The sequence below is a fragment of the Nomascus leucogenys genome, chromosome 11, assembly GCF_006542625.1.
Source record: "Nomascus leucogenys isolate Asia chromosome 11, Asia_NLE_v1, whole genome shotgun sequence".
Taxonomy (NCBI): domain Eukaryota; kingdom Metazoa; phylum Chordata; class Mammalia; order Primates; family Hylobatidae; genus Nomascus; species Nomascus leucogenys.
Window position 1 is genome coordinate 108,964,756 of NC_044391.1, and position 72,089 is coordinate 109,036,844.

General features: G+C 40.8%; 1 long non-coding RNA gene across 1 annotated transcript; it reads right to left on the minus strand.

The window, feature by feature from the left end:
- Window positions 1-12,164: 12,164 nt before the first annotated feature.
- LOC115837363 lies at window positions 12,165-52,596 on the minus strand. The gene is made up of 2 exons (XR_004032414.1): window positions 52,509-52,596; window positions 12,165-14,120 (listed from the first exon to the last, which is right to left on the minus strand). It is a non-coding gene; the product is annotated as an uncharacterized LOC115837363 (long non-coding RNA).
- Window positions 52,597-72,089: the final 19,493 nt, after the last annotated feature.

The following is a 72,089-nucleotide window of genomic DNA, read 5'->3' on the forward strand; positions in this document are numbered from 1 at the left end:
GAGCCACTGCGCCCGGCCAAATGAGATTCTTAACATAGAATTGATGGAACTAAGTGAATGACACTTTTAAAACTTGACATATGTATATCCAAGTCACGCATAGAGAACACAGATCTATTTACACTCCCAGCAATAGTGTAGTCTATGAATGTTTGCTTCATTATCAACTTCTGCTACAACTGTCTGAAGTTTTGAGGAACTCTTGGAAAGTATTTTAATTATTGATGTGCAGGCATTTATATCTTCTACTTGGTTTCAATAAAAATGATAAAACTAAGTGATGCTATGAAATAAATAACTTATAAGTAACTTCTATTTTACATTGCTTGAATTTTTATATTTCTTAATAAACACAAGTTTTCACAGAATTATAAGTAGATATATACAGCACACAGCATTATTTTATACGAACATTTCTATAAAATGACGTGTGTACACCTGACATTTTAAAACTTAAAAAATCTTTAAATCAATATAGTGATCCAGGATGTAGATATCTTGAGTTTGGTGAGCCAAGTCTCCATATATGACTTGTTTTCAATGTGATTGGAATTAACAGGTTAGACAGTGTGAACTCTTTTAAAGTTCCTACTACATGTTAGTGTCTCACATTTAGTGGTGCTTTGTATGTCATTGGGAGCAAAAACAACCTCCGTTATTGCTTCTGATGACAATTTTTACAAACACTTTAATTTTTACAGGAATTAACATCTCGTTTTTTCTCAAACTCCCAAATCCCTATTTTTATAACTTACTGTGAAAGTCCAAAAGGAAATGAAAAGCTAAAGGATGTACTAAAAAATACAGTTGATCCTTGAATAACACAGGTTTGAACTGTATGGGTCCACTTATATGCCGATTTTTTTTTCAATAAAAGTTACACCCAGAGTGCCTGCCTCTCCTGCCTCTCCTTCCACTTCTTCCATCTCTGCCACTACTGAGACAAGACCAATCCCTCCTCTTCCTCCTCCTTCCTAGCCTACTCAGGTGAAGATGATGAGGATGAAGATCTTTATGGTGATCCACCTCCACTTAATAAATAGTAAACATGTTTTCTTTTTCTTATGATTTTCTTACCAACATTTTCTTGTATCTAGCTTACTTTATTGTAAGAATATAATACATAATACACATAACATACAAAATGTGTGTTAATTGACCGTTTATGTCAACAGTAAGGCTTTCTGTCAACAGTAGGCTCCTGGCAGTTAAATTTCGTGGGAGTTAAAAGTTATACATGGAATTTTGACTGCAGGGCATCAGCACCCGTAATCCTCACATTGTACAAGGATCAACTGTTTAGTTACATATTTATATGTACATTTTAAACTTTGATTATAGAACTAACATATGTTGTATGTAGAAAATTACAGATTAGAAATTAAAAAGAAGAAAATTAATATAACTTTGAATTATATCATGCAGACATAATGCTATTTATCCAACAGTTTCCAGTCTTCTTTACAGAAATGTATACACACTGCCCGTACTGCTGTTATAACTCACTATGATACATTGTGAACATATTATCATGCCAATATGCTAACAAGTACATAATTTTAAATAGCTTTCTAGTATGTGCCAGGCACAGTAATATGCAATTATGAGGAAGATATGGCCTGGTCCTCAGGGAACAATTGGGGAGAGCAGGAAAGAACAGAAGTTTTCTAAGCTCTGGTGTGGTGCTCTTTCTCCTGGTTTGTTTTCATTACTAGGTAAAGCTTTACTCCTTAGCATTTTTGTTTTTACAGTCCCAGCACATTTAAATCCCAGTTTTCTTATCCTTGCCTTTAGGTTACAGTGTCCTATTCATTTACTTTTGATCCATGAACAATTGAGAGTTTTTAGTATTCAGTGAGTCCCTGTATGGCATGGTTAGAGCACAGTTCTCAGAAGTTGTGGAAGAAGATCTTTCCAACAGCAGGTGCTGCCAGTGGTGCTACAGGTAGAAATGGATACTGACTTTTGGGGACAGTGGTCTTCCTTGTGCTTCAGTGTCCCTGTAGCAAGAAGGGGACTCTTTCATTTCCCAAAGAGCTTTCTGCTCCTTAACACCTGCTGTGATCTGTGAAGACATCTGCGAGGCAATTTGGGTTCTATAGAATAGGAAGGTTAGACTTAGGGAAACAAAGTATGTGACTGAGGCTCTGCCTAGAAGAGGCACAGCAGAGCCAGGATAAAGCACAGGCTTTGTGATGCCAGTACAGCACTCTTTCTATTCTTCCCCAGCTCCACTGAAGGCATGGCTGACTTGGCTGCAGAAGGTTGGTGGGTCAAAGAGACCAATGCTCTCTGCTCTCCACACGCACACACATACACACACACCAGAAACACTTGTGTGAGTACCCTCACGTGTAAACAGGCAATCTAACCAAAATGCTCCTAGGTATTCTGGAAGTGCTCCCCACCTGGAAGGATCTGTCTCGTCTTGTAGTTCTTGCACCACTGTTTGGTGTCTTGACCACCCACAGCAGCAGGCCACCTCCAGACAAGCCAGGATCCCTTTCACTGGGATTTTCCAACCCTGCATCACATATGCCCTGGGGGCATGCTCTCCCCAAGCAGGCAGGGTCAAGAGCATCAGTGTGATGAATCCCAGACAACAAATGTACAGTGAGCACCTCTAACAAGCAAGATGCTGAGTTAGGCTGTAAAGAGAATTCTGCCATGATATAATATCTATCTGCTAGAAAGCACTCCATAACAAGTAGAATAATATTAGAACACTAGATACGTCTTGTACTTTATGATTCATAGGCATTGTCTCACCTGACCCTGACAACAGCCCTGCATGAGAGACATAGTCTTAATCATATTTAACAGATGAAGATGCAGAGGTTCAGAGAGGCTCACTGACCGGGCCTACATTAGATAGTGAATATTACACCTTGGACCTAAACTCCAGTTCTCCTGACTCCAAAACCAATGTCCTCACCCTCTCAGACATCGACCTCAATATGTTATGTGATTCTTGGTTCTCAATGTGACCCATGAGGAGAGTTTGGTGAATGTCACTTAACAGGTGAGAAACAGGTGAAGAGAATTAACCATGATCACCAGGGGCCTCTGGTTCCAAAACCTAGTGGTCCTTTCTCATCACTTGGTCCCTGCTGTGGAATAGCGCCTCAGAGAGCAGGGGATTGTGAACAAAGAAAGAGTAACAAAGATTCAAAGCAGATTGTGTGTCCCTAAGGGGGCTGCAGACAAACTCTTTGGGTACCTCTGCTTAGAAACATCCTGTGGAGCCCAAGCCCCTGCCCAGCATGTAAGTGTAATGTGTGTTTTGAGGTCATGTCAACTTCCTGTTAGGTGTTGCTGTCTATGATCTTCCTTCTGGTCTAGGCCAGGATGCCATTTTTTGTGACCAAGCATAGAGTCCTGCTTTAGAATGCCCAACTGTTGTTCAACAGTGTGGTTTCTTTGAAGGAAATGTGATGAGAATAAGGTGGGGAGGAAGTTGGCAAGAGAGGACAGAAACAAGCGTACATACTGGCATTGTCTGTTGCTTGATCTTGAAAAAAGTTATATGGCATTTTACACGGATCCCAGCCTTGCTCCTTCCACTATGTACACAGCAGAGTCTCACCTTATATACTCCTCATTTTAGAGACTGGTGGGAAATGAAAGACAGGGAGACCAGTTAGGCGACTATGTTGCAGGAACCCAAATGAGATCCAATGGGGACTTGAAAGTGGCTTTAGGGTCAGGACATAGACATATAGTGAAGAACCACCCCAGAGGAAGACTCAACTAGTTGTACAGATTGGTTGGTGGAGAGAAAGAAAGTGGAGGAGAGAAGCTTAGGATGGCCTCTGGTTTGCTCACTGATGCATCTAGGCGGGTGAGCGTGTTCTAGACAGAGCTAAAGACTACAGACAAAGAGGAAGTTTGGAAAGAACACAATGAGCTTAATTTTTAATATATTGAGAGAGCACATCTGGACCATGTTCTTATGAAGGTGACTACAGGGAAAAGTGCTCAGAAATGAGGTCCTCCAACTCCACCCTAAAAATTCACAGACATTGCTACAACAACCATTAGTCACTGCAGGCCTAATCAGGAGAGATTTGGGAATGGGGAGTGGGAAAGAGTGGGCTGTGCTTATGGAACTCATAGTGAATAAAAGAAGGTTTTGAGCAGGAGCAAATAGGCGTCCCTGCTTTTCTTATAGTCCATTATTTTCATGGATTGTTTGTTAGGCAGCCCCAGTGTCACATTGGAAGTGTCATACTAGAATGACTTGGAGATCTTGAGTTAAAAGACCTAAATTTGGTGCAGCATATTATTGGTTGTATGATCTGGGGAAAAACACTTAACTCCCCTGATCTTCCTTCCTTATCTATAAAATGATTGTCTTGGGAAAATGCTGTGTAAATTATAGCAGGCTATTTATGGGTAAATTGTTGGTTTAATATGTCATACTAATAAGCAACTAATTTTGCAACTAAATTAAATGCGTACCAATTTGAGAAGCTAAAGCTTTAAGAAGGAAGTATTAACAGACTGGAAAAACCCACTGAATTTTGCAGACCAAATTATAGAAGACCCTTGGAGCTCCAGCATCCTGTAGAGGTATCTTTAGGGAAAGGAAGAAGCAAGAAAGGAATCAGGGGATATCCCACCAGCCTCTTCACCCCACCCCCAGTCACAAGCAGTGGTGATGTTTGTCTGTGACATGAATCACTATACTCTTGTGGGTGCTATTTTTTGCTGCTCTGGCACAGATATATACCATATATTCTTGGGTCTTATATAGTTTTTAGTTTGTTACCTTCTTGGGCACCAACTGCTCAGCATTCCTCAGCGTATAATCTCTTCAGCATCAACTCTTGATGTTACAAGAAAACACAGGTTATAGACTTCAATTGAACCCAGAACGACTGTTGATTGAGTTCTTTAGACTTTCCAGGCATTATACTAAACAATGGGGATACAATGCTGAAACAAATAGGCAAGGTCTCTGTCCTCATAGAGCTTTTATGCTACCAAAATTCAGAACTGGAAGAGATCTGGAAGAGATTTTCTAGCACCCAGAATTTTTTGGAGTAACGTTTGACTTTGTCACCTGGAGCCTATGCAATCTTGTTTTTTGTTTGTTTGTTGTTTTGTTTTTGAGGTGGAGTCTTGCTCTGTCACCCAGGCTGGAGTGCAGTGGCGTGATCTCTGCTCACTGCAACCTCCGCCTCCTGGGTTCAAACAATTCTCCTGCCTCAGCCTCCTGTGTAGCTGGGATTAAAGGTACCCACCACCACACCTGTCTAATTTTTGTATTTTAGTAGAGATGGGTTTTCACTATGTTGACCAGGCTGGTCTTGAACTCCTGTCCTCAGGAGATCCACCCACCTCGGCCTCCCAGGTGCTGAGACTACAGGCATGAGCCACCATACCCAGCCTAGAACCTACATAACCTTGAACAAATTTATGTCACTGTAAAATGACAATGATAATAAAAAGAAATAGCCACCCTCCTCATGCATATACTGTGAAGAAACATATGAGGATGTGCATTATGATTGACAAAGCACTAGACAAATGCAAGTGATTAACACTGAAATATTATACTTAAAAAAGAAAAGGAAAGAAGGAAAAGTTATACTCAGTGCTTATGCACACATCTGGAAAAAATACTAACTACTTATCAAAATATCTCATGATGTTTCTACCTAGTTTGGTCTCTGTTCACACTGGTATTCAATTACTAGACAACTAGACAATAAGTCAGTTGAAATGGTAATATTAATTTGTGCAACATGGGCCAATATTGCTTTAAATAAAGGTGGAATACGCTTTGTGTTCTGCCGACATGACCTCACTGAAAGTGGACCGGAAGAGGGGAATGCCATTGGCTGTGGTGAGCTGGGAGGAGCAATTCTGGTACCATGGCCACCAGCAGTCCCAGTGCTCTACAGCCAAGCCCTGAGATTTTTGCACCTGATAGTCTCACGGCTGATCACTTTACTTATTTATTTTATTTTGTTTTTTCTTTTGTCAGACCTGGTCAACAGGAAGTAATTGCCTGAGCTCTTTTAAGCAACTGAGCTGAATGTCAGGAAACTGGAGTCCTAATCCAGCCCCTTTTTTGACTGACTGACTGAGTTGGGATAAGACTTTCTACCTCAAGGATCATCATGTGCAAAATGCAAAGGTTTGAAAAAATTAGGAGTTTATGGGGTTGGTATCTTGGCCTCCAAATCTCTGAGAGTGGTTGGAGGACAATTAAAGTAGGACTTCTGACCTGTCTTCAACCAAAGGTGCTTTGCTTGTGTATACTTTATATACAACTCCAGATCAGGTTTACCTGGAAGGTGAAAGAAAGAGGTTCCACTGATTATTAAACAAAAGAATGAGTGCTGAGGCCCCGTCAGCTAAAATGTTTTCTATTCCTCCATGATTCCAGAACAAAACTCTCAGCCCCAACTATACACTTTAAGAAGGAAGCACAGAAGGGGTGGTTGTGGGAAGGAGAGTCGGCAGGGTGACCAACCCCAAAGAACAAGGCAAGGGAGCCAGACAGGCCAGGAGCACTGGATGGGCCTCTGGGATGCTGCACAATTCCTAGCATGCTTCTCCTAGAAGACTCCTCCAGCAATCTCTGTGAAAAGAGAAATATTTTTACCTGCCCTTGGATGGCATTTAGGTCTGGGGTAGAAGGTGGCAGCTGTTTAACAGCCCATGGTAACACTGCACAGCAATTAGGGCAGGAAGCGAAGAAGGCTGTATCACACAGAAACTGCCAAGGTGGAATTGAGGTCAAGAGATTGCAGTTCCTCCAAATTGAATTCACCCCTCTTCCCACCTGGATCGCCTCTGCCAGTGACTGGGGGATCTAGGGGAGCAAGAGGTGGTTTTCTAAAGAAGAGGGTCCTTTATAAAGCTGTGATCCAGCATGGGTACTGGTGGGCAAGGGCAGGGCTTTTGAGAATGCCAGTGCAGAGACCACTCCACTGCTCCTCGGAATTGTGTGTCTAGTGGCAATGTGGAGGGTAGGTTGAAGGGGAATCACTGGGCTGGGGAGACCAAGTGGCAGATAAGAGGTGTTGCCTAAGTGACAGATCATACACCTGTCAATCAAGAACAGTGACAGGATGGACTTCGTTCTCAGGGGCCACGTGTTTCACTAGGGAGTACAATTTCATGCTCGTACTTCTCTTTTTTGACATTTCCGGCCTCTCCATAGTCCCTGTGGGTTGGATCTGCGCTTGGCAGTTCCTCTGATTGAGGGAAAGACAACCTTTTCTTGTGTGCTGTATTTATACTCAGGCATGAAATAAGACCGAGCAAACGTCATCCCAGAAACCTCAGGCCACTTGAGAGAATTTCGATCTGTAAGTGTAAAAGTAGCACAATGTCTGTCTCTCTCTTCACACTTGGGCAGAGGGGTTTGAGGAGACGATGATGATATTCTAGGGCAGTCAAAGAATTTTAGGGCTAGAAAGGGCCTTGGAGATGGATTTTAGGTCAAAAAACTTTAAAGACTTAAGTTGGCTCTACTTTTTTTTTTTTTCTTGAGACAGTCTTGCTCTTGTTGCCCAGGTTGGAGTGCAGTGGCACAATCTCGGCTCACTGCAACCTCCACCTCCTGGGTTAAAGCAATTCTCATGACTCAGCCTCCCAATTAGCTGGGATTCCAGGCACGTGCCACCATTTCCAGCTAATTTTTTTTATATTTAGTAGAGATGGGGTTTCACCACGTTGGCCAGGCTGGTCTTGAGCTCCTGACCTGAGGTGATCCACTCACTTCAGCCTCCCAAAGCGCTGGGATTACAGACGTGAGCCATTGTGGCCAGCTGGCTCTACTTTTAATGTATCCAGAATCCAATTGCTTTTCCCCACCTGCAGCTATCCTTCTGATCCAAACTTCCAGCTTTTCTTCCTGGAATATTGTGATCACCTACTACTTGCTTCAACCCTTGCTTCTCTCTGCTTCAACCCTGTGCCCCTTAGTATATTCTCAGCACAGTAGTAAAAATAATCCTCTTAAGATGTGCATTGGATTATGTCACGCCTCCACTCAGATCCTTGCCTTGGTACCCCATTACTCTTGAGAAAAAAACGGAAGTCCTCAAAATAGCCTACCAGGCCCTACAAGACTCAGCCTGTATTGCCTCTCTGAACTTACCTCCCATTACTCTCCCAGACACTCCAATAGCTGACCACACTGCTGCAGCCACACTGGCCTCCTTGTTGTTCCCAGGATGTGCTCCTATTTAAGTCCTTTGCCCTCCCCTGGCACACTCTTCCTACAGACATATGCTCAGTTCACAGCCTCCTCTTCTTCAAGCCTGCTCATGTCTCACCTTCTCCCCCAGGCCCCACCTTGACCATGCTATTTACATATCAGCCTGCAAGTCGGTACCTGCTCCCCACTCCAAATCTGGGACTTCTGCTCCCCACCCCTCCATGCTGCTCTACTTTTTTTCCCCATAGGACTTAGCACCTCTGAACACAGCAGACAATTTTCATATTTATTGTGTTGATTAATATTTGCCCTTGCCTGCTAGGATGTAAACTCAACAAGGGCAGAGGTTGTCCTCTCTTGTTGACTGAGGTATGGCTGCTGCCTAGTGAACCTGGTTGCATGGAAGAGAAGGTAATTAAAGAGAATGTAACTTTAAATAAAATTATTCTGAAGTAGTTTCAAACTTACAGAACAGTTGCAAAAACGGTAGAGTTCACATGTACCCCTCATGGAGATATGTTAACATTTCATCATCACATTTCCTTTTGGAATGAATGTTTAATGATATTAGTATTCGCATGAATCATGATAATAGTAATGACATGTTTGGAACTCTCTAGGTTTGCAGAAGGCTTTGTTTTTTTCCTTCAAGCTCCAGCCTACAGATCACTCTTCACATCTCCAAGATAGTGAGGGCAAAGATTATTGTACCCATGAACAGACTAGAAGAGTGAGGCTTATTCAGATCAGGTGACATCTTACCTAAGGTCACACAGTTGTAAAGGGCAAGAGCAAAGCTGTGAGTGGAGCCAAGGTTTCCTCGCTCATAGCTGGGTACTGCTTCTTCTGCACAGTTTGTCCATTTTACAACCAAACTCTGTCCCCTCTGCTCTTGACGTCAGTTACTGCCTGGGTCAAGAGTGACTCTCTGACAGCAAAGATGGCAACTGCCTCACGTAGGCTGGGATGCCCCCTGGACAGCTGCAAGTCACACTGCAAAGGGCATGAGTCACCTGCATTCTTGCCCCTCTGCTACACGTGCTTCCTTCACTCAGCCCCTCTGAACCCTGGTGCCCACAGTGCCAGTTGGGAGGTGGTGCTGCCAGCTGGGGCTGACCGCAGGGTCCTCAGGCACCCTCCAGCCTGGTGACTGAGACGCCATCTGGCACCCCCGACAGCTGCAGGGCCTCCAGCCTGACCCAGGAAGCAGGAGGACGGGAACATGATGTTAACCGGTGGGGGAAAGATTTCCCACCTCTGCTCCAAGCACCATCACTTCCTAGATACAACAAGTTACTCATCCTCTCCAGGCCTCCATTTCATCAGCTTCAGAATGGAGAGAGTAAATAGTTCTGAGAGTGATCATGATTCCTCGATCCTGAGTTTTCTTAGCCTGTGATTCCTATATATTCAAAGAAGAGGTCTGAGACCCTGATCCCCAAACAGGAAAACTGCCAGGCATGGGGAGACATCGGTAGAGATGGAGAAGGGGCAAGAAATGTCAAAGGGAAAGCAATCTGATGTAGCAGCCTACCGGGAGAATGACATGAGTTAAGATAGGTCAAGCATGTGGTCAGTGGTCAAAATTATTTACAATAACGGTGGTGAGGACAGCATCTGTCCTTGAGTCTTGCTCTATTTCTGCCACCCTGCCCTAAGTCAGCCTTTGTTTTGTCACTTCCGTAATCCTGTAGTAACCTCCAGTGTGGTCTCCTGGTCACCAATGTCTTCCCACTCCAACCTAATCTGCCTACTGCTGTTAGAGGAATTTTCCTAAAACACAGCTGTGTCACATGTACTTTTCCTGTTCAAAATCCTTCAGTGGCTTCCCACAACCTCCTGAGTTAGGTACAGATCACTCACCCTGGCAGTCAAGCTTCTCCATAAATTAAGCCCCAACCTATCTTTCTCACTGTATTCCGACTACCCCCTGACATTTGTGGAATGCTTCGGGAAACCTGCTCTTCACTGCCCTCCAAATAGGTGCTAGCTGTCTGTCCCTTGCTGAAAGCAATAAGATAGTACAGTAGTAAGAGATGGTATAGTAGTCGTAGATGGTAGAATAGTAGTTAAGAGATCAGGCTCTGGGTCCAGAAAGCCTGAGTTTGAGTAGCTATGTGGCCTTGGGCAAGTTGCATGACTTCTCTGAGCTTCAGTTTCCTCATCTATAAACAAGAAGTTAATAATGGCACCTCCTATAGGGATGGTTGTGAAGATCAAATATGTAAAGCAATTGGTGAACGGTGAATACTCATATATTTCTCATGATTTAATCATTAATTTTCTTACACTGACTATGTCTTCTTCATCCGATGCCCTTGCCTCTCTCTGTTAACAGCTCCCTGCCAGCCTAATGAGCCCCTCCCCGTTCCTCATCCTTTACACACCTTTTGAGACACTCCCTTCTTTCTCTTTTACAGTGTAGTAACTTGATTAGGCTTATTTTCCTACCCAACTGCAAAGTTCTTGAAGGCAGGGAGGAGCCTGTCTCCCACGGGTCTCTATATCTTTCTCAGGATCTAGGACAGCACCCAGCATCTAGAAGGTCTCAGTAAGGATGTGTTCAGTGAAAGAATAAAGGAAAGAAATCACAGAAGGCTCAATAAGGAATGAAGGCATGGATAAGTCAAGTTTGAGGGGTCATCCTGAAAACCTGGGGGTAGAGTGCCACTTCCCGAAATGGGGGGCACGGCTGGGCTGAGCGAGGGCTCTGCTTTAGGATGCCGCTTTCCTCATGGGACAAAGCCCAGCTTGGAGCAGTTTTCTCTATCCAGGACCCTGCTGTGCTGGAGCAGGTACAATAGAAAAGCCCTGGATAAAGTGGGGGTGGGATAGAAAATAGGGGGAGGGGCTGTCAGAGAGTGGGCTCTATTCCAGTTTGCTTCTAAGTTGCTGAGGCACCTTGGAAGAGTCACCTGTCCTGGCATCTAAAAGGGAAGCTGGGCTAGAGTAGTTGTTCTTAATGCTGGTCCCAAGAAAGCAACATTGTAATCCCATAACAGCCTATCAAAAATATAGAATATCAGGCTGGGTGTGGTAGCTCATGCTTGTAATCCCAGCACTTCAGGAGGCTGAGGTGGGCTTGAGTTTAGGAGTTAGAGACAGGCAACATAGCAAGACCTTGTCTCTACAAAAGAGAGAAAAATTAGCCAGGTGTGGTGGCACATACCTGTACTCTCAGCCTCTTGGAAGGCTCAGGCGGGAGGACTGCTTGAGCCCAGGAGGTCAACGCTGCACTAAGCAGTGATTGGGTCACTATACTCCAGCCTGGGCAACAGAGTGAGACCCTAACTCAAAAAAACAAAAACATAAAAGGGAAATATCAGCAATAATGAATCAGCAAGTCTGGGGAGAGGCCCAGCCATCTGTGTTTTATCTACCCCTCCAGAAGATTCTGAGGCACACTCAAGTTTGAGAACCACTGGGCTAGACCCACGAGGGCTTTCCAGGTTGTTTCCATTTTTGTTTGCTCCGATTTTTTCCAGTGAAATCTTAGGCAAGTGCCCAGTACATAAGGTACATTAAAAGTGGAATCCCTCTGGTTAAGGGAGGGGCAAGCCCCCCCAACTCTGACTCTTTCTCTCCATGCACACTCTGCTCAGTAAGAATCCCTGGTTGGAAAGTTCTCAAGGCGGCCGAAGAGCATAGATTTGTGGGGCTTGTCAAACCTGGCACTGCAGGTGGGATAAGCCTCTGAGAAAACACCCCTGCATTGGCATCCTGTTCAGTGCCCCCAGCAGACTGTGCTGTGTATCCAGGGGGCCTGGCACTGAGGCCCGGGATAGCCCTGTGTGAGGAAGGTGGCTGGGGCTCCACAGTGCCCACCATGTAGGCTTCCTGAAGCAGGGCAAGGCAGCCCGCTGAACCACATTTGTGGATGTGAGGCAGGAGCTGCCCTGCGTTTTGGGGAGGCGGCAGTCACACTTCATTTTCACTCTGGCTGCTTTTGGAGACAATATGGCACCACTCAGATTTTTATATCCTCTTTTTCATGAAGCACAGCAGATCGTGTGAAGCAGTCAAGAGGCCTGCGGAAATATTCATCTGGACCCACAAATTCACTCTCTCCGCCTCTCCCACTCCTGCCTATGTGGACTGATGAGTCACTTGAATTTCTTTTTCTTTTCTCGTTTTGAAGTGAAGACGATGGGGAGGAGAAACCAGAGGGGTGGGGGATGGGATGTTGGGGAAACCCGTGGGTAGAGAGCTTCATAGAAGAGGCCACCCTGTTGGAGAAGCAGAGAGAGACTAATTTGAGGTCTGTTGTATACAATAGATGATGGCTATGACATTCTTTTATTATTATTATTATTATACTTTAAGTTCTGGGATACATGTGCAGAATGTGCAGGTTTGTTACATAGGTATGCACGTGCCATGGTGGTTTGCTGCACCCATCAAACTTTCATCTACATTAGATCTTTCTCCTAATGCTATCCCTCCCCACCACTCCCCACCCCTTACAGGCCCCAGTCTGTGGTGTTACTCTCCCTGTGTCCATGTGTTCTCATTCTCCTGTGTCCATGTGTCTCTGTCTCCTTCAGTTGTGCTCTGATCTTAGTTACTTCTTGCCTTCTGCTAGCTTTTGAATTTGTTTGCTCTTGCTTCTCTAGTTCTTTGAACTGTGATGTTAAGGTGTAGATTTTAGATCTTTCCCGCTTTCTCCTGTGGGCATTTGGTGCTATAAATTTCCCTCTAAACACTGCTTTAGCTGTGTCCCAGAGACCCTAGTACATTGTGTCTTTGTTCTCATTGGTTTCAAAGAACTTATTTATTTCTTCCTTAATCTCGTTATTTACCCAGTAGTCATTCAGTAGCAGATTGTTCAGTTTCCATGTCGTTGTCCGGTTTTGACTGAGTTTCTTAATCCTGAGTTCTAATTTGATTGCACTGTGATCTGAGAGACTGTAATGATTTCCATTCTTTCGCATTTGCTGAGGAGTGTTTTACTTCCAATTATGTGGTCAATTTTAGAATAAGTGCGATGTGGTGCTGAGAAGAATGTATATTCTATTGATTTGGGGTGGAGAGTTCTGTAGATGTCTATTAGGTCCGCTTGGTCCAGAGCTTAGTTCACATCCTGAATATCCTGGTTAATTTTCTGTCTTGTTGATCTGCCTAATATTGACAGTGAGGTGTTAAAGTCTCCCACTATTATTGTGTGGGAGTCTAAGTCTCTTTGTAGGTCTCTAAGAACTTGCTTTATGAATCTGTGTGCTCCTGTATTGGGTGCATGTATATTTAGGATAGTTAGCTCTTCTTGTTGCATTGATCCCTTTACCAGTATGTAATGCCCTTCTTTGTCTTTTTTGATCTTTGTTGGTTTAAAGTCTGTTTTATCAGAGGTTAGGATTGCAACCCTTGCTTTTTTTTTTTTTTTTTTTTTTTTTTTTGCTTTCCATTTCCCTGGTAAATATTCCTCCATCCCTTTATTTTGGGCCTATGTGTGTCTTTGCACGTGAGATGGGTCTCCTGAATAAAACACACCGATGGGTCTTGATTCTTTACCCAATTTGGCTGCAAGATTCTTTAAGGGCAGAGAATTGAGGCCAGATATTACCTCCCTGATCTGAGGTAGCATTTGGATATGCGTTCCTTACCCAAGAGCAGGTATCATCCCAATAGCAGTGGGTGGGAAGTTGGGTTGGGTAGAGAGAAGAGAGGTCGGTGCCAGAGCACATGAGTTGATGTGAAAGTGGCCATCTTCCTAATGCCATCCCAGGATATGTGTGCCTCACGCAGCTGGGCAGAAGGAAATCTCTGTGGTCTGGGGCACCACCCAAAACCTTTATGTAACAGTATCATTCTCAGAAGGAGAAGAAGTACCATGCTGTGGGAAGGCATTGCCCTTTTCTCAACATAGAGAGACCTCTTCTCTTGGTCCAGGTACTATGGAACACGACCCACGTATGTTCACATCCCTATGCCTTGACTTCTGCATCTGAAAATAGGGAAAAATAATATCAACTCACTTCTTTTACCTGGGGACACTAAAAAAGCACATAAGGCAGAGTTGATCATATTGGCATTTTCCATTTGTCTAATATTACCACTTAAATGTGCTTCATGTTCGTTATCTGATCTGATCCCCCAATCAACCTGGTCACACGCTATTATCCTTGTGAGGAAACTGTGACTCAGAGAGGTTAAAAGTTCTTCCACGGGTCACACAGCAAGTCAGTGGTGGCCTGTTTCTTGATCCCCAGTTCATTACTTTCCCCTAGATCCTGCTAACTTCTCATCTGTGAAATGCAGACCATTCAAGAGAAAGATGACTCCCAGGTGTGTCTTTTTTTTTTTAGACAAGGTCTCGCTTTGTCACCCAGGCTGGAGTGCAGTGGCACAATCTCAGCTCACTGCAGCCATTCTGGGCTCAAATGATCCTCCCACTTTAGCCTCCAAAGTAGCTGGGATTATAGGCATGCCACCATGCCTGGCTAATTTTTGTATTTTTTGTATAGACAGGGTTTTGCCATGTTGCCCAGGCTAGTCTTGAGCTCCTGGGCTCAAGTGATCCACCTGCCTTGGCCTCCCGGAGTGCTGGGATTACAGCCATGAGCCACCATGCCTGATCGTTGTGTCATTTTTGTTCCCTGTTGCTCCAAACACTTGCAACCTCAACACATTATACATTTTCCCCTCCCCTGGAACTCAGCCCTTTCTCTCCGTAAAGACTGGCTCTGTGTTTCCTTGGGATAAGTTTGCAGAAGACTTGGCTGTGGCTTTTGCCCTATTTATTTGTCGGCTCAGAATTCCTTAGGATTCCATTGGGCTCATTCCATTTATGAGTTCTCAGCTGGAGTCAGTGGGAAACATTGCTTTCCTGTGGATTCCAGAGAGTTTGACTCCATGACCTCTAAGACTGTTCAAACACTGCAATTGTGTGACTTTATAATCTAGAAAAAAATTTTCTAAGGCATTCCCAGGGGTAGTGGGCTTCCCAGGGGAATGGGATCATTTCATATGGCTAGAAGTCACTGAGCTAAGATCCAACTGAGAAGAGTGTGGGCTCAGACATGAGGCAGCTCTGGAGGTGGGGGCGTCTTCCCACCAGCTCACGTAATGGAAGGCCCCTCACCTGTCTCGGAATTCCCTTTTCACCACACTTCTGAGATAGGGGTGGAAACAGCTGTCTATAAAATGCTTTGTGACCAGGCAGCAGACGTTGTACTGTGGCCAAGTTTTACGGAACAGATGAGCTTTGCTAAACCCATCTCCCTAGGCATTCAAGTGTGGAATATTTGGAGAAATACAGAATGCTATTGCTGAAAGGGGTGTTTTAGCAGTGATGAAGCCAAACCATCTACTCTCTTAATATCTGCCCTATATACTACTCTCAAGGAGGGATCGTCCAGATGAAGTGCTTCCAATGACAGCAAGCTCACTATTCCAGAAAGCAGCCCCTTTCTCTGTTGTGTATCTGTCAGGAAGCTCTGCTCCATAATGAATGGGAAACATATTGCTTTTAGTGTGCACCCTTCTTCTCTAGTTCTGTCCTCTAGGTTCCACTCTCACTTCCACCATTGTTATAGGATGGGACATGAAGGTAGCTTTAATAACCATTCTTTCAAGGGAGTCTATGGTTGTCATCTGGCCAGGTGCAGATGCCACGTCTAGGGAAGGTGGGAAAAGGGGCATGGAGGCTTTGGGTTTTGCCTTTCTCTCTTCCAGCTCTCGAGAACTAAGAATAAGACCCTCTCTGTATACCCTCACATCCCTGACTCTAGTAGGTACCTGCCAGACAGGCTGTTTTACTGTGCAGCTTATCATCAGAGCGCTGCATATGTACCTCTGCATAAGAACGCAGTCAAATATTAGTAAGAATTTTTTTTTAAAAAAAAAGGAAGGAAGAATTAACTGACCAAGCAGAGGATGGAATTATTTTATGATGGTTTCAGCACTGAGGCGGAAAAGGAGGATGCTTGCTCTGCCGTGCACCCTGTGGCCCTTGGAAGGAATATTTATCACAGATGGACTGGGCTTCTGTTTAGTCATCTAGGGATTAAATGCCTGCTAGTCCCTCCCCTGCTACGAAGAATGCTCAAGCCTGCAGATTTATACAGAATGGCATTTCCAAAATACCAAAACGGGGCTATTCACTCTATGCCCATAGTAAAGAGTTTCTAATAGCTCAAATGTCTGACATTCTAGGACTCATTTTGTGTTTGAGGAGCAGAATGGGGAAATAGCATGGGAATTAAGTCTCAAAGGTTGGGGCTGGGTATGAGCTCTGTCACTTCCTGATGACGTGATTATTGGCCAAGTCACTTCACCTCTGTAAGTCTCAGTTTCTGAATCAGTAAAATTAAGGAAGAGAAATTCCTAAACTCTGGTGCGTGTGTTTGTTAATTTCAATATAAAATGAGCTAAAATTTCTTCTGTAAATGACTTTCATTATCACCAACATTAAAATGGCGTATCCAAAAATCCTTCTCAAGTCATTCAAAGTTTCCAGTGTAAATTCAAAATAGAGAAACAGCTCTTTAATGCACTCGGTGTTTTGCGATGTTAGATTACATAGATACAAGTTTGAGATTTTATCAACTAGCCATTACATATTAGAGAGTAAGATAACTCACAAGTGCTTTCATAAGTATTGAGAAATGAAATCTTCTCTCCCATTGAGGTTTGAAATCTTTGTAATCTATTGCAGGCCCATACTAGAATGTAGTGTGTTTCTCGGGCCGCCAGGAAATTTCAAGTTACATTATACCCAACCTATGACCTTTGTTTTTCCCTATCCATTCATTTATTCTTCCATCTATCCATTAATTAATTCATTCAATGACCATATTTACTTTACTAAGTCTCTGCTGTATGCCGTGAAGGATCCAGTGTGGTTTCTCATCTGAAGAGCTCACAGTATAGTTGTGGGTATGAGACATGTACACAAATAACAGCAGTATATGGCAGAGTGAAATAAATGCTATATGATATTTACCAACAAGCTGGTGTGAAAACTTAAAAGGGAAGCAGCTAATCCCATCTCCCTAGTAGTAGAAAGAGGGGAAGGGTGTAGTGAAGACTTTGTCTGTTCTGAGATTAAAATTAAATTAAAACACACCTACAGTGATAGAGTATGAGTATTAGCAGCTCTCATGGGCTTGTTTTCTGGATTTCTCATTTCCCAGCTGATTGGCTTTGAACTGTTTTCTACTCTTCACCTTTCTCATAATAGCACCTACCTCCTAGAATTGTCAACAGTGTCCGGCACGCAGTAAGAAGTCAATAAATGTTAGATGGCATTGTTTTTAGTAAAATTTCTAAAGGCAGCAAAGGAAAGCAAGGGTGTTCCAAGCAGAGGGAACAGCCTGAGCCAGGTCTCGTGGTAAGAAAGTTTCCAGAGAAGATGACTAGCCCTATGTGTTTGTACAGTTGAGTGTGTGGGTCATCACGGAATGGAGCAGGTGTGGTGATGATTGGAGGTGTGGCTAAAGAAGTAGGTCACTGATATTGGAAGCCTAAGAAATCCTATCTTGGTAGATCAAAGATTTCCAAAGTGCAGTGTGCGCTCTCAGAAGGGTGTGCAAATCATAATGAATTTTCATTTATGTTTACTTTTATTTTTTAAAAGGGAAAAGTTTTAAAGTACTATTATTTCGTATATGGATTGAGTATGGGGTCCTTGTTAGATCCCTATTCACACAGTTTCTTGCCACATGTCCAACTAAGGCTATTCTGAGGGAGGGGTCGAAATTTTATGCCCTAGAGGGTCTGTGAGGTACCCACACCACCATTCTTAATTATCTGGTTTCATGGGTTTATGAATTTTTACCTAGATTTAACTGAATAAAAAGTCACATAATAGACCCAGTGATTTTTAAAAGATTTCTGTAAAGAACCTGTGGATTGAGAATAGCACTTATAATGAACACAAGCAAATGACAAGAAAATGGCAGAGCTGACTTTTCTCCTATCCTAGCTTTTTTTAGCCACATTTTGGGGAGGATAAAACTAATGATGACCTGATCATATATTTCGAACAGTAAACAAAAAAAATTCAAATTTTCAGGAAGAATGCTTCAAGTATGGATTTACATTCACTATTATTAATGATGAGCCCTGTCTAAGGTGTGGATTATGCCCTGAGATAGTAGAAAAGATAGTAAGATGTCATTAAGAATAGCATGCATCTGAAAATAGTCTTTATTTCATGTTCATATCTTCTGTTGTACTTCCTAGTTTTAATTTGTTATTACAAAGTGCATAATCTATTGGCATGGTTTTACACACAGGCACACACATGTACTATAAATCTATTGAGGTGCACATGCCAGTCTTCTTCAGCACTAGGGTTACATATTTAGAGAAGTTTGAAGATTGTTGATTTAGGTCCTGGGAACCCGTTATTTGGAGGTTCTTGAGCAGTAGGAGACATGATCGAAGCTGTGTTTGAGGGTAATAAATTTCATCACAACTCCCCCCACCCCACCCCCAGGGGAAAAAAAAAAAAGCATTGCACAAAGAATACAGAGAAGTGGAGCCTGGAAGAGAGCTGTTAAACAGCTCGGCTCCTCCTCTTCCAAAAATGTTGTTTTCTCTTCCTTCCTAGGGACCACTGACCTCCTCCAACCACCAGCAAGAACTATTGAGACATATTCCACCAACCAAGCCTTCTGTGGCTGCCTGCATAGGAAGAAGACTGCCTAAAAATATTCCTTAACCAATTTCCTCTCCTCTAGATTTCTTGCTCTATTACAAGCCAATTCTAAGGATCCTCAGCTTTGACTTGCTATTTGAGATGATTGGGTTTGTCTTGTGATGTAGACATTCCAATCTTACCTGTTTAAAGAAGGCAGACTTCCAGAGTAGCCAGAGGCATGGGCTCTAGAGTCAGACAACCTATCTTCAAATCCCGGCTCTATCAGGTATTACTATGCTCACCATGGGCTACTTTCTTTCTGCCCCAGGTTCCTCATCTGTAAAGTGGTAATAATCATCCTATCTGTGTGGCAGTGGGTAACAAGTAAATAAGATAATAAGTGTATGTAATCCCAGCACTTTGGGAGGCCCAGGCGGGCGGATCATGAGGTCAGGAGATTGAGACCATCCTGGCTAACACGGTGAAACCCCATCTCTACTAAAAATACAAAAAATTAGCCGGGCACGGTGGCAGGCACCTGTAGCCCCAGCTACCCAGGAGGCTGAGGCAAGAGAATGGCTTGAACCCGGGAGGTGGAGCTTGCAGTGAGCCGAGACACTCCAGGCTGGGCGACAGAGCGAGACTCCATCTCAAACAAAACAAAACAAAAAAAGATAACGAGTGTAAATGACAGAGTTAATTCCTGGCATAGAAAAAATTCCCAAGGAATGTGAATTCATATCATTACAAAGGAATGAACTGAGGCATGGTCTGAAGGGCCTAGGGCAGAAACGGGGAAGGAGGCTTCCAGGAATGCAGATCCTTTAATCTCTTTAAAGCAATATCCAAACAGAGGTCTAAATCTCTACGGACGCTGGCATGCTCAGGGATGCCAGTGAAGGGGGCAGAGATGGCTGCCTCTGAGTCACCCTCTCTCCTTGACTCATCTGCCACCTCTGTTACCTCTGGCTATTGCCACAGTTTCTCAAGAGAAATTATGAAATAAATGGCCTGCACGGTAATGCCTGGGTGAATAGGTGAACCTCGGGCATGTGGCCAACTCTCCATTCATTTTAAACATCCTTGGGTTTAGTGAACTCTAGATGATTAAATCTCTTTTATCAAAAGACAAAATTACAACAAATTTAGTTTAAAGATCTCAGTTGGCTTCATTTGCAATTCTAGAATCCGGCAACACTCCATTCTGTACAATGAAATAAGTGTCCCAGTGAACGGAGCAGAAGAGGTTTGCTTTATAGACAGAGAAGGGCTGAAGAAAGCAGGAGCAAAGAACAAATACTATATCAGTTACTTTTAGACAGAACAGTAGAAAAATAACTGATTAATTCACATTAAGTTACTTCAGGCTGCCTTTTTGTTAAAGGTTGTCTTAAAAATTTTTGTTTATTTATATGTGATATTTGTACATATTTATAGGGTACATGTGATGTTTTGTTACATGCATAGAGTGTGTAATAACCAAGTGAAGGTATTTAGGGGTCTATCAGCTTGAGTATTTACCATTTCTATGTGTTGGGAGAAACACACCTGTACCCATCAGCCAACCTCCGATCATCATTCTGCCCCACACTACACATACCCTCTTCCCAGCCTCTGGCCTCTATTGTTCTACTCTCTACCTCTAGGGGATCAAAGTTTTCAGTGCACACACATGAGTGAGAACATTTGATATTTATCCTTCTGCACCTGGTGTGTTTCAATAACATAATGACCTCCTGTTCTATCCAAGTTCAGCCTACCTTTTTTGTGTAAGGATTTAAAAAGGGAAACTTCATTATTATGCCAACCGAAGATGTAAACTGGCCTGTTTTGGAAATTGGCTAATTCTTCTGATTCTCCAGTCAGATAACAACTTAGCTTAGATTTGGCGACATGGAATTATAGCAAGGATGACATAATTTTGATTTTTTACTCTGGTCTGTTGGGACCTAGTGCAGGAGTGTAGTCCAAAACAATGGCCTAATATAATTTTTATTTAACACCTTTAAAAACTGCTAATAATCACATTCAGGAGGACTTAGAGAAGCAAACCTAACGCTCTGAGGCCCCACAGTGTGAGGTTTACCCGAAGATCAAAACTGTGGTGGGTGGCAGGGTATACCCTGCCTATGCATGGCCATACTGTTTTGTGTGCAGGTGTAGGCAGAGCCTGGAGGAGGGCAGCTGATCATGGCAGCAATCAAGCCATCACACCAATTTGAGCAAATTTCTCTATTTTCCAGCTGATCTATAGCAGCTGGAAAACAGTTATATAGTTAACTTGGGGATTACTTATACATGAATCTTGTCTCTGGTAATCATGCCAGGTATTTTATTTTCTTCTGTTTTATTGGGATATCACTTAAATTGCACATTTGACATTGTAGTTTTTTTTTTTTAATTATTGTACTTTAAGTTTTAGGGTACATGTGCACAATGTGCAGGTTTGTTACATATGTATCCATGTGCCATGTTGGTTTGCTGCACCCATTAACTCGTCATTTAGCATTAGGTGTTTCTCCTAATGCTATCCCTCCCCCCTCCCCCCACCACACAACAGTCCCCAGAGTGTGATGTTCCCTTTCCTGTGTCCATGTGTTTTCATTGTTCAATTCCCACCTATGAGTGAGAACATGCAGTGTTTGGTTTTTTGTCCTTGCGATAGTTTACTGAGAATGATGATTTCCAGTTTCATCCATGTCCCTACAAAGGACATGAACTCACCATTTTTTATGGCTGCATAGTATTCCATGGTGTATATGTGCCACATTTTTCTTAATCCAGTCTATCGCTGTTGGACGTTTGGGTTGGTTCCAAGTCTTTGCTATTGTGAATAGTGCCGCAATAAACATACGTGTGCACGTGTCTTTATAGCAGCATGATTTATAGTCCTTTGGGTATATACCCAGTAATGGGATGGCTGGGTCAAATGGAATTTCGAGTTCGAGATCCCTGAGGAATTGCCGCACTGACTTCCACAATGGTTGAACTAGTTTACAGTCCCACCAACAGTGGAAAAGTGTTCCTATTTCTCCACATCCTCTCCAGCACCTGTTGTTCCCTGACTTTTTAATGATCGCCATTCTAACTGGTGTGAGATGGTATCTCACTGTGATTTTGGTTTGCATTTCTCTGATGGCCAGTGATGATGAGCGTTTTTGCATGTGTTTTTTGGCTGCATAAATGTCTTCTTTTGAGAAGTGTCTGTTCATGTCCTTCGCCCAATTTTTGATGGGGTTGTTTGTTTTTTTCTTGTAAATTTGTTTGAGTTCATTGTAGATTCTGGATATTAGCCCTTTGTCAGATGAGTAGGTTGCAAAAATTTTCTCCCATTTTGTAAGTTGCCTGTTTACTCTGATGGTAGTTTCTTTTGCTGTGCAGAAGCCCTTTAATTTAATTAGATCCCATTCGTCAATTTTGGCTTTTGTTGCCATTTCTTTTGGTGTTTTAGAGATGAAGTCCTTGCCCATGCCTATGTCCTGAATGGTAATGCCTAGGTTTTCTCCTAGGGTTTTTATGGTTTTAGGTCTAACATCAAAGTCTTTAATCCATCTTGAATTAATTTTTGTATAAGGTGTAAGGAAGGGATCCAGTTTCAGCTTTCTACATATGGCTAGCCAGTTTTCCCAGCACCATTTATTAAATAGGGAATCCTTTCCCCATTGCTTGTTTTCATCAGGTTTGTCAAAGATCAGATAGTTGTAGATATGCGGCATTATTTCTGAGGGCTCTGTTCTGTTCCATTGATCTATATACCTGTTTTGGTACCAGTACCATGCTGTTTTGGTTACTGTAGCCTTGTAGTATAGTTTGAAGTCAGGTAGCATGATGCCTCCAGCTTTGTTCTTTTGGCTTAGGATTGACTTGGCGATGCAGGCTCTTTTTTGGTTCCATATGAACTTTAAAGTAGTTGTTTCCAACTCTGTGAAGAAAGTCATTGGTAGCTTGATGGGGATGGCATTGAATCTATAAATTACCTTGGGCGGTATGGCCATTTTCACAATATTGATTCTTCCAACCCATGAGCATGGAATGTTCTTCCATTTGTTTGTATCCTCTTTTATTTCATTGAGCAGTGGTTTGTAGTTCTCCTTGAAGAGGTCCTTCACATCCCTTGTAAGTAGGATTCCTAGGTATTTTATTCTCTTTGAAGCAATTGTGAATGGTAGTTCACTCATGATTTGCCTCTCTGTTTGTGTCTTATTTGTGTATAAGAATGCTTGTGATTTTTGTACATTGATTTTGTATCCTGAGACTTTGCTGAAGTTGCTTATCAGCTTAAGGAGATTTTGGGCTGAGACAATGGGGTTTTCTAGATATACAATCATGTCATCTGCAAACAGGGACAATTTGACTTCCTCTTTTCCTAATTGAATACCCTTTATTTCCTTCTCCTGCCTGATTGTCCTGGCCAGAACTCCCAACACTATGTTGAATAGGAGTGGTGAGAGAGGGCATCCCTGACTTGTGCCAGTTTTCAAAGGGAATGCTTCCAGTTTTTGCCCATTCAGTATGATATCGGATGTGGGTTTGTCACAGATAGCTCTTATTATTTTGAGAGACGTCCCATCAATACCTAATTTATTGAGAGTTTTTAGCATGAAGTGTTGTTGAATTTTGTCAAAGGCCTTTTCTGCATCTGTTGAGATAATCATGTGGTTTTTGTCTTTGGTTCTGTTTATATGCTGGATTACGTTTATTGATTTGCGTATGTTGAACCAGCCTTGCATCCCAGGGATGAAGCCCACTTGATCATGGTGGATAAGCTTTTTGATGTGCTGCTGGATTCAGTTTGCCAGTATTTTATTGAGGATTTTTGCATCAATGTTCATCAAGGATATTGGTCTGAAATTCTCTTTTTTGGTTGTGTCTCCACCCAGCTTTGGTATCAGGATGATGCTGGCCTCATAAAAGGAGTTAGAGAAGATTCCCTCTTTTTCTATTGATTGGAATAGTTTCAGAAGGAATGGTACCAGTTCCTCCTTGTACCTCTGGTAGAATTCGGCTGTGAATCCATCTGGTCCTGGACTCTTTTTGGTTGGTAAGCTATTGATTATTGCCACAATTTCAGAGCCTGTTATTGGTCTATTCAGAGATTCAACTTCTTCCTGGTTTAGTCTTGGGAGGGTGTATGTGTCGAGGAATTTATTCACTTCTTCTAGATTTTCTAGTTTATTTGTGTAGAGGTGTTTGTAGTATTCTCTGATGGTAGTTTGTATTTCTGTGGGATTGGTGGTGATATCCCCTTTATCATTTTTTATTGCATCTGTTTGATTCTTCTCTCTTTTCTTCTGACATTGTAGTTTTCTAATTCTGATGAATCAAAAAGCTCTGCTTGTGGATACTGGGCTGAAACCGTAATTACTTTTGCACCAACCATAAATATCCTCTGTATGCTTTTCTGCCTTTTTTTTTTTTTTTTTTTAACAGGCTCTCACTCTGTCGCCCAGCCTAGAGTGCAGTGGTATGATCTCAGGTCACTGCAGTCTTTAACTCCTGGGCTTAAGTTATCCCCTCATCTCAGCATCCTGAGTAGTTGGGACTCCAGTTGTACACCTGACTTGCCTCTCCTATTTCTATCTGTCCTTCTAGTCCTACCTTAGGGCCCATGAGAGTATTCCTCTCTTCTGAACCTCTATGGAATCATAAACTCTCAACCATATTCTTAGAGCACACATATCTTATCTCCTCAGCCCACAGTGTTCTTGAGGGTAAAGATTGTGCCTGACTGCCCAATGGGTTCCTCACAGGACCTAGGTCAGTTCCAGGAAGAGCGGGCGTATCGTAAGTGCCAGCGCCAGTGCCCACGCTCACATGGTTGCCTACCTTTTAGCAAGAGCCAGTGGGACAGGTTGGTGGCAGAGCCCAAGATGCCTTGGCACAGACCTAATTGGTAAGAGACAGAAAGAGCTGATGGCCAGGAGCCCAGCCTTATCCGACCTACCAGTATGCTCCTTTCACAATCACTGACACTGTGTCCCATCGAGGCTTTTGCAGATGGGGAATTCCTTGAAGTCAGACAATAGATCTCTGAAGTGATCAGGCTTTGGGGCAAAAAGTTATCACTGCAACTTATTTGTGTAAAGATCTGCAAACCAGAGGTTCATTGTCAGGAAGGAGAAAAAGCAAAGGACCCTGTGAACCTGTTAGATTTGACCAGGAACAAACCAGGAAACTGGAACACTGAGCTAGTTAATTAGTGAATTAGTGAGTTACTAAGTTAGTTTGTTTAAATGAGGGAGAAAGACTGTGATTAAAAGCAAATTAATTAAAGGAGGTAACAGCCAACAATTTCATCAAGTTTTCATCTCTTTTAACTCAACAATCCTACTGTTAGAAAATGATTGAAGACAAAAAAAAATGGCAGAAATGTGGCCAAAGAGATATCGATAATAGAAGTAAACAGTAAATTGGAAGTAACTTAAATGTCCCCCAAAGATTTAATGATTTTTGAATGTTGACATAAATTATAATATATCCACTAAAGTAATATTTTAAAGTCATTCAAATAGGTCATTATAAAGACCACATTGGAATTACTCATGTGTGATGCTAGGAAGGAGATCAGAATGCAAAATTATATTTGTGCTGCACATCCAACACTGTGAAAAAAATATGCTTTTTTGGAAAAGACAGGAAAGAATGAAAATAGATGATTTGTAAAGATAGTAAGCTTGTGGGTGGCTTTTTATTTCCATAATCATGGTATTATGTTTTTGTATAATATAAAACCTTTATGTTAACCAGGCACTTAAAAGAATAACACCTTAGCATTAAAGGTATATTGCACCCAGCAATTGTTTCAGAGAATTAGACATTAGATGTGGCTCTTTTTAATACTCGCATTTTCAAAAAAGGGTCCAGGTTATATTTCTCTCTCTCACTGGTAAGAAGTTTGAAATTGCATACTTGAAAGACAGAAACACTGGACAGATCCCTATAGATGTAGGGATAGATACAGATGCAGATATAGGTTTAGGTATAATTTCCCTTGATAGACTTCCTCTCACACATCAGATGCCTCATGCAAAATGCAGCCTATACCTGAAGACTAGAAAACATTATGAATGTGGGGAGTTAAATGCCCTTCAAATGCATGAGAACTTAAATATCAAGGGGGATCACGTTTAAGAGAAAAAAGTCTGGTCTTGTTTGAAATGTTTCCCAGACAACCAGAGCCCAGGTCTCATGTCACTTAGTTCTATGAGTTAGTTCGGATAAACATCTCAAAAATTAGAAAACCCAGATACTTTGGGGCTCACAGAAGATTAGCAGTCTGTATTCTCAGTAAATACCAAAGTCAACAATGAGAAAGAAATCATCACAACAAAAAACAGAAAATGCTCCTTCTCTATCATTAATGACCCGGTTAGCTGTCTGTCAAAAGTCCCATTTCTCTAGCTCTCAGAAGGAAATTCCAAGTCTTTCCTGGAGGGTTCAACACCGGATTATCCCTTGCATCCATTTGCCTGAGAGAATAGCAGCTGGAATAGTTAATAAAATTATTGTAACAATACTTAGATTTTAAAATGAACCATAAATCTTATTTTTTACTTTTGAGCATTGCTATGGGTCACATACGGTAAAGTACCACTACCACAGAAAATGCTTCTACAGCACATCTCTATTACTTCTATCACCACCATTTACACGGGCTCTTAGAGTTCCAGTGCCCACAATATTTCTTAACTTTTTTCCATTTTTTAAAAATGCTGGAATATAATAACAAAAACGGAAAACAATATATTGCTCAATTTGCTCAAATTTCTCTTTAACAGTTAAATTTCTCTTTAACAGAGAGAAATTTGAGCAAATTTCTCTATTTTCCAGCTGATCTATAGCAGCTGGAAAATAGCTATATAGTGAATTTGGGGATTACTTATACATGAATCTTGTCTCTGGTAATCATGCCAGGTATTTTATTTTCTTCTAGTTTTCTTCTATTTTATTGAGATGTCACTTAAATTGCGTATTTGACATTGTAGTTCTCTAATTCCGAAGATTTTCTTTCTTTTTTCCTTTTTTCTCTTTCATTCTCCCCTCCCTCCCTCCGTCCCTCCCTCCCTTCCTTCCTCCCTCTCTCTCTTTCTTTCTTCTATGTTCCCTTCCCTTCCCTTCCTTCCTTTCTTTCCTTCTTTCTTTCTCTCCCAGGCTGGAGTACAGTAGCACAAACACAGCTCACAGCATCTTTGAAACCCTGGCCCCAAGCAACGCTCTCACCTCAGCCTCCTGAGCAGCTGGGACTACAGACACTCACCACCATGCCTAGCTAATTTTTATTTTTATTTTTTTTTATAGAAGGAGGTTTTGCTATGTTGCCCGTGCTGGTCTTAAACTCCTGGCTTCAAGACATCCTCCTTCCCCGGCCTCCCAGAGTGCTGGGATCATAGGCATGAGCCAGAGCACCTGACCTCAAAAATCATTTTCTTTGAATTAAAGAAAAGAAAAAATATTTAAAAGTGAAAAAGCCAAACTTTGATGTATTTGGTTATAATATTTTGCTAATAATATTAACAGCAAACAATAATTCATACCAAATAACAGGAGATAGTGTAAATTCAAAATTGCTTTTTTCCACCAAAGACTATAATTCAACATTTCTTTGAGGATATTCTACTGTTTTGCTTATTTCTTCTAGTGCATATTCTATCTTGTCTCTATTAAATCAAATTGTTTTAATAGCATTCTCCTTCCTGTGTTCAAGAATGCCTGTCAGATCATGATATATTTTTTTTCAGGATGCTTTATCTTTGGGCAGATCCCCAAAATACTGAATATAATCTTTGAATTGTTCCAAATGTAATTTCAGTTAGCACAATTGAGGCTCATCTTCCAGTAACAAATTTAAATTACGATCCATATATAGCACAAAGAATGCTTCTGGATTTTTGCCTAAAATCTAGCTTCTATACCTTTTTCCTTATCATCCATGTTAGTGTCATTATAGGATTGCTTTTGCCAATCTTTTAAGTAAATGACTAAAACTAAAAATTGCTTTTTTTAGTTCACTGAAATCAAAATCTGTACCTTTACAGGCAATGTAAAACCAGTGATATTAACTTTGATATATTTGTTTTCTTTTTCGGTATAGTTCAGTAATATGCGTAACTGTTAGTTGTTCAATGTGACTTTTGCCCCTGGAGCAATCTTGATGAATTGAGTATGAAAATTCATTTTGTTCCCTTTTAATCTGACTTACATGTGTGGACCTTTCAACACCACGTTCCACGTAATTCCCACTAGATCCAGAAATTTTCTCTTTTTTTCACCCGAAATGATTGATCCATTAGTGCTACAAAATGCATCATTATGCTTAGCTAAATAGTATTATTATTCTAAAAACTTGATGCTAACATTCAAGCATTTGCTTTGTCTTTGTTGTATATTACCCAACTGCTGCTTTTTTTTCCTTTTTTTTTTCCAATTTACACCGGCTTTTCTTCATGTAAGTCAATTTGCTTACTCTCATTATTTCTATTTTAAATAATTAGGCAGATCACCTCTTTATTTCTTTTTCTCTTCCAGCTTTCTTCTTTTCTGCAGGCCTTTAGTGTTTTTCTATGTCAATTATCCTCTAGACTTGTTCTGTTTCAATGATCTAAAAATGTGCTGTTCAATACAATGGCCACTAGCTACATGTAGATATACAAATTTAATTTTAAATTGACTAAAAGTAAATAAAAGTTAAATGTCCTCGGTTGCACTAGCCACATTTCGCATAGTCAATAACCACATATGTCTAGTGGTTACCATTTTGGCAGCACAGGTGAAGAACATTTGTGTTATAAGAAAGTTCTACTGGATGGTGCTGATCTAAAAAATAGTACAACAAATTCTAACAGTATTCAAAGTGCCTACAATTTGACTATATTTTTATTAAAAATGCAAATGAAAGTAAATGTAAAAAATTTTAAAAAATACTTTCTGTATACATATTCAAAATTATTTCTTCTCTCATGCCTGTAATCCCAGCACTTTGGGAGGCCAAGGCGGGCAGATCACGATGTCAGGAGATCGAGACCATCCTGGCTAACAGGGTGAAGCCCCGTCTCTACTAAAAATACAAAAAAATTAGCCAGGCCTGGCGGCGGATGCCTGTAGTCCCAGCTACTCGGGAGGCTGAGGCAGGAGAATGGTGTGAACCCAGGAGGCGGAGGTTGCAATGAGTTGAGATAGCAGAACTGCCCTCCAGCTGGGTGACAGAGCAAGACTCCGTCTCAAAAAAAAAAAAAACAAAAAACTTTAAATATTAAAAATTATTAGTTAAAATTCAAAAGAAAACTATAATTAAATGATAATATATCTCAAAATTTTAAATCAAAATTATTTAGGTAAAGCTAATTTTTTAAATTTAATTTTTTGGAATTTTACTTCTGTCTTATTTAATCATTTCTTTAAGCACATTAAACTACTAATAATGCCAGCTTGTAATAGCCAATTAGTTGAAAATATTATGAATCTGTATCATATTTGTCATACAGATTATGTCTCAACCTACATATACACAAATTTAAGAATAATATGAATTATTTCACTTTGCAAAGCATCCCTCAACTGCCATAAGTAACATGGCAAATTCATGCTAACTGCTACCTTCAGAGTCATGAATTACAACATAAAGAGAAGCAAGCAAATGGACACTCAGCACTACTTTGTTATCAAGAATCTATTACATTTATGCTGAGAGGAAGGATTTAACAAGTGAATTGTTTTATTTCTCTTACCTAAGTGCTTTAACCATTCAAATATTTTTTTGTACTTCAAAGCATTATCCATCTCCAAAGTCCATGATAGCACAACTCCCAAACATTCACAGCGTCTAGACACATTTGCCTTTTGTTTCAATGACACCGGGAAAATATCTGTAGATCTGGGGGCCTCAATGGTTTTTGTCACAAAAATGGATGTTTGAGATTATGGGTCTGGCTATGCCAGCTATGAGTACTGGATCCTGAATGACAGATGTGCCCACGCCCTCTTTTTCAGGTTTATTTGCTTTTTTGTCTGTGGTACATGGTGGCATTTACCTTCAGAAATAAAGTATTTGGCCCAAGGCAAGGGAGCCTCTTGCCCACATCTTAGTGCCACATTATCAAAAGACATATGATGTGTTACGCTGGTAACAGGGCTAAAAAACACCAATTGGAAGGCCTATCACATACACAGTTTACAAAGCACTTCCGTGTGCTATGAATCAGGTGTTGTGTAACATGGCAAATTTATGCTAACTGGTGATTTGCATGGTGTTGCACTTGATTTACCTCCCAAGAAAACCCAATCAGGAAGACAAGATTACCCTTCAATCTCATTTTACAAAGGCAAACTGAAGCTTTGGAGGAGTTCAGTCACTGGCTCAATATACCATTGCTGATAAGAGGCAGAGGCAAGGTTCAAACCAGGGGTGTCTGAAGCCAGTCAAAACCGGGACTCTAAAGCCAAAGCTGTTTGTGTAACCACTCTATCATTCCACTTCACGTGGATGGCTGAGCTGTGAGTGGGAGAGTCTCTGGGTCCCCGGAGTCAGTCATCTGAGTGTGAGCTCTTCCTGGGAAGAGGCTGATGCTGAAAGCTACCTTATTTAATGGCCGAGAAAGGTAGAGGAGAGGAGACATGAGAGTGTGTCCCCAGCAGGAAGATGGCTGGAGGAAGTGTTGCTGCCACCACTGCCTTATAGATTTACTCTCATCTCCTATGCCCTAGAATCTCCAGTGGTGCCCTGATGCCATCAGGGCAGGCCATATTCCAGGCATCTTGTTAAAGACACTCTTGATTTTGCCCCTACCAACATATTCAGCCATATCTCCTCATTCCCACCTACCCCAGCATAGCCCCAATTTTAGTATCAATGAACTCTACATTCTCAGAAGGCAATATGCTCTTTCATCCTTCCTGCCTTTGAATATGCTCTTCCTCTGCCTAGAATGACCTCTTTGCTCCTCTTGTCTGGAGAAACCTCACTCATCCTTAAAGTTATAATTCAAATGTCACCTCCTTTGTCACTTGTTCCTAGAGTCCTCCAGGGAGTTGGTCACTTCCTTCTCTAAGATCTCTAGAACTTTGTTCGGACCTCAGTTTGAGACCTGTCATCCCAGCAAAACTATGATGCTTGCCCATATGGCCACTTTCTCACTAGACAGTAAGCTCCTCCCAGACAGACAGGGGCTATTTCATATTGCTCTCTGCATCCTCTCAGCCCCATCCTATGCTCCAAGCACAATCCCTAAAACATAGCAGGCTCTTAATAACTGTGGAATGTTGAGCAAATAAACAAATAAGAGCCAAGGGAAGATGACCTTGAGGCTTGGTTTCCTGGGTGGAGACTCCGCCTTTCGTACCCACAGACTCCTTTGAGCAATATCCCATCCATGGCATTGAGCCACCATCTGGGGCCATTGCACCAGTAGAAGCTCAGGGTGGGGCTGGAGTGAAAACAAACAGGCAAGACAACAACAAGGGTGTGTTGAAACCTTTAAACGTTCTATTCCTTGGTGTTCAAACTTGCCATGCATACTAGGTCAAGTGGGTTCTTATTCCAGTGCTCAGAGAGAATTGATCGTAGGTACTGAGTTTTCACATTGGGTCAAGGAGCAAGGGAGAAACAAAGGAGATGTGAAATTGGCTTCCTTGTTCTGCTTTTCTCTTTGTGTGTGTTTGTCTTTCCAAACAGAAGAAACCCTGACCTTCCCTTGCTTTAATTACCTAATTATTTTGACACCTTGGGCTGTTGCATCACCCCCACACAATGTTTTGTCAAGGACACCACACTGGGTGTATCTAGGCTTAGGGAGAAGCAATTGACAAGAAACAAGTTCTGACAGCCAGGGAAATGTTGGGCAGAGGAACAGATCTAGGGGAAGGAGGAGGGGGTGGGGGAAGGAAGAAAGAGGAAATGTTTGGTATGCTGGGAAGTGAGTATCTTGGGAAAGGTGGCAGCAAGGTTGGCAAAATTGGGTGTCTCTGCTTGGAAAGTTTCCCAGATTGGGCTTCAGGGAAGATTGTGTCCAAGCCAGAAAACCAGTGTGCTATAGGTACCTGAAAAGGACGAAATACAGGAACTCAGGCTGTCACTCCAGGGACTACATCTAACTGAGAAAGTTTCTTCACCCTGGACCTCGGTTTCCTCTCCTTAGAAACAAGGCAAGGCTTAGTATTTTTCTCCCAGGCACAAAAATGTTTTTACTCAAATAGTTTGGAGATATACATGGAAGAAATAATCAAAACAGTCATAAAGTCCTTCACAAACCATATTCTTCAAACAGTTAATACCGAGGACTCTGAAAACTAACATGGGCAAGCTGAATATTTGTCAAAATTGTGAAACACGGCCCCAGCAAAGCACAGAAAGCTCTTCAATTCTAACCTCCAAGCATTGAGTATGGAGGAACCAAAAAAGCAGATGATACAGAGAAGCTGAAAGTCTGAAGGTCTGGAAACCTAAGGATAAAAAAGTGTGGTTCAGTGGTATGGTCCTGGGCTGAGACTCAGGAGACCCGGGTTTTAGACCAACTCAGCATTTACAACTTTACATCTGCCAGTCTAGATCTCTCATCTGCACAGTAAAAGAATGAATCTCTGTGGGGTTCACGCTCTTCAGGGTAGAAGTGAGAGGTTGTGCAGCAAGGTACCGAAGGCCACAGTTAAGTATGATGAATCTTCCTAGAACATCAATTTTACCTGGTGGCAAACACTTTAAGGCATTATTTTTCATTCAAAAATGAATTCACTTCCTCAACCAATAAGTATTGAGCAATGCTGTATGCCATATGCTCTTTTAATATGAAAGTAAACATGGATATTTTATTATGGGTAATATTAATAATTTATATGAACTAAGGCAGACAAGGGTCTCTCAAATTATTTTTCATATGCAGTGATACTTCTTGTTGTGCCCATTTACTCTCACTTCCAATCAAATCATACTTTGTCCTCTTTTGCCCCTGGATACACTCCAATGGATAGGTGTGCAAGTGGTTTCAAGATCCCTTCCAGCAGACAGAGCTTATACTGTCAGGGCCACATGAAATTAAGCAAATCTCTGTTGTTGACAACAAGCTGAATTTTTATATCTACTAGACAAAAGTAAGAAAAGGGACCTAACTTTTAATACACATCACAAACTGCATACAGGTAATAAATGTATCAGCCTTTTTAAAGCAATTGTATGTGATCTATACAATCATCAACCTGTAAGTAAGTATCTTTGCCCCCATTTGAAAACTCAGAAGACCAAGCAGAGGTACAAAGAGGTTTTGTGATTTGTCCAAAGTCTCATTGCCAATAAATGAGAGAGACAAGATGTCATGCTGCCTTGATCTGGCTCCAAAGCCAATCCCCTTCTCACTCTGATGCCACCCTCAGAAGATGGTGGTGATGGTGTCACTTTTTCCCTTGATATCTCTCTCTGTCTCACAGCACAACATCATAGTATAAACTCAAATGCTAAGGACACAATATTAGAGAGCAAATGCACCTGCCCCAATTGATCCATAGAGCCACAGAATATCAGGGTTGAACAGGATTGTAGAGCTTGCCCACTATCTTTGTTTGCAGAGATGAACCTGGGACCTAGGCTATCAAAAGAACATTTGTAAAAAGAGGTTCTGATGTTGGCAAGACCTTTTATCAAGGCCCAGCACTGCCAAGTATCTCTGGGACTCCAGAGTCCTTTAACCTCCCCAAGACTCATTTTCCTTCTCTAGAAAATGGGAACAAAATGGGGAAATACTGCTGCATGCAGAGGGTTATTGTGAAGCCTATATAAAACCATGTACAGGAAGGATTTTCTAAACTCTAAAGTGCCACAGAAACATGTCTATGACTCACATAAGGTCTCCTAGCACAGACCCAGTACTCAGATATTGGCATCCTGACTTCTAGTTAAATATTCTTTCCATCAACGCACAGCGCTAGAGATCCTTTGTTTTGCTTCAGGGAGCTGCAGCCACTGCACTGTCATGCAGGACAGACTCTCAACCACTTCACAAAGGAGTAGATGAGTGTGCACTTTTTCCTTTAAGGCAAGGGTGTCTAATGGTATGCACTTTCATAAACAAAGAAAACGGAGCAAGCAGCTCATGGTCTATTACCTCTCCAAGATGCTCCCTGGAGGAGGAAAGCACACCACAATACAAACAGCACTGAGTGCCTGTAGTGAGCTGGGCACTGTACTGAGGCCAGTAAAGTCCAAGGTCCCTGCCCTCCAGGAGCAAGCCCAGGCACAGGGAGTTTCCCAAGAGAAGTGAATCATTCAGTGATGGTCCCTTTGGTATGGCATGCACCAGGGCCAAGTTTTAATTATTAAAATTTCAAACCTGTAAACAGTGGGAACGTCTAGTTCCCCCACCCCCACTGCACCCCATCCCACCCCCACATTTCTCCCCAGGCCTTCCCTTCTGAATCTACAAGGAGAGTGCCATGTGCAGAACACTCTGCACAGACAGGCCAGACATCCCACAAGGCCCCTGGCTTCTCTGGGCTCTCAGTCTCCTAAGTTCCCTCAGTATAAACCTGCCATTACCTCTCCTGTCCCCAGAGGAGGAGTGTGAAAACCACTCACCCGCTCTCGGTATAACTGGAGAAACTGAAGCCCAGAAAAGAGACCAATCTGATTCAAAGTCTGCCTGTGAATCAACATTGTAAGACACCACAACCCAGGAATCTCACCTCCTGCCTTCCCTGCTCAGCCACCAGGCACCTACATCTGGATATTTAGTGGGTTCCTTGGCAGGAGAAGTCCCGTTTTCATAGGTCGTCATAGCCACTGGCGCCTCCTAACATCAGACATGGCGTATAATAGGCACTGCGCACAATGTTTACCAGTGACTGGGAAACCCACTTAATTCTCGCTGAGCTTCCTATGTTCTCATCTGTAAAATGCCAGGATTAAATTAGATGATCTCTGAGACACTTTCCATTTCTAACTGGTATTTTTAGGCAAGCTGAGTGCCTTAACTTGGCAAGTGGGAACAGTGGAAATCGGTTTAGGAAAGTAGGTTGAGATTCCTAAGACTGATTGAGGACCTAGCAGTGGGGATGCAGGGGTTCAAAACTAGTGGGAGGCATGAGAGAGGCGCCCAGCCAGCCCTCATGGAGCCCACAGCCTGGGGCAAAAAAAACCTCCTGGTCAGAATGGAGACTCACAGGCTGTGCTGCTCAGTGGAACTTCAATAGGCCTGAGGGTTTTATGGGACTTGGGTGCCTATGTAGACCCTGTCCTTTTTTTTGCTAGGGAACCCTGGGAAAGTTGCTTCCTTTCTCTGGACCTCATAGTATTTTGGTTTTAAGTCATAATATCCATTTTTCTACAATGTCCTGTAAGGAATATCTTCTTTTCTCTTCCTCGACAGGGGTGGAACAGAAAGACCAACTCTCTCATTGCCTGGGATTCTTTTTTCACACGGCTTATAGTGCTCATTTCTACGTGAGGACCCTTTGGGCAGGCCTTCCTCCTCACTTGGCATATGCAGACATTCGTAGATCAGGATCTATAACATCCTCAGATGTCTACAGATGTCTGCATTTGCATCTTCTAAATCTATGCCTTTACAGGTGTTAGACCTACCTCGATCATTTCTAAATTGCAGATTATAAAGTAACCTGTTGCTTATTAAATCGTGTTTGATTTTGATGGCTTTTTCCTACTCCATTTTCTTCAAGGGAGTCTAACTCAGTGGTTAATTCCATAAACTAACTCCACATGACTGAGCAGGTGTGAGGCTTGACTTGACTCAAGTCTCAGCTCTGAACACTCAGAAATGGCATTACTTTTGTCGAGTTACTTACCCTCTCTGAGTGTCAGTTTCCCAGTCCCTAAAAATTAATAATACTTGCCTCTTGGGTTGTTGAAATAATTAAATTAAATTAAATAGTGCAAATGAGGTCAAATGAGGTTGTTTATCCCGTAAGTGTTAAATGGTTAAGAAGACTTACTTTCCTCATAGTTTATATAAAGTCCAAATCCATCTCTTTGCAGCAGGGACCATCTTGTCACTCTTAGTTATATCCTCTGGGATCATGCAGAATAGGCTTATGCTCCTTTTCCACATGGCAACCTTTCAAATGTTTCCATTTAACCATGATCCCTTTACATGGCAAAGGGCTTTGCCAGAGAAACTAAGGTGGGAAAAAGTATATCCAGTACCTCGCCACAATCTGGAAGGAGAACCAAGAAATTCTGACTGCTGCTGCCCTGGAGTGACCACTCCAACATCTGCCTCCAGGAACAGAGGGGTGAGCCAGGGCTTCTGGAAAACTTGACTCTGGCAACACATGATGTTGAAGTGTTGAAACATGCCACTTTGATGTGGCATTAGCTCATGATACTCCTTTATTTCCTCAATTTAGAAGAAAAGCACAGCTGCTAGAATTTTTAATATAATAAGTACAGTGGTGCACTGAAGGTTTTCAGGAATTTTTCCACAGAAGCATTGCACCCAATTGTGCAACTTTTACAAAACATATTTGTGCAAATTTATTTTTCTCTATTATGCAAAGAGCTTCCCTTCTTTTAAACTGTTTTCTAACCTTTCAACCGCTATTGAATCCATAAACGACCAAAGTACCCTGTCTACTTGAAACAATTCTGAAATGAGGTAGGGGTTAAATAAATCAGCAAATACATAAACTAAATTGCTCTATTTGTGAAATGAGGATTCTAAGAAATCTATTTGCTACCTTTCTGCCCGCTTGGCATGTGAGTATTATTTGATCCCTTGTTTTGAACCTACTGAAATGACATCATCAGATAAGTGCAAAACATTTTTCTCATCAACTGGTCCATAACATGTTTCATAGGTAAATATCCGGTCTTTGGATGCTTTTCAAGCTTGGGTAGTTAGTGGGTGCCAGTGGCTTATCAGAAAAACTATGGAAGGGATTCTTTCACTGGGAAAAAGAGTGGATTAGAAGCCCCTAAGATACCTTCAAACCTATTATTCTAATTGATGTCTAATCTATTGTTGAGTCAACTTCTGTTGTAGGTGGAAAAAAGAGTGCTAGTGAAGACTTTTGCTCTTTGAAAGATAATGCAAAACACAACTTATCTGATCACACATACGGTCAAAATTTCAGAGTTGCATTATGTTATTTTCTGTGTAACACTAAAAATTCTCTATCTTATGGTAGACAGCCTGGTGAAAGTAGGACCAATCAAGGGCCGTAATAATTTTTTTCTTTATCAGTCTCAATGCCCAATTCATTTATTATATATTACGCTGATTAGGTCTGGAAACTGTTTTTATTAATCATCTTTACCTACCTGCAGAACTTCCCATGTAGTGTTTGCCCAGTGGGTCCTAAGAGTGCCCAGATATTCATCCTTTCAGCCTCCTGAACCATCAATCAGCAGGAACAGAACAGCCAGGGTTCTGGACCATTTGCCTCCGGTAGCAAGTAGCCTTATGTGTCTATTCCAGGGCAACAAATAATACCTCAGATTTCTTTGTCTGCCAAGTTATAGAAGGGATTGGAAGGTAGTAAACTTCATTGCAAATTATAGGTCTTTCAAAATGCGCAATATTATTTAAACATTATGGAGTCAGTTGAAACTGGCCCTTTTTTGTTTTCTTCAAGTTTTTTTTTTTTTAAGTCGCATTGTGTGGAAACCTTCCCTTTCATGTGAACTGTCCCTTTCATGTGACCATGAATTGGTCATCGCTGCCTCACTCCATTTCCCAATCTGGAAAGGAGTGGCTACAATTTAGAAGACAGCTAAAATGTCAAGAGCTCCCTCACATAAGATGGGCAAAAGATTCTCACCAGCTCACTTCCCTCTGCTACCCTAAGATAGGCCCTACCTCACATCCTATTCATTCAGCTCAGATACAATTTCCTCCAATAAGCCTTCTCTGACTCTTCACATTCTGTCACTCAAGCTAGAAATAATCTCCCCATTTTCTGAATCCCATAGCTCTTATTCTGTCCTTTTCTTACAACACTGAGCAATTTTTGAAGGCTGGTCAGTCATATGATAATAACTTTACTGGAATGGAAAGTTTTGGGGGGTAATGTCCCTGTCTTTTTTCAATATTCCTTAAAATACTGCTGACAGGACTTGAATTACACATGAGAGTCACTTAATGAGATAAATGAAAGACAAATTAGCTTGACACTTCTCTTTGCTTTGTGGCCGCAAAGCACTTATAGCTGATTAATTTGGAAATGTGAACTCCTTAGGAAATATTTTTTGGGACATTTTCTTGGATGTTTTCAAAAAATTCTGAAAACATATGGCAGAATACTTTTTAATTTTAATAATATGATTTAAAGAAACCAAAAGCACATGGAAAGCATTAAACTTCGCTGTTAAACAGTAAAGTACAAATGAAAACAAATTTGAAACACGTAACATATTAAAGTAGAAAAATCTTTGAGCAAACAGTGAATGCTTGGAAGACTTTTTTTTTTTTTTTTGAAAATAGAAGGCCGGGCGCGGTGGCTCACGCTTGTAATCCCAGCACTTTGGGAGGCCGAGGCGGGCGGATCATGAGGTCAGGAGATCGAGACCACGGTGAAACCCCATCTCTACTAAAAATACAAAAAAATTAGCCGGGCGTGGTGGTGGGCGCCTGTAGTCCCAGCTACTCGGAGAGGCTGAGGCAGGAGAATGGCATGAACCCGGGAGGCGGAGCTTGAAGTGAGCCGAGATCGTGCCACTGCACTCCAGCCTGGGTGACAGAGTGAGACTCCGTCTCAAAAAAAAAAAAAAAAAAAAAAATACAAAAAAAAATTAGCCGGGCGTGGTGGCGGGCGCCTGTAGTCCCAGCTACTCGGAGAGGCTGAGGCAGGAGAATGGCGTGAACCCGGGAGGCAGAGCTTGCAGTGAGCGGAGATCGCGCCACTGCACTCCAGCCTGGGCGACAGAGCAAGACTCTGTCTCAAAAAAAAAAAAAAAGAAAATAGAATACAAGAGTCATAAAGATGCCTAGGCATAATTTCCCAGCCATGTCATTGTTAGGAATTTTGGAATTTATGCAAAGGTAATATCTCAATAACAGCGAAAAGCAAAATGTACAAAGATGTTCATGACACTACAGTAGCAAAAAAACAAGCAAATAAACAACAAGTTGAAGACAACTCCAAGGTCTCAAGTAAGGGAATGGCATTATTAATTATAAAACAGCATCAAAAATTATATTAGCTAGTCATGAAAATGCAAACTTTAAAAGGAAAATGCTTATTATGTAATGTTAAATGAAAAAAATTCAGGCCATAAAATGAAATATACATTATGCATGCATGATGAAAAGACAAGAAATAGATAAGAATGTGCAAAAATACAAATAGTTGGATATGGTGTGGGATTCTGGCTTGTTTTCTGTTTTAAAGACATTACATCATCTTTTCAATGACAAACTACATTTTAAGTAATTGAAAACAAAGCCTCATTAGCCTTGTCCTTGTATAAATTCCCAGAGAACACATTATTCTTATTCATTTCCACCTCTGCTACTTGTCTTTGATTTGGACCAGCTCCATTCTATTTTCCCACTTCTCAGTCATCTAACAAGACTAGAAAAAGACCCCCATCAAACAAAGAAGCAAAATGCACCAAGTTTAGCAGAAGCTGTGAATCCAAATCAGCGAACATTGGCTGACTGGATCTAATACCTTGACCCCAACATTGAAAAGGCAGACCCAGATTCTTCAATGACCACAAGTGGCCTTGGTTTAAGAAGCCTGCCAACAAAGCACAATGTTCCCGTCCTCAGAAATAGACCCCGGCGGAGCTTCCAGGGGCCCATAAAAGTCTGCACTCTTGGAAGAATGTGACAACTCTGGCAACAAATACAGATTCGTCATTCTCTATATTAAGGGAATGTTCAGTTGCATCAGGCTTTTTTAACAGGGCCAACACTTAGTACAATTTTGAGGTTGGCAAAGTGAATTTTCACCTACCCCAAGGCTTCTTTCCCTGCCTCCAGATGATCAATAAAATCACCTCATGTTATAGTTTCAAAGTCCTTTCACATCCAGTTTCTCATCTGCATCTTGCATCAGCCCAATGAGGTGGGTGTTATTATTCACTTGACTTTTCAGAAGAGAATATTGAGGCTTAGGGAAGGGAAGCGACTTGTCTAAGGCCACCCAGCAAGTCTGGGACTGAATGAGACACAAGGCTCATCCTGACTTCTGGTCAGTTCTCCTTCCATTTACCCTAGGCACTCACCCCGCTTCCAGTTCATAAGGAGAGCTGACCCAGTGCACCTGCTCACATCGGCACTCAGCGTGCTGCCATCCCAGGGATACCTATGTTTTAAAAGAAGGCAGATGGGGAAAGACAGCATGTAGCCTGTAAGAAGGAAAAGTCAAGTGGAATTCCAAAGAAGATGCTGAAATAGCTGACCTAGTAGCTCTGGGGAACTATAGAGAAAAACATTGAGAGGCAGAGAGAGCTATGAGGAACCCCTGGGGAGACAGAGGCTCTTTTTAACTGTCAAGTATGTGTGTCTGGAAAGGTCTTAGCCTAAAGCAAAAGGTATCCAGGCTGCTGTAGAAGGATGAAATAAAAGCTGTTGCTTCTCAGACTTCATCTCTCCTCCCTCTCACTCTCATTGTTTTGGGACAGACAGAGCAAGAGCTTAGAACTCTTGAACAAGTGCTCCTGGGATATAAAACTAGGATAGTGTGGAAGCCCTGTGCCTGAGTGGGAGTGAGAAAAAAAATAGACATTGATGGATGGGCCACAGGTGGTCACTGCCCAACTCTCTCCCTCTAAACCGCCAGGGTTGGTGGATTACCATTGCCTTTCCCGGATACTAGTTCTTTCTAAAGTAAAGAATACATCTGAGGAGCTGTGTGGTGGGTGAGGAGTGATATACTCTGGTTTTCTGATGCCTGAAACCCGCCACTCTAGGTGCATGCTTCGCTCTATCCCCATCTTGAACTCATCAAGGCAGGTTGGTGCAGATGGAAGTTTGCCCTTCAACCCTTCAGTCATTGGCATTGCTGGACAGAATAATCTATACCCTAAAGAAATGGAAGCTGGATCTAAAGAGAAGCACTAATTTTTTTTTTAAAAGAAAGAAAAAGGAAAACCAACAACTTGATTATAGGTTCCATAGAAACCAGAGGTATTAGAATGGACAGATTAAAAATTTATGTATGCATATTTTTTAAATAAGGTATAATATTAGCAATATGAAATGAAAACAAGAAAGCATAAAAAGAATCAAGTATAGGCCGGGCGTGGTGGCTCACGCCTGTAATCCCAGCACTTTGGGAGGCTGAGGCTGGTGGATCACCTGAGGTAGCAGTTCGAGACCAGCCTGACCCACATGGTGAAACCCTGTGTCTACTAAAAATACAAAAATTAGCTGGGCATGTTGGTGTGCACCTGTAATCCCAGCTACTTGGGAGGCTGAGGGAAGGGAATTGCTTGAACCTGGGAGGCAGAGGTTGCAGTGAGCCGAGATTGCGCCACTGCACTCCAGCCTGGGTCTCAGAGTGAGACTCCATTTCAAAAAAAAAAAAAAAAGAATCAAGTATAAATTTAGGTGTGACAAATATAATAGTTAAGATAATGACGATAACTGGTAGAAAAGATTCAATTGAGAAATGACTCAGTGAATGAGGAGACCACTGAGTCAAAATTTATCTCAAAACAATAAGAGCTATTTATGACACACCCACAGCCAATATTATACTGAATGGCAAAAGCTGGAAGAATTCCCTTTGAAAACCGGCACAAGACAAGGATGCCCTCTCTCACCACTCCTATTCAGCATAGTATTGGAAGTTCTGGACAGGGCAATCAGGCAAGAGAAAGAAATAAAGGGTATTCAAATAGGAAGAGAGGAAGTCAAATGCTCTCTGTTTCCAGATGACATGAATGTCTATTTGAAAACCCCATCGTCTCAGCCCAAAATTTCCTGAAGCTGATAAGCAACTTCAGCAAAGTCTCAGGATACAAAATCAATGTGCAAAAATCACAAGCATTCCTATACACCAATAATAGACAAACAGTGAGCCAAATCATGAGTGAACTCCCATTCACAATTGCTACAAAGAGAATAAAATACCTAAGAATATAGCTTACAAGGGTTGTGAAGGACTCTTCAAGGAGAGCTACAAACTACTGTTCAAGGAAATAAGAGAGGACACAAGCAAATGGAAAAGCATTCCATGGTCATAGATAGGAAGAATCAGTATCATGAAAATGGCCATATTGCCCAAAGTAATTTATAGATTCAATGCTATCCCCATCAAGCTACCATTGACTTTCTTCTCAGAATTAGAAAAAAAAAAAACTACTTAAATTTCATATGAAACCAAAAAAGAGCCTGTATAGCCAAGAGAATCCTAAGCCAAAAGAACAAAACAGAGGCATCATGCTACCTGACTTCAAACAATACTACAAATCTACGGTAATGAAAACAGCATGGTACTAGTACCAAAACAGATATATAGGCCAATGGAACAGAACAGAGGCCTCAGAAATAACACCACACATCTACAACCATCTGATCTTTGAAAAACCTGACAAAAACAAGCAATGGGGAAAGATTCCCTATTTAATAAATGGTGTTGGGAAAACTGGCTAGCCATATGCAGAAAACTGAAACTGGACCCCTTCCTTACACGTTCTACAAAAATTAACTCAAGATGGATTAAAGACTTAAACATAAGGCCTAAAACCATAAAAACCCTAGAAGAAAACCTAGGCAATACCATTCATGACATAGGCATGAGCAAAGACTTTGACTAAAATACCAAAAGCAAAGGCAACAAAAGCCAAAATAGACAAATGGGATCTAAGTAAACTAAAGAGCTTCTGCGCAGCAAAAGAAACCATCATCAGAGTGAACAGGCAACCTACAGAATGGGAGAAAATTTTTGCAATCCATCCATCTGACAAAGGGCTAATATCCAGGATCTACAACTTAAACAAATTTACGAGAAAAAAACAACTCCATCAAAAAATGGACAAAGGATATGAACAGACACTTCTCAAAAGAAGACATTTATGTAGCCAACAAACATAAGAGAAAAAAAGCTCATCATCACTGGTCATTACAGAAATGCAAGTCAAAACCACAATGAGTTACCATCTCACGTCAGTTAGAATGGCAATCATTAAAAAGTCAGGAAGCAACAGATGCTGGAGAGGATGTGGAGAAATAGAAATGCTTTTACACTGTTGGCGGGAGTGTAAATTAGTTCAACCATTGTAGAAGACAGTGTGGTGATTCCTCAAGGATCTGGAACCAGAAATACCATTTGACCCAGCAATCCCATTACTGGGTATATACCCAAAGGATTATAAATCATTCTACTATAAAGACACATGCACACATATGTTTACTGCAACCCTATTCACAATAACAAAGACTTGGAACCCACCCAAATGCCCATCAATGATAGACTGGATAAAGAAAATGTGGCACATATACACCATGGAATACTATGCAGTCATAAAAAAGGATGAGTTCATGACCTTTACACGGACATGGATGAAGATGGAAACCATCATTCTCAGCAAACTAACACAGGAACAGAAAACCAAACACTGCATGATCTCACTCATAAATGGGAGTCAAACAATGAGAACACATGGACACAGGAGGGGAACATCACACACTGGGGCCTGTCAGGGAGTGAGGGGCTAGGGGAGGGAAAGCATTAGGAGAAATACCTAATGTAGATGCCAGGTTGATGGGTACAGTAAACCACCATGGTACATGTGTAGATACCTACGTAACAAACCTGCACATTCTGCACATGTATCCCAGAACTTAAAGTATAATTTAAAGGAAGAAAAAGAAAAAAAAAAAAAGAAAAACCAACAAACTGAATTACAGATTCCATAGAAACCAGAGGTGTTAGAATGGACAGATTAAAAATTTACATATACATATTTTAAAATAAGGTATAATATTAGCAATATGAAATGAAAACAAGAAACCATAAAAATTATCAAGTATAAATTTAGGTGTGACAAATATAATAGTTAAGATAATGGTGATAACTAGTAGAAAAGATTTAGCTGAGGAGTAAGTTAGTGAACTAAGAGATCAGCTTGAGGAATTTTCCTTAGCAGAAAATTATTTTAAAAATAGAAAATGTAAAAGTCAAGATATAAAAGGCAAAAGCAGTCCTAGAAAGAAAAAAAAATAGTTATAAATGGAGAGAAGGAAATATTTGAAGGAATAATGGAGATAATTCCTCCAGAATTCACAAAACATAAAAGACCTCAAGTTGAAAGGACCCACAGAGAGCAAGAACGAGAAGAGATAAGGAGAAACATACTCCCAGGTATAAATTTTGCTGAAATTTAAGAATATCAGACAAAAGGGAAAATTGTAAATGCTTGCAAAGAGAGAGAGAAAATCACCTTCAAAGAAAAAAGAATAATGATATCAGATTTTTCAGCAGCAAGCAAGAATGCAAGAAGATAATAGAGAAGTGTTATCAAGTTGAAAGTACAGAATTTCATATCCAGCTAAACCTTCATTCAAATGTGAAGGCATGATACAAAAAAAAAAAACACCCAAGATGTACAGTCTCATTTCATGCCCAAAGACGCATGTGTAAAGCATTTTTCAATGACATATATAAAGTAGAAACAAATTGAAGGAACAATACAAGAGATATGTGAAATAAAGGTGATCAAATATCTTTGTGAAGTTTGGGATTGTCTTAAAAAATAGCTGAGACCAAAGAAAAGAGAAAGAGAAAGCATATCTACAAAAACAAAGAACTAAAAGTCTAGATGAACTCAACATGACAGAGCTGGGGGGAGGCTGAGGATCATTAGAGTTTATTAAAGTCCTTATATAAGAGAAAACGAAGACAACTTTTAAAAATAAACAAAGAAATAAAAATCACTGAAAAGTGTGACAGATTGAAATAATAAATGAACAGAGTAAAAGTCCTAAATATGAATAACTACTATTACTGTAAATAAGCTAACTCACCAAATAAAAAATAAAATTCAGATATTACCATTTACTACACATATTCTAAAGCAAAATACATGCAAAGGATGAATGTAAAATGATAGGAAATTATTAATCAGGAAAATAGAATAAATTAAACTGGTATCAATAGAATATTATCAGATAATATGAAGATCACAAACTTTATACCAAAATCAGCAAAGAGCTATAAAAAAAGTTAATGCAGCTATGCCACTTATTAATATAGAGGTAAAAAAAATTTTTGTTGTTGTTGTTGAGACGGAGTCTTGCTCTGTCACCCAGGCTGGAGTGCAGTGGCTCAATCTTGGCTCACTGCAAGCTCCGCCTCCCAGGTTCACACCATTCTCCTGCCTCAGCCTCTCCGAGTAGCTGGGACTGCAGGCGCCCGCCACCACGCCCGGCTAATTTTTTTATATTTTTTTTTTAGTAGAGACGGGGTTTCACCATGGTCTTGATCTCCTGACCTCGTGATCCGCCCGCCTCGGCCTCCCAAAGTGCTGGGATTACAAGCATGAGCCACCGTGCCCAGCCTATAGATATAAAAATTTTAAAGAAGGTTTCAGCAAATCAAATCCAATCATGCATGTTAAAGATCATATATCTCATTGAGCTTACTCAGTGGTAGATGAAGATAATATTAGAAAATTCATAAAAATAATTCACCATTAAACTAAATATTGTCAGTAAAATAAGAAAAGAAAAGAAAAGAAAAGGGAATTAGAGGCTTAAAGATTGGAGAGGAGGAAATAAAATTGCCATTATTTACAGATGATAGAAATTTTTTCTTAGAAAACTCAAAATAATCCACCAGTAAAGTATTAAAAGTAACAGTAGTTAAGCAAGGTGACTGGATATAAGATTAATTTATATAAGTCAATTGTATTTGCACTTGTATCCTTCCTATATTAGCAATGAACAACCAGAACACATCATTTTGAAAGAAGACATCTTTTGCAGAAGTATACAAAAATATCCAACTAAATCTTCAATCAAATGGAAGGCATGATAAAAAAAATACTCAGATATATAGTCTTACTCCTCAAATGTTGTCTTCCCTTCTACATTGTGCTGCTTCTTGGGGTGAAACCGAATGTCTGAGCTGTTTGCCAAGGCCCATCCACTCCAACTTCTGTACCTGAAGCACCTCATGCTGCTGACATCTCAGCTTAGCTCTTTGGTCTCTTAGTTGCTGTTTTTCTGTATCTCTGATGGGTTCATCTGTGCATATGTATATTAGGAGTCAGCCAGTGACTCAAAGGAAAGTTTCCAGCCAATTTTTGGGTCTCTTGCTGTGCTTCTCTTCTCTTCAGGACTTCGCCCTTGAAGTCTCAGCTACCTTGGCAACCCCAAATGTCGGCCTCTGGTCCTCAGCCCAGTAAGAACACTTCCTTCTTCTTGGGCCCCAATCCCTTCCACCATGGTTTCAAATGTGTAAGCAAGGAAAAAGCTGCATGGAGATCACCGTGTGTGCCTCCCTTATTCAATGATAGTAACGCCTTCACTCTTGCCTGATTTGGTTTTTCCTCATGCTTTCAAAGACTTCGACCAATTTTAATAATTGTTTTTGGTGAGAGGGTTAGTCATAGCTGGAACTGGAAGTGCTGTAAAACCACTAAGAAAAAACAGCTTAATTATTATCTCGTAAAATTGAGCATTTATGGACTCCATGACCTTGGAATTTTATTTCTATGACTATGTTTAAAAGAAATATTTGTGTACATATACTAGAAAATATAAATAAGAATGTTCATGGCAGTACTATGTGTGTTAATGAACCTAACAAAAATCCCATCAACAGGAGAAGTGACACATAGGTTATGGTATATTCACACAGAGGAGTATAACAGCAGTAAAAATTAAATGAACTACAACAACAAGCAACACTATGGATGAGTCTTCATAATATAATTTTAGTTAAAAAGTGAAAATATCAAAATTAATTGTGCATGATGCCCTTTTCAGAAATGTTAAGAACAACATTAATAAAATATACTTTTAAAAGAATACACATAGATGGGATGAAACTATGCAAAAATTAAAGTAAGGGAATAATGAGTAAAAGATTCATGATTGTGGGTACTTTGGTGGGAGTGATGGGGGTGGAGTAGGAGAAAACCACATGGGAAGATGTGGTCAAGTTATTAAATTGGAAACTTCAAGTACTGAGGCCTAGAAGGGGAGATTTATCTGGGCATTAGAGCTGAGTCATGCCATTTTAGTGGTCATTTGCCCTATTAACTCTAGAGGCCTACCTAGTTCCTTATTAGTACCAAACCCGTTGTAAAGATCATGGGCAAAGACCCTACATTTCACTACTCAGACACCTTGACCTTAACCGGGGCCAGGCATTTACTTCTCTACACCAGTATGATCCCAACCAGTCTCCTTCCCTCAAGCCTCACTCTCCTGTACAAATTCTCCTCCATTCTGTCTCCAAAGTATTACTGCTAAAATGCATAGCAGACCAGATTACTTCTCCTACATCATTAACTCTAGGATCAAGTCTTTAGCTGGGTGTTGCAGTACCTCTGTGATCTATCCCCAGCAAATATGACTAGCTCTGCATTGCTCACCAGTCCCTGAATGCATTCTACACTTTCACATTGCCGTGCCTTTGCTTATGCTGTTTAGTGTGTCTCAAATGCCCTTATCTTTATCTATTGACATTTTACTCATTTTCAAGTAAGTCTCAGTTCACCTACTACCCATTTCCATGAAGACCTGAGAAGAGACAATGGGGAAGAGGGAGGTGGCTGTCCAAATGCTCACTAATAAATGTAGCTTCAACATAAACAAAGTTTAGACACGTGGAAGCCAAGCCAGTGACAAAGGCTGAAAATCACATCTGAATTGCAAACTCAGGCCTGGTTCCAGTGACTGCCTGCCCGCTCCACGTGTCAGTGAGACCAATCTAGATGGACCTGAAACTGATCTCTTTTTCAGCCTTGTAGAGGTGGTTTATAGGCAGCAAGAAGTGTAAAGAGAGATTGGGCTTGGGAGTTAGACCAACGGTGGTCAAATACTAAATCCACTTTTTGAAATGTGTCACACCTATGGGAATTTAAATATTAACACTCTGAAAAACCAGGTAACAATTTAAATAGTGCACAGGATTCTGCCAATCATGTCATTCAGTTAGCAGATGTACCCCAGGGAGCATGGGATGATGCACAAGAACCTGTTGCTTATGTGGAACCACAAGCACTACACCAACAAATGAAAGGGTTTCCAAGGCAATTTTGAGTATAAACAATGCTTGCCTTACTCATTGACTTTGAAATCCTAATACCTGAGTGAAATGCTACTCGACTATATCAGTTACATAACTTCAAGAAAGTCTCTCAACCTCTCTCAGCCTCGATTTCTCCACTCTTTTTTATTTTTTTTTTGAGATGGGAGTCTCACTCTGTTGCCCAGGCTGCAGTGCAGTGGCGCGATCTCAGCTCACTGCAACCTTCGCCTCCTGGGCTCAAGCAATTCTCCTGCCTCAGCTTCCTGAGTAGCTGGGACTACAGGCGCCCACCTAATTTTTTGTATTTTTAATAGAGACAGGGTTTCACTGTGTTAGCCGGGATGGTCTCGATCTCCTGGCCTCGTGATGTGCCCACCTCGGCCTTCCATTTAAAGTGTGACAGATTGTATTTTCCAAAGATGGCCACAACATCTCCTCTACTCCATCAGCTCTCTTCCCATCAAAGCGTGAGTTCTATGTCCTTTGCCTAGAATATGGGTGAGCCTGTGATTTGTGTATAACCAATATAGTACAGCAAAAGGAATGAGATGTGACCTCAGAGATAGGTTGCAAAAGGTGACTCAACTTCCACCTTTTTTGGGGGGTGAGGGACATTTGCTTTTGGAGGGCTGAGACTGTGTAAACAATATGATCGTCCTGAGGCCACCATACTATTAAGAAGCCCAGGCAACAGAGAGAAACCACATGTAGGTGCTTCAGTCCAAGCAGACAGACAGCACAAACTGCCAGACATGACGAAAGATGCTTCCAGACAATTCCAGTCCCTAGCTGTTGAGCCTCCAACCTTTGCGTCTTCCAGCTAAAGCCCTAGACATCATGAAGGTGTCCTTTTTGTGATCTTTTTGAATATCTGACCCACAGAATCCATGCTCATAATGAAATTGTTGTTTTATGCCACTAAGTCTCAGTATAGCTTTTATTTATTTGTTTATTTATTTATTTATTTATTCATTTATTGAGACAGAATCTCACTCTGTCACCCAGGCTGGAATGCAGTGGTGTGATCTCAGCTCACTGCAAACACTGCTTCCCGGGTTCAAGCAACTCTCCTGCCTCAGCCTCCCAAGTAGTTGGGATTACAGGTGCCTGCCACCACACTCAACTAATTTTTTTGTATTTTTAGTAGAGACGGGGTTTTGCCATGTTGGCCCAGCTGGTCTTCAACTCCTGACCTCAGGTGATCCACCCGCCTCGGCCTCTCAAAGTGCTGGGATTACAGATGTGAGCCACCAAGCCTGGCCTCAGCATAGTTTTTAAAGTGGCAGTAGGAACTGAATCAAGGGTCTTCTGAGGACTGAAGAAAATAATGTACTTTGTGTACCTGGCACAATGCTTGTGCTCAAAAAACGGTGACTGGTACCAGTATTGTGTCCGATGCCTGGCCTGGCAGCCTTGGGTCAGCCTTGGGTCAGCTGCTTTATTTTTCCAGGCCTAAAGTTTCTCTGTAGGAGTAGCTGCCTGAGTAACTCAAAGGTTTGTTGTGAGGCTCAAATAAGATGATAAATGTGGAAGTGCTTTGGAAACCGTAATGCTCTGTACATATCAAAGAAGTTATTATACTTCTATTATGATCAATCCACTATGGGTTCAGATAGGAGAACACTCTAGTAATCCTTTAGCGGCAGTTAGTGTCTGAAATCCTGAGACCAAAGGACTTTGACCTGAGGTTCCACATTTGTTCTCTTTTAGAGATAATTAATTTCAATCATTCATCAAATAAGCCTATATTAAGCACTCACTGCAAGCAGAAAACTGTTAAATGCTGTGTGTTTTCTGAAAAAAAAAAAAAAAAAAAAAATTAGGGTACTTAGCCCAGTCCTCCAAAAATATCCCATTATAGTTAAGACGACAAGAAATGGATGTAATCCTGGTAGGGCGGAGGCTTTCTGCAGGAGTGTGTTTCAGGAGCTGCTTAAAAGGAGAAAGGGAGGAGAAAGATAACTAATGTGGTTTGAAAAACTTCAGTGGGCCAAGCATCATGCCAAACTCTCTACATCTAATTGTCTCCTTCAGTCCTCACAGTGTCATTGTGAAATGGCTTATGTGTTAACTGCCTTTGCAAATGATAAAACAGATGGTTGGAAAAATTGTATTACAGCAGTATTAAGTTAGCACTGAAATTCCGGTCTGGAGACACTCTACCATCCTGCTACCCCTGAATATATTTTTGTGCCCCAAATAATTATTTCTCCACCTAGACTACCAAAAAAAAAATCTGTTCAAATATTTGCCTGTTAGATAATAATATTCCTGTTCAATGAGTTTTCTTCTGAAAAAATAATTAATAATAATATCATATTTGCACAGAACTTTAGTGTTTTAAAAGTATAGTGTGTCCACATCTTTTCCTTCCTTCGTTCTCCAACAGCCCTATGGGCAAAGCACCACGTTATACCCGAGGTGTCACAGATAATAAGTGGGCAAAGCATTGTGCTTTAGTTTGCTGCTACATTGTAAAAGGAATAGTGCTTCCTTAATGGTACGTATTTTGTCTCTTATTGAGAATCACATGACTTTAAATATTGCTGAAAATTTTATAAAGGCTTGTCATCATGTTTAGGATGTCTTACTCATCATCGCGGCCTCCTCTTATCATTCCCTGTATCTCATGACAAAATACACATTTACATTGTGAACAACGATGGATACAAATCCATTTTCAAAATATCTTCCGGACAGGTTATTTTGTCCTTTGTTGACTTCCTGTCAGCTCAGGTTAGATGATAATTGCTTTTTCCTTGTCACGTGGCTGGCAGAGAGTTTTTACCAGGAGTAGAAAGGGTTAACTCTGCCATTTCCTTGTTGTCTGGTTGTGTTTGCCACATAAGTATTATCTTCAATCTACTTCTTGCAGAGGTTTTTTTTTGTTTTTTTTTCTTTTTTTTGAGACAGAGTGTCCCTCTGTCTCCCAGGCTGGAGTGCAGTGGCGGGATCTCAGCTCACTGCAAGCTCCGCCTCCCGGGTTCACACCATTCTCCTGTCTCAGCCTCCCGACTAGCTAGGACTACAGGCATTCGCCACCACGACCGGCTAATTTTTTTTTTTTTTTTTTTGGATTTTTAGTAGAGACAGGGTTTCACCATGTTAGCCAGGATGGTCTCGATCTCCTGACCTCGTGATACGCCTGCCTCAGCCTCCGAAAGTGCTGGGATTACAGGCATGAGCCACTGCGCCGGACCTGCTTGCAGGGATTTGTTAAGGCAGAAATCATTTTAACTCACTGAAGTCCATTTTGAAAGGTTAGGTTAATGGAAACTGGATAACATAATCCACAGATCTACTTGATGGGGCTCTTGTAAACTGATGAATGTGACAATACACTGAGAGTTCAAGAAAAAATAAATGTAGATTGCCACATGGTTCAACTCCCATTCTCAGGTGGGAAGTATTTCTCAGGTATGTCATAAAGCATGCAATTGTCAAATGCACATACAAACAACAATATAGGCAGTAGTGCCCTGCACTTATTAAACATTCATTCAGTTGTCTTTCTTTTTTAAATTTAAAATATGAACAGTTCTTGGTGGTTATGTAATTCTACACATGTGAAAAAGTTGCATAGAACCACACACACACAAATAAGTGCATATAAATATGGGAAATACAAACAAACTCTGGCTTGTACTGATGTCCATTTCCTTGTTTTAACAAGACTACAGTTATGCAAGATGCTACCACAGAGGAAAAGTAGGTGAAGGGTACAGTGAGACCTCTCTTCATTTTCTTTTTGCAGGTTCTTGTGAATCTATAATCATTTCAAAAATTACATAAATAGAAGTTCTAACATCCTGGCAGCCCAGTAGATTTGCTGCACCTCCAGGAGACTGCACCCTGATGGAGACATGGCCCTGGTTCACCGTGAGACCTGGGGGGAGGCATTTCCACTCTTCAGGCTGATTTCCCTCAACAGTAAAATGCACAGTTTGGCCCAAAGCTCCACTCAGCTCTAAAATTCTAGGATTGTATATGCACAGTTTGGGGTAGGGAGGTGTAAATCTCACTCAGATTATGAGCCAGCTCTAGGTGGTGAAGGGAAATGTGCTCAGCTGTTTGATATAAAGTCTGCTTTCCTGGAAAATGAACTTGGAGTCATTTACTTCTTCCCATAGGCTCCTTCAAAGAGTTTTCTGACTAAGGAAACACAGAAAGTTTGAAAATATTTTCATCAAATACTTTGAAAACAGCATCACCAAAACTGAATAAAAGGAAAGGGTAACATTACTTGCTGAAGATGATGACCTCTCTACTGAACCTTCAGAGTTGATTTAGAGCATGTGGAAGCTATTCTCTGCTTCCCTGACCTGTTGAGGCTGCCCAAAATGCTAGGTGCAGAGGAAAACACCCTTTTGGCAGCCAAGATGGAAGAGATATAAGTGGATTTGTAGTAAGAGTCTGAGCCTGCAGGAATTTGTGTCACCCTGACACTGAAGAGGGAAAGTTGATTGTTCTCCAATGCACAGCAATTAAAAGCTCATCTCCGGAGAAAGTCAGGAGGCAGGGGTTACATATATATATTTTTTCACATCTGCAGACAATTTTTTAACCCTGGTAACTGCTTGATTGAGATAATGTATTTACCTTGGATATGGAAACCAGGAAGAACAGTTCTTGCGTGACTTTCAAGGTAGCCTATACCTTCAAGTGTTTTCAGCTATGTATCTTCTTTTGATCTTCTCTGTTTTCTTGGATTTATCCTACAAAAATAACCACATGTTAATGAAAAGATAAATATATAAGTTTGCTTACTGCAACAGTGTTTGAACTTTAAAAGTCTGGAAACAATTGAAATGTCCAACAATAGAGGACTAGCGAAATTATGCCAGTGGTTTTTAAACTTGACTAATGAATCAATAAAATAAGAAGAAATGACAAAAGATTGACATCTTTAATTTCGTGTAATAAACATTTAAAAATGCTAGTAAATAAAAATACTATTGTCCCATCAAATAAAGGATATTTTGACATCAAAAGTAAAGGGAATCCCATCACAATAAAAGGCCTCACCAGAGAAAAGATAATTGGCAAACCATGCCAACATATGAGAGTAGAGCAAAAGGGTCTTTAATGCAAAAAATGGTGAAATCTGAATAGACAGTATAGATTAACATTAATATTGTATCAATGTTGACTTCATGACTTTGCTAATTATACTGTGGTTATGTTAAAAGAATATCCTTGTTTTTAGGAAATACACCCTGAAGTATTTAGGAGTAAAAGGATATTATGTCTACAGCATACTCACAGACAGTTCAGAGAAAAAAAAACCCTTCTATATACTTGTAGAAAAAGAACGATAAAGCAAGTGTGGTAAAAATGTTAACAGTAGGGGAATATGGGAGAGGAGTATATGGAATTCATTGTACTATTTTTGCAACTCTTCTGCAAGTTTAAAATTATTTCATTATACAAAGCTAAAAATGTATATATTATATTTTTATTTAAAATGCAGAAACATACACTAATAAATGTGGTGGAATGTTATAATGATGGCATTTTTCTTGGTATGAATTTGTTGTGCAACACCACATTGTGTGCCCCATCCAACTAGTTCTGGCTCTTTTTTAAATTCACAAACTCAATTCCAAAGAAATATGTTAAAGAAATGGAAGTAACATGTGAGACTATATCACTTGATATGTAGATGCTTGGCACTAAAGGTGAAGCAAGGAAGACACCTGCCTGCTCTGCCTTTTCACCCAAGAACCTGGAGTAGGGGATGGCTGTGGCAAGCCTGCTGTCTGCCTCACGGTAGCAGGAGGCTTGAGGCTCAGAGTCCAGTCATGCAGAGGGCCAAATCCCCATCTCCCAACACAGAGCAGGAATTTACCCCAGACAGGGACCACCTGCTATTTGATAGCTCATGAAATAGAGCACACACATACAATGGAACACTATTGTATTTACTTCTGGCATGGGGTCTTGGAAGTTACTTATGACAATACCTCTTTGCCCTCTCCTATGCTGCATGGCATATCCAGATTAATCTTTCTAAAACATTTTCTGGCCCTTACTTACAAAACCTTTTTTTAAAAAAAAAAAAAAAAAAGACTCCTAAGCCTAACATCGAATGTCTTGCAGAATCTGGACCCACTTCTTTTCCCAAATTATTTGTCTCCTCCTATTCCCTGATTGAAGCTCCATTCCAAACATGGTATGTTAACATACCTGAACAGAGCATGCATGTTTCACCTCCAGAAGACTGCTTGTGCTATGTTCTGTGCCTGGCATGCTCTTCTTGCTGTTTTTTTCCAAATAGCAAATTCTTACCAGTTTTCGTCTTCAGGGCAGTATATGTAGGACACAGATTAGAACCCAAAAGAGACTAGATTCATATTGAAAAACCCATGGTTTGTGGATTTCTCTGCATTTTCGTGGATAATTTACGGACTCCAAAGAATGAAGAGCGATTGATGGAATTTTAAGCAGTCTGATTGGAATATAGATATATTTAGGGGTAGAAACCATCATTCCATAGCATCATGCCTGGTCAATTTTATTAACATCAAGGCCACCCCACCCTTCTCTAATCCTACTTGTTGTCAACAATATCATTAGAATGGAATAAAAAAATCAACTCTTTCTACAAGATAATCCAAATTGCCCAATACAGAATTTTGAGACAGGTAAATTTAGTTCTCAGTTCTCCTCAACTCTTTCCCTTTCATTTCCTTCTTGGTTCATCTGTAATGAAATAACATGTCGAGAGATGTACATTCTGGACACCAGTGCAAATAAAGACATTATTTTGTAGGTGGTGAAGCGCCTCTTGGAAAAGGAAAGCAACTGCTCAAAGCCTCATGGTAATAGTGTTTGGTCTGTAAAAGCTCCTGAAGGATTATGTTTATTTTGCTCAATAAATATTGAATGAATAAATAGAGGTGAGCTGGATCTAGAATAAGTTTCTTTTCCCCTCACCCTTGGTCCTATTCTCTTGCCAAGAGACTGCACTCTCTTTGGCCTTGTATTAGTGTGTATGCATCTGTGTCCTCTATTTTACTCTAACTTCTGGGAGAAGGAATCATGTTTTACTCATTATTGTCTTTCTCCTAATACCTGGTGAATATCTGGCTTTTAGAAGATTTTCAGTAAAGGTATATTCGATAAATATGAAAACGAATACCCATCATGTAAAATTAAAAGAAATTGGTCAGCTTTTTTTTCTTGGTATGGTTGGTTCATTTACATAAACTTTGCTCAACTGCATAATTTTATGAATGTTATATCTACACAATGATACTACAGTAGGCTCAAATGTTATTTCTTGCGATGTCTTTCATGACCACCCCAGATGGCATTAAAAGTTCTCTTTCTCCATTGCGTCATTGTACCTGTAATTATTTGTTGATACAGCTATGTTGGCCCATGGAGGAAACATGAGCTTTTTGAATTTGGAAACTGTCATATTCAACTTTGTATCCCCAGTATCTAATGTTGAACTTAATATACAGTGGTACACTAGGGCTGTTTTGTTTTGTTTTGAGACAGAATCTTGCTCTGTCACCCAGGCTGGAGTGCAGTGGCACGATCTTGGCTCACGGCAACCTCCGTCTCCTGGGTTCAAGCAATTCTCACGCCTCAGCCTCCCCAGTAACTGGGATTACAAGTGTGCACCACTGCACCCAGCTAATTTTTGTATTTTTGGTAGAGACAGAATTTTGCCTTGTTGGCCAGGCTAATCTCAAACTCCTGATCTCGGGTGATCTGCCCACCTAGGCCTCCCAAAGTGCTGGGATTACAGGTGTGAGCCACCACACCCAGCCATGCTAGGATTTTTTGAATGAATGTGAATTGTTTTGAAATAAAATATAATAGTTTAAGAATATCTCAGAATGTATATGAAGGGGTTTTTCTAAAGAAGAGGATCCTCGAAATCAGATAGTAATTTGATTTTGTTGTTGTGGAAGTGACTGGCCATTTGCTAATTGTCCAAATTGCTTGGTTGTGTTGTCAGTATGAAGTTAGTTTTTTAATTTGGATGTTAAGGACGTTTGCCTGCTCCTCACCTTTATTTCAGAAGCCCTCCTTTTCATTGGCCGTTCTTTAAACTAGGAGTTAAGCTACAGATTCCTATTATAAGCTTTTATGATCTTTAACAGAAACGCTTCATGCAACTAAATATCTAATCTACCAACCTTCTCAAAATCACACATTATGCCTTTGGGGTAAAAGAAAGTTAAGAAATCATCAGGAAAAATCAGTCAATGAGATCAGTTGAGATGACTCACAACAATCTCTCCCAATTCAAACTCCTCCCACCATATAGCTGCTGCCATTTTTAGCAGTGGATAATGTCGCCTTAATTCTGCAGATAATGTAAATCTTAACTTAGACAAAGTAAAGAAACAGAATTTAGCCGGGAAGTGAGAAGAATCAAAGATGTCATGACTGCTATCTTTAAATACCTAGAAGGTCTAATAAGGTAGTGAATCCCCCAGCATTTATGTGAAGAGTCCCAAGATCTAAAATTTTAAAAAAAAAGACAGTGAGTAGAAAATTAATACATGGTTTGACTCATTATAAGGACCAACTTTCTATCAGACAAAATATTTCATAAACAGAGTAGGCTGCCTCAGAAATTAGTGAGTCACTGTCAGTGACAAGTAGGTAACCAATGCAATCAAAATCAATTAAAAATATTTATTGGGTACTTACTTCAAGCTGGACACTGTTTACGGCACTGGAGACGCAGGGAATGAGTATAGCAGAATTATTGATCTTAAGGGGACCCGTAGAACAATGGAGGAAGACAGACAAATGAACAGATAACAATACATTGTGACAAATGTTCCAGGACAGGTGGAGGTAATATACAATGGGAACACAGAGAAAGGAGTAATTAACTGAAGCCTCAAGAAAGGCTTCAGAGAGAAGGAGATATTTGAGCTCAATCTGAAAAGTGATTAGCTTTTGAAGAATATTGAAAGTACTCAAGTTTTGAGGGAGTGGGTTACAAAGAAACTTGGAAGGGATTCTGTTGAGGAATTGGACTAACTTAATTTCCCCTTTCTTTCATATCGAAGATTCTATCGGTCTATAGGTTGAAGAACAACTATTTTAAAAATGCCATCCTCTCTTCCCCAGGAACATGGAACAATTAGAAGTAGTATGTTTCCTAGTATGTGCTCTTAGAGAAATCTACTCAATAATGGGATTATGGTGTTTGTCAATCAGCGGAAGTGTTGGCAGTATGGCTTTTTCTCAATGGGGCTTTTTCTCAGAAGGACTTGTCCTGTTAAGTAGTTCCTCAGCAACTCTCCCACACTTTTCATTTGTCCAGCAAGTCCATTCATGGTGGATGGTACTAGGGCAAATTTCAGCCTGTTGAAATGATCATACATTCAATATTTGTGGTATTCAAGCCTCTGAAATTTCATGGTGATATCTCTTGCTCTCCATTCCATAGACGGTGCTTTGGCCACAGAGAAGGTAAATTTCCTCCATATGGGACTTACTACTGGACTACAATTTACTAAAGCCTCATTTAGCAGACTCCCATGTATATGATTAACACATAACCCTTTGAAAATGCAAACAGTTTTTACCTTTAATTTTTTTTTTACTTCAACCATAATCTTCCTGGCTGACACTAAGAGGCTGGGTGAAGAAGATTGGAGATTTTCATTTATTTGTTTGTTTTATTTGCCTATGAACTTCTCTAGCTGGTTTCCTGCCTCCTGCAGGAAGCTCTTGGACACCTAGACTGGCAAGTTAATTTTAGATGTTAGCTTCATGTCTCTCATTAGTAAAATTGGGTTTAAAATAATTAATTCTAGGAATCCTGATGCTACAGTCATTAAACCACCAACATGCAGGATATAAAAAAGGCAGGCACACTGTTGGAGCTGAGATTCTATTCATCTGGTTTTTTTTGAACTGTGTTCACCATTTTTACTTGAAATAAAACCACTTTTCAACCTATATTCACATTCACATAAATTCCTATAAATGAATGTATACAACAATTTTGTTCATAATTGACTCAAACTAGAAATAACCCAGATTGGTGAGTGGTTAAACAAACTGGAAAATGCATACAACCAGTTTCTTCTCAACAATAAAAAGCAATGATCTAATGATACACATAACAAAACGGATAAATTTTCAATGCATTATGTTAAGTGCAAGAAACTACACTCAAAAAGCTACCTACCCTATGATGCCATCTTTATGGTGTTTTAGGAAAGGAAAAAATACTGGCCTTGAATATAGACCATTGGTTGCCAGGAACTGGGGGTGAGGAGCAGCACTGATCACAGAAGGGTAAGAAGCAATATTCTGCGGTAATGCAACTGTTCTAGATCTTGATTATGGTGGTTACATGGCTATATGCATTTGTCAAAAATCAGAGAATTCAATGCTAAAAAGGATGAAATTTATTGTATGTAAATTACACTTTAATAAACTTGATTTAAAACAACAACAATAAAAACAAAGGAAAAACCACTTCCTCCCTTTAACCAGGACTTCAGGATATAAAGTTTCCCGTATTCCTTTTCTCCACACGTGTTCACCTGCTTTTGACCCATCCAACTTCCCAATGTTGGCCTCCATTTTCTATGCTGTGCTTTAGGCTCCATGTTCGTTGCGCACTGGCCTTGTCTACCATGCTTACACTCTGCTTAATGTCTTCTTCTCATTTCTCAGCAATCTTCAAGTGTCTAAATCCTACCCATTTTTTAAAGGCAAATCCAAATGCTACTTTCTGCCTGATGAGAAGTCTTCTCTACTTACGCTGGCTGAGAGAGGCTCAGTTCCAATGCATACCCTTTTCACTGCTGTGTTTTTATCTTATCTCCTGCACAAAGTAACAAACATCAGAATTCTTTTCAAAAAGTATTTATTATTTTACTTAAAATAATAAACACATTACATGTTAAATAAATAACATATTTTTTGAAAAATAACAATTTTTCTAAACCAAAACAGATGCAGTGAGAAGAGTGATGCTGTTTTATATTTTTGCAGTCATCTCTTCAATGTCTGGCTTGAGGACAGCTGGATTCTCCTAGCTGCTGCTATGTTCAGTCTGTTGCAAAATCACATGTCATGTAGCCTCTGGAAAACTCCACTGTACATTCATGATAGAATGAGTTTGAAAGAGGCAAATAATGTGTCATTGCTATCATGAAATTAGTTAACCTTCCGAAAGGATTCCAGAGATTTAGGGAGGTTCCAAGACAAAACTTTGAGAAGTGCTGCTGAAGACCATCTTCTTTTTTTAATTAATAAACTTTATTTTTCTGAGCAGTTTTAGGTTCAGAGCAAATTTGGGCAAAAAATAGAGTGCTCCCATATACTGCCTGTTCTCCCCACTCGCCGAACACACATTCCCACACAACCTCCCCAGCTATCAACATCCCGCACCAAAGTGGTACATTTATTATAATCAGTAGACCTATATTGACACATCATTATTATGCAAACTTCACAGTTTGCATTAGATTTCACTCTTGGTGTTGTACATTTTATTCCATGGGTTTTGACAAAGATATGATGACATGTATTCACCATCACAGTATCATACAGAATGGTTTCATTGTCCTAAAAATCCTTTTTGCTCTGCCTATTTATTTCTTCCTTCCCTTTCACTCCTGGAAATCACTGCTTCTTTTACTGTTCCCATGGTTTTACCTTTTCCAGAAAGTCATATAACTGGAATCATACAGTAGGTAGGCCTTTTAGATTGGCTTCTTTCCCTTTGTAATATGCTTTTAGGTTTCCACCATGTCTTTGCATGGCTTGATAGCTCATTTCTTTTTTATTTTTATTTTTATTTTTATTTTTATTTTTATTTTTTTTTGAGACAGAGTCTCACTCTGTCACCCAGGCTGGAGTGCAGTGGTGTGGTCTCGGCTCACTCCAACCTCCACCTCCTGAGTTCAAGCGATTCTCCTGCCTCAACCTCCCAAGTAGCTGGGACTACAGGCACATGCCACCACGGCCGGCTAATTTTTTGTATTTTTAATAGAGAGGGGGTTTCACTGTGTTAGCCAGGATGGTCTTGATCTCCTGACCTCTTGATCCACCCACGTTGGCTTCCCAAAGTGCTGGGATTACAGACAGCCACTGCGCCTAGCCAGCTCATTTCTTTTTAGCACCGAAGAATAGTCCATTATCTTTATGCACCACATTTTTTTTTTGGTCCATTCGTCTACTGGTTATTTTCAAGTTTTGGCTGTCATGAATAAAGCTTCTGCAAACATTGATGTGCAGGTTTTTGTGTGGACATAAATTTTCGATTCACTTTGGTAAATACTGAGTGCACAATTGTTAGATTATATGGTAAAAGTATGTTTTGTTTCATAAGAAACTACTAAACTGTCTCCTCAAGTGGCTGTATCATTTTGCATTCCCACCAGCAATAAACGAAAGTTCCTCCGTCTCCACATCCTCACCAGCGATCAGTATTTTCAGTGTTTTGGATTTTGGCCATTCTAATAGGCATGTCGTGGGTATCTCATTACTATTTTAATTAGCAATTCCCTAATTGCACATGATGTTATAAATCTTTTCATAGGCTTACTTGTCATATGTACATCTTCTTTGATGAGGTGGCTGTTTAGGTCTTTTGCCTGTTTTTTAATAAGGTTGCTCATTTTCTTATTGTTGAATTTTAAGACTTCTCTTTATGTTTTAGATAATAGTCTTTTTTTGAGATGTGTCTTATGCAAATATTTTCTCTCAGTCTGTGGCTTATCTCATTCTCTTGACATTGTCTTTTGCAGAGCATAAGTTTTTAATTTTAATGAAGTCCACTTTATCAATCATTTCTTTCAAGGACCATGCTTTTGTGGTTATATCTGAAAAGTCATCATCATACCCAAGATCACTTAGGTTTTCTCCTATGTTATCTTTAAAAAGCTTTATAATTTTGCATTTTCCATTTAGATCTATGATCCATTTTGTGGATCATAATTTTTGTGATGGGTATAAAGTTTGTGTCTAGATTCTTTTTGTATGTGGATGCCCAGTTATTCCAACACCATTTGTTGAAAAAACTATCTTTGCACCACTGTGTTTCCTTTGCTCCTTTGACATAGATAAGTTAACTATATTTGTGTAGATCTATTTCTGGGCTCCTTATTCTGTTCCATTGATCTATTTGTCTATTCTTTTGCCAATATCACACTGCCTTGATTAGTGTAGCTTTATAGTAAGTCTTGAAGCCTGGTAGTCCCTGTCTTCTGACTTTGTTCTTCCCCTTCAATATTGAGTTGGTTATACTGGGCCTTTCGCCTCTTTATATAAACTTTAGGATCAGTTTGCTGATATTCTTGCTGATACTTCTATAGGGATCAAGTTGGAAAGAATTGAAATCTTGACACTGTTGTTTTCCTATCCATGAATACAGAATATCTCTTCATTAATGTGTTCTTTGATATCTTTCAACAGAGTTTTACAGTTTTCCTCTTGCTCATACTTGTTAGATTTATACCTAAGTACGTCACTTTTGGATTGCTAATGTAAATGGTAATGTGTTTTTAATTTCAAATTCCACTTGTTCATTTCCAGTGTTAAGGAAAGCAATTTACTTTTGTGTATTAACCATATGTCCTGCAGTAGTGCTATAATTACTTATTAGTTCTAGGAGGGTATTCTTTGTCATTTTTTAAGGATTTTCATGTAGATAATTATGTCATTTGTTTCTGTGAAAAAAGACAGTTGTATTTCTTCCTTCTGAATTTGTATCCGTTTTGTTTCCTTTTCTTGACTTATTGCATTAGTGAGGACTTCCAGTATGATGTTGAAAACCAGTGATGAAAAAAGGTACATCCTTGCCTTGTTCCTGTTTTTAGTAGGAAAGCTTTGAGTTTCTCACTGTTAAGTATGATTTTAACTGTAGGTATTTTTGTAGGTGCTCTTTATCAAGTGAGGAAGTTTCCCTGGATTCCTATTTTGCTGAGAGTTTTTATCATGGATGAATATTGGGTTTTGTCAAAGGCTTTTTCTGCATCTGGTTATATAATCATGTGATATTTCTTCTTTAGTCTCTTGATGTGATGAATTACATTAATTGGTTTTTTTCTTTTTTTTTTTTTAGATGGAGTTTCGCTCTTGTTGCCCAGGCTGCAGTGCAATGGCGCGATCTCAGCTCACCACAACCTCCGCCTCCCAGATTCAAGTGATTCTCCTGCCTCAGCCTCCTGAGTAGCTGGGATTATAGGCATGTGCCACCACACCCAGCTAATTTTGTATTTTCAGTAGAGACAGGGTTTCTCCATGTTGCTCAGGCTAGTCTCAAACTCCCAACCTCAGGTGATCCACCTGCCTCGGCCTCCCAAAGTGCTGGGATTACAGGCATGAGCCACCGCACCTGGCCTCCATTAATTGATTTTTAAATGTTTAACCAGCCTTACATACCTGGGATAAATCCCATTTGGTCTTGGTTTATAATTTTTTAATATATTGTTGGATTCAATTTGCTAATATTTTGTTGAGAATTTTTTCATCAATGTTCACGAGAGATATTGGCCTGTAGTTTACTTCTTTACATGTAATGCCTTTTTCTGGTTTTGGTATTAGGGTAATGCTGGCCTCATAGAATGAGTTAGGAAGTATTCCCTTTCCTTTTATCTTCTGGAAGAGATTGTGGAAAATTGGTGTAATTTCTTTTTTAGAAAAATCACCAGTGAATCCATCTGGGACTTAAAACAAATTTTTGAGATAATTGTAGATTCATATACAGGTGTAAGAAATAATACAGAGAGATTCCATGTACCCTTTATTCACTTTCTCTCCACGGTAACATCTTGCTTACTGGTTCAATATCACAACTAAGCTATCACAGATATAATCTACGTATCTTATTCAGATTTCCTTAGTTTTACTTGTACCCATTTGTACACAGATATAAGTAGTTCTATACAATTTTCTCATGTCAATAGAAATATGGGTTTCTTACCCACCGCTATACTCTGGATACAGGAAAGTCCAAATTCCCCCCTAGTCTTTTTTTTTTTTCTTTCGGCAGCAGTCTGGTTACTACATTGCTAAGTGACAGAATCTCAGTAAATATTTATCAACATATTTTCTTAGGGGATTTCATTTGTTGCAACCCAGTGATGGTTCCTAAGATTCTCTTTGTTTTGCTGTCCCTAGAACTGGCCCCACAGGCCATTGCAAAGCACTGTAATTGATGGCCTTTTTTCTGCATCAGAGTTGCTGAATTCAGCATCTTGTACAGGTCATGTATATGTCACATTTTAACGTTAGGGGCTGGTGAACATGACACAACTCCCTTCCCCAGGCGAGAGATGACCTATCTGCAGTTATAGGGCTGAGGGATGGTACTTCACATCTACAGGATAAGTATTGTATTCAACCTGATTTCAGAGTCTAAGATATGGCTGTGTCTATACTGTATCTTGGTGGTTTGGGAGGAAAAGTGCCATACAATGTAACTGATTTATTCATTAAACAAGTTTTGAGAGATGGTTATGTGTCATCCTTAGTAGAGAAACAAAGATGAATTGAACAAAGATTTTGACCTAAAAGTACTTGTGTACTAGCCAAAGAGATATGACATATAAATATAATTAGTCTTCTTTCTCACCACTTCTCTTCACAGCCCTGTGCCCTAGCTAGGCAAATGGTCCATTCACTAGTCGCTAAACCTCACATAATTTCCCTGCCTCTGCTTTGATTCATAGTATTTCCTCTGATTGGCCCCCTTTTACCTCTCATTGTCATTTCTTTCCCAAAACCAATCTCACATTCAAACTCCTCCATAAAGACTTTCCTGATACCCCCACAGCAGGAGGTGTTTTTTTCTCCCCTCTAAAATCCTTTCTATTGGCTCTAAAATGTCATATTTTGTATTCGAGTTAGTTATACCTATGCTTGAGCTTCCCTGAGAAGATATGAGCTTTGAAGGCAAGATCTACGTCTGTGAAGTTGTGGATCCGATCATGTCGCCCCAGTATAATCAAGTGCAATAATATTCCGTTACAGTATAATTAATTTCCATAACAAGCATTATTCCAATCTCCCCATCTACCTCTCTGCATATGAAAATTAAGATGTAATTATGTTGTGAATATTTGTTATGGACCTTGGAAAATATGAGCCAAAAATACAGAACATTATATATATTTTTTAAACTTTTATTTTAGGTTCAGAGGTACATGTGCAGGTTTGTTATTTGGGTAAACTTGTGTCACAAGTGTTTGTTGTGCAGATTATTTTGTCACCCAGGCACTAAGCCCAGTACTCAATAGTCATTTTTTCTGCTCCTTTCCCTCCTCCTACCCTTCACCCTCAGGTAGGCCCAAGTGTACATTATATTCTTAGGTTTCCTTTCTAATATTGGTTTTATGATCCTCAGGCCTGCAAGCATTCCCAGATTTCCTGGGGCAAAGATTATCCTCCTAGTTTCTAAACAAAATTCCCCAAGGAATGGAGAGATTTGGTAATATTCTGCTATGGAATGTCAGAGCTGGAAGGTACCCTACGGATCATCTAGTTCAACCAATTTGTTTTAAATATGAGGAGACTGTCTTGGAAGCTTGTCTGAGGTCACAAGGCAATTCAAGGGCCAAGTTAGACTAGAACACAGGTCTCCTGGTGGTCACTATAATGTCTCTCTCTATAAACATAAGGCCATGCTGCCCCTGATCTTGTTCAACATCTGTCTGAAGGTTCTCCCTGAAATGAGCCTTGATGAGTGCAAACATCACAAGGACCCACCAGAAGCTTTGCTGAGACCATTTGGATAGCCTTCCATGACACTGAAGAACTCTGTAATGACGGAAGTAGCTAGACACAATATATCCCCAAGAGTCCCAAAAGAAACATATGGTGACTGACACAAGACTATGTCCAAAGACGGCAGCCGGAGCTGATAGGGGGTGATGTCTTTAGAACTGCAGACTCCTGGAGCTGGGGAGAACCTTGGAGAGCATCTAAAATAGAAAGCAGCACTTCAGCATGCAGGAGAGGTCTTGTCTTCTAGAAGTGACCCTGCTACTTACAGCCATGTAACACTAGGCAAGACACTCCCCATCTCCAGTACTCAGTTACCAAGCATATCAAATAAACAGGTTGGGTTAGATAATACCAAGGTATTCTCTAATACTTTCGGATATCTGGTACTATCTGATAGTTTTTTGTTTTGCAAAAGACTACATTTCCTACTTTGACAGATGGGGAAATGAAGGCTTAAAGAGGTCTGATACCTTGCCTTAGGTTATAAAGTGAGTTGGTGGCACAGTGGTGACCAGAGGCCTGGCCAGCATTTTATCCACTGCCCCACATGGCCAGAATCAACTCATCCCCTGCCCTGTGGCCTTGTAGTAAATTGTGCAATTGCTCTCATAGGGTTGTTGCAATTGACCTCTTCTCTATCTCTTGGGACTGCTGGCAGCATTCAGAGAGCTACTGGAGAGGGGTTTGAGCTATCTCTGTCCTGGAAGTGGAGCATGGGTCAGGCAGCTCTTTCTTCTCTCTCTCTGTTGAAATGAAACCAAAACAAAACTTCTTAATTTGGAGGCAGAGGGGCCAGAAAGGAGATGCCCCTCAGCCTCTGCAAAGCCCAGCATCTCTTTCCCTTCTTTAGGGGATAGAGGAGTCTCCTGCCTGAGTCTCTGCAGAATGAAGCCAGATGACGAGTTAGAACCTGAGCAAAGTGCCATGACCCAGGAAAAGCAATACCTGGACAAGGTGCAGAAAGACTTCAGTCAGCATGGTTCACAGACTTACTTTCTGTGTGACCTTCAGTCACTTCTGATCCCATCCATAAACAGGGAAGAGGTGAACACACACACACACACACACACACACACACACAAAGGAATGATGTTATTTCAACCTAATATTACATTTAAGACTTACAACCTCTCTTGGGGCCAGATACAGAAAGCATTTTCCTCATCTGCTTCCTCTTCAAAACAGTAGAAAAACTGTTTTTAAAGAAGGGCAATTAAAGTAGACTAGCCCTGAATGATTTTCTAATTGTTACAGAAAATCTGATGGTTTTCTTACCTTGAAGTCATGTGTACTAGGTCTTCCAATTCTCTCTGAAGGGGAAGCCACATGGCTTCCTAGATCCTTAAGAAAGGATAACCCTTATTGATAAGCCTCCGTTTATGACATGACTTGCCCAGGGTCACACAGAAAGGCAGCAGTAGAGACAAAAATTACATACCGATTGCCTGTCTCACAGTTTCTTTTCCCTGTTGTTGGAGGAACATAATCAGGGTAAGAAAGGAAAGGCTCTCCAGAGAGATGTAATGGCTATTTCTAAGCCATTTTTAAGCTAAGCTTCAGATGATCAAAAGTTCGAGGTCAGAGGATAATTTAGGCCATCAGAAGTTGGCCAGATTGGAGTTAGGTCCTCTAGAGAATTCTGTCCTCTGGCAGCCAAAGACAGTGACGGACGCCAAGCCAGGCCTGTGATTTGGGCACGGGTCCAGGCTCTAGCCCCCTCTGGAGCCGGGCTCGGATCTGCACAAGGAGCTCTGCAGCAAGCAGGGTCTGTGCTTGAGCATACGCTTTTAATCAGAGTCGCTGGAACCTGGATGGGGCCTCAGACATAATTTAATTCAGTCCTCTCACTTTGCAGATGTAGAAATTGAAGGCCAGATTGAAGGGTGGACTATGGAATGCTTGCACAAGGTCATCTGTCAATTTAAGGAACAGCACGGTAAGGTGAAAAGGGATCGCTTTGGTGTTGTTGCCGGGTTCCAAATCCCCGCTCTGCCACGTATTAGCTAAGAGACCCCAAGTAAGTCACTTGACCTCCCTGACTATCAATGTTCCAGTGTGTAAAGTCGGGACCATAATTACAATGCCTAAATCACTGGATTGCTATCATTAAATGAGATGAAAAATAAGAAAGTGATTTGTAAACAGGAAGTAACTTTTCATACCACAATGTTAATATTAAATTATAATAAAACCCAACCCAATAACAAAAGCAGTCCACTTTTCTGAATGCCCACCACATGCCAAGTGCCAAGTACTTCACATACCTTGTTTGTTTTAATTCACGCAATGAATGACCAGAGGAGAATGCTCAACTAACAACCATATACTTGAACCAGGAGTTTAAGTCAGTCATACACACAGCAGGATTTAAACACTGTCTTCCACATGGTACCTTCAGAAACATGGGCCTGGGATTTCATTCCTGGGATACACACGGCTCCCCACCCTGTACTCCCTGTGCCCTCTGTATTGAGTGGGTGGCTCTCACCTGTGGAAGGCAGGGTGAGCTCCTCATGTTTGTTTATACCAGGACATAGAATAGTACTTGGTAAAGGTAAATGCTCATTTAAGAAATAAAAATACATCAAATAAAGTAAAAAGCAAGCTGATAGATAACATTTCCTTCATTTTTTTTAAATAGCTTTATTGAAGGATAATTGAATGGAAATGGTCGTTAATGTATATCCAGAATCCATTAACATTTGGCTAACTTGGGGGGAACGTAGGGATGTTTTAAGATACCTAAGCCATTTAGAAAACTTAAGTTTTTTAATGTTTTCAAAGAAAAGGTTGAGTCTGTAAGATATAATCTGGCAATTTGTATAGAACTCTTTCTGCTAGCTTCCAGGAATCCCTGCTCTGTGAGCTTGTTGCCAAACTGCTTGATCTGCCCACACATAATTTGGGGACCTTCTCTAATATGCCCCTATCCCACTGCCAGCTTAATACACTCTTTTGCTAAGTAATAGGGTATTGCTAGTGTTCTTCCAGGTTCTCTTCATAAAGGGGCTTCTCTGTCGATAAGAGACTGTGCTTTATATTCTTGTGCACAAATAACTGGCCCTCTTCTCAGGGTTTGAGACCCCTCATCTTGCTCTGACTGTTGCAGCCCTTTCTCCCCATGACAGGCTGCCATACTACGTGGCCTTCTCTCATCGAAAGGTGAGGTCAAGTCTCCTCCCTCTGAATCTGGGTGGGGTTGTGTCTCACTTTCAATCATTCTAATATAGAGTAAGTGACGTTGTGTGATCTCTGAAGGTATGTCATAAAGAAAATGATGCCATTGCCTCCTTGTTCTCTAGGGTCTAGCACGTGGACCCCTGAACTGCCAGGGAAGCAGTCCAACTGCCCTGAGGCTGCCATGCTGAGGAAACCCAAAGTGGTCCATAAAGAAGGATTATGTGGAAGGACTCTGAAAGATGCCTGGCCTGCCTCCCACTGCTCCAGTACCCTCCTCCCCAACTCTTCCAGCTTCAGCCACTGTCTGCAACTACATGAGAGCTCGGCAGCCTTAAATGCCCAGCCTAGGCTCCCCTAAGTTTCTAACCCACAGTTTAAACTACTAAGCTTTGGGTTGCTTTGTTATGCCTCAGTAGCAACTGGGACATGCCCCTTTCTCCATTCTGCTGCTGAATCTGGTTACAGCAGCAGAGACACATGCCAGGGGCATCTCTAGTAACAGGGAAAGCCCTTTGGGAGTAGATTCAAAGTGGAGAGTCAAGACCGATTATTCAGCGAGCCTGACTTTTAGAACTCAAAGAGGCACCAAGTAAGTGCATGATCCTGAGGCAATCAATTCCTCTCACTTTCCTTCTTTTGTAAAGGGATGAGCCAGACACAGTGTGGAAAGCCAGCTTTGCCGCATTCTAGTACGATCTTCTGAAGTAACTAATCTCTCTAACACCAGATTCCTCTTCTGTAAAATGGGGATAATAGCCACAAAAATAGAATAGTAGTGTGAAATTAGATAGTATGTGTGGAAAAGTACAGTCTTGAAACTTGACTTAAGTGGTTGATGAATGTTAGCCCCCTCCACCAATGCCTTCCCCTTGCATTCTAATATTCTCTGCTCCTCTGAGCAAATTTACCAGATGATTGCTTGAGATTTTTGTAATCCTCATCAAGTCAGAGAAGACTAGTGAGGTTGTGGCAAATAAACGATTCTGAGGGTCCAGGGTGAGCTTTAGGTAAATTGTGGTTTCAGGGTTTGAGAAAGAGCCTGTCACTAGTGGGAGTCTTCATTATTCACTGGCAAGATATAGCAAGCAGGGCTTTGCAGTAACGCACAGCTCCTCTGCTCTTGGCAATCTTGTGGCCGAAAGATATTTTTAAAGCCCCTGTTTTCAGATGACCGTGTTTCTGATTAGCATGCGTCTTTTCCATTTTTAGTTCCACGAAGAGAAAGGCAAGTGAAATTTGCCCAGCCTCACCATCTCCAAATGGGTGATATTACTGAACAATTATTTAATGGCCCCACAGCATCTGTTTTTTATATTTTGGGGTCCATATTGGAAGTTCAAGCTTATGAATAATCCAGATATTTAAAAGCCAATGCTCAACTGGATATTCTCCTTAGGATTTTTTTAACCTTGTCTAGAATCAGAGTGTCTGTCAATTGCCACAACATATATATTAAGTTTGAAAGAGATTAAGCTGGAAAATTCGATATTTTTAACATAATACTAAGGGAGGGTGAGAGGAGAAAGAGGAGAAGAAAAGATAACTATTGGGTACTGGGTGATGAAATAATATTTACAATAAACCCCCATGGCAAGTGTTTACCTGTGTGGCAAACCTTCACATGTACCCCCAAACATAAAATAAAAGTTAAAGAAAGAAAAAAACAGAAACTCTTACTTACAACTCATTTCATTTAATAAAGTTCTTACTCTTTTAAAAATAAAATAATACTAATGATGATGGTAACAGGGTTCATACCTGTAGAGCATTTTATAAGTGGCAGAGAGCTTTCATTGATATCATTTCTCTTAAGTCTTCGCCCTGTGAGGTAGGCATAGAAAGAAATTTTATCCCCAAATGGCAGATGAAAAAATAGAGAGCCCATGAGTAAACTGACTTGCTCAAAGCAACAAAGACTGCATTTCCTGAGCCTGAGTACCCCAGGAAGAGCTCCAGCCAATCTAGGGTGCAGAACCAATGAGTTACTTTATCATTTATCAATCCCAGTGATGCATAAGCTGTGCAGAACTAGAAAGATCAGCTCCAGGCTGGCCCACCAAAAAAGCAAAGGAAAACTTGGGAACGTCCACTAGCCTATTCAGAAGTTGGATTCAGGTGGGGGGAAAGAAAATAGGAGCTGAATTATTTTGAGGTGGTATACACGAGTTACCTATTGCCATTGTAACAAAGCCAGCACAAACTTGGTGACTTACAATGACACAAATTTATCCTTTTACAGTTCTGGAAACCAAAAGTCCAAAATTAACTTCTCTGGGCTTTCAAGTCAAGCTGCCAGGAGGGAGAGTTCCTTCTGGAGGCTGTAGAGGAGAATGTATTTCCTTGCCTTTTTCAGCTTCCAGAGATTCTCATATTCTTTGACTTGTGGCCCCTTCCTCCATCTTCAATGCATATAATCTCTGTTTCCATTGTCACACAACTCTCCTCTTACACCTTAAAATGGACACATCTGGATGACACGGGATAATCTCTGCACTTCATGACCCCTAACTTAATCACATCTGCAAAGTCCCTTTAACATGTAGGAGAACATAGTCCCAGGTTCCAGGAATTAGGACACGGGCATCTTTGGGACCATCACTCTACCACAGGTGACAAGGTGACAGGCGGATGGTGGCTGCCGTTTTTTTTTGCATGGTTGTGTTTGCCTGTCTGAAAGCCACACTCCTCACTGCCACCTGACATGTAGGGGCCAAAATAGAAAACACATCTTCAGATCCCAAGTAAAGTGCTCTTTCAGGCACGTCACACCTGCCATCTCAAACTATATTTACATTCATTTTTGCAAATAGCCCATTCTTGTATAGAAGGCAATATATTTGCATAATGTTTTAGAGTTTATAATGGCCTTTTTATTTACATGAAGTCATTTAAACCCCTACAATAGCCCTCTGAGACAGTTATTATTAACACATTTTTACATATGAAGAAGCTAAGGCTCAGCGGGGTGAAGTGGTTTGTCTAAGGTCACCCAGCTGGTAAGGGCAAGACCACAATGCAAATCCCAAAAGTTCCACTATATTCCGCTCTAAATAATGAGTCTATACTGAAGTCCACTTACTAGCCATAGTGGTTTATCTTTTGGGGATACTCTGAAGGTGAATGGGGTCTCCAGTGCGCTTTTGAGATAAAATGAGTCAATAAATGTGAAAGTGCTTTGGAGCAGTATGACTCACTATGACAGAAAGTTATTGATAGCATTATCATCATCACCACCAACATCCTCTGCCCTGGAGACCAAGAGAATTCAAACAGGTCAGCACCTCTAATTGCTGTATAGAACATTGACCCTACTATCTCCCAGTTCCTGAGGATAGTGTGATAATAATAATACATCTCAGAGTTCTGTGGTTCCTTCACCACTGTGCAGGTGTGGTTGGTGGGAGCAATGCCCTGGATGGATAAGCCAAGCTCTTGTGTCCTTGCAGATGAACAAGGTGAATCCTCGATCTGTGTAGCAGGAGTTTCCAGACAAACTCACTTTGTGTGGAAGGACACTAACCCTTCCAGGTGCATGGAAATATTTTGTAGTTTTTACTGTCTCCCCGCTCCTCCACTGCCTCATCTTTTTTGTTTTTTCCCCTGTGAGACTATTTGCTCTGTATTTCAGATGTGTCTAATTTTGTGGAAAGGAGAAAGTTGGGAGCTCAGGAGCTAATAGGATGCACAGGAGGAAGATACGGAGCACGCTGGCTGAAACCTGACAGCTCTCTGAAGACGAAACTCCACTTCACCGCCGCCAGCCCTGGCCCACACCTTTCTTAAGAGCAACTTAAGAAATTTGCAACTTCAAAACCAGACCAGAGGGTGAGAAGAACTAGCCAACCCATCCTCCAAGTGTGACTGAGCGGTCAGGCTGCCCCCACCTCATTTGAGTGAGACCGCCAAGAGCCTTCACGTGGGACCTAGACCACAGGAACACAATTAGGAAGTACTCCCTGCCCCTCACAACGGCCATCCTCACCAGGCAGCGGGGACAGAAGGGAGGCAGGTGCATTCAAATCGTGCTGGCCCAAAGAAGGGAAATGAAGCGCTAAACTCAGCTCGGTCCCACAATGAGTCAGAATGGGGGCAGGGAGGAGCGCCCAAAGCCCTCTGGCCCTTCTCCTTGGGAACTAGTCCTGTACATGGCCACCAGCCCTGGGAATCACAGCATCTGGCATGGGTCTCAGTTCTTGTACTCCATTGCTGTGGGACAAGAGACACTAAACTTACAGGGTTTCTCTCAATAGCTGGCTTCACCTGTAAACACAGTGG